A 72,089-nucleotide genomic window follows, 5' to 3' on the forward strand; every position below is an offset into this window, starting at 1 on the left:
CCTGTCTGTGTGTCTGTGTCTCCATGGAGAAAAGCTGGGGTATGCAAAAAGACGAATTCCTAATGCAAGAAATTGTATAGGGCTAATAAAGAAACATTATAAACTTCTTGATACAGACAGCAAGAATTACAGGACCATATATACATAATTGATTATCTTGATACTGATTTAAAAATATAATACTTGTCTACAATTTTTTTAGTTTAATATCTGATCTCTTCCTGCCCCTGCCGCACCTGCAGCCCTGCTGTCTGTATCTGTATCTGTGTTTCCTCCAGTGAGACACAGAGCTGCTCCTGTCTCTTCTCTCCTCCGCACTGCTGGGAGTGTCTTCAGGGAGAGGAAACAGTGATGTGTCTCTGATATATATGGAGAAGACTGAAAGAGCTCTGTCTGATTGGCCGTCCCGCCAGTGTGAGAGGTTCCTGCTGTCAGTCTGAAAAGGCAGTGCTGTGTGTGATTGGCGGGGCGGGGGGCTGTGTTGTTACTGGGGGTCTGGGGTGAGGAGCAGCTGCTCAGTTGCCCTGTGGGCTCAGGGGTGAAGACAGGGGTTTCAGCTGCACTCTGTCCTGATGACAATGGAGAGCTGTCTGTCCATCTTCTCTCTCGCTTTCCTGGTGCTGCACAGCTCAGCCAGTAAGTGTCCAGTCTTCTCCTCTCCAAACAGACAACAAGTGCAATTAATATTTTAGATGAAAAAGTATTTTTTTAAATAGTTTGGGTTGCGAGGTCCAGACAGACAGACAGACAATAACTGGAATTAAAGTTTAGATGGAAAAGTAGCAAGAAGTGGGTAGAAAAATTAATTATTTACCTTAAAATGTGTCTGTATTTTTCAAAATAATTATGTATTTTTTTCTAAGTCTGTGCGTGCAGAAACATAATTAGTTGCTTAGAAATGTTTTAAGTTGAGATCTTTGTGTTTTATTTTAAATTCAGCTCTATGGGATTTTATTTAAATATTATTAAAATAATACATCTGAAATTTTAATATTATAATTAATTTTATTCTGATAGTATAATTCAGGAAAAAAAGCTATTGCCTAGAACAATTTTTTTAAAGCACTGTATGAATAATTTCATTTCCATCAATGTACAATCCTATGGTTATAGTTTTAGATGGAAATGGAGCAAAAAAGTAATGGGAAAATGAGCGAATTTGGAAAATGGAGAATTTATTTTAAATGAAACTGTGGTATTTTATCAAAATTTGTTCCAAATTACATTTTCTAGGTTTGTTAGTTCCAAAAAACAATCTACAATAATTTTATTAATATTTATTTAGTATAATTTCATATAGGAAAAATAATTAATATTTACACCATGGGTGCTACATGTACTCCACTCATCTCCCCAGTATACTTCAATTCACTTCAATTTATTTTTATATCATGACTTTCTCAACAGGGTTACCCCAAGGCACTTAATTTACTTAATTACTTGTCAGTTAATTCCATATTCACGTTGGTAATACACTACACTGTGTCAGGCTGGGTCAGGATTGGGTTATTTTTTGCTGCCGTGTTAATCATCTATAGTAGCGGTTGATCACAATCATCCTCTATTGATAATTTGTGAAAATATTTTGTGTGCTAATCTCTTAAAACATTATGTACAAATAATAACAATAATACAATTCCTCATATAGTAGCAGCAATTTGAGTGATTTGCTGGAACATGTGAGACATTCTTCATTTACGTGAAAACAGAAGAAGTGTGAGCAATAAAGAAAAATGGTTCTATAATAATATTATACCATACAGGGTGAATCAGAAATATTTACCTGGGATGTTTATTGTTTTATTGTGCTGAACATTGTAGAAGCTATTATTACATACTGGTGTATTAACAAATATTAGTGTGTTATTAAAGACTAGAGTATTATTAAGACACAGATATTTTATTATTACAGACAGAAATAGTAATAGAATAAGTGTGTTATTAAAGACTGGAATATTTTTGAGATTCTGATATTTTAGTATTAAAGACTGATGTTTTAATAGATAAACAGTAAGTGTGTTATTAACAACTAAATATTAAAGCATGTACGTGCGATAATTAAGACTGGAGTTTTAATGCTCTCATTATGTCACTTGTTTGTTCAAACAGTCACAACAAATGAATCTCACACAGCCTTAATCTGTCTTTAAGATGTGTGAGATTAATTTGTTGTGAAAACAAATATTTCCTCTGTTTTACAGGAATAGGTGTTCCATTGTGATAGGAAGTTATATAATTATGTTTTAAAAATGTAAAGTACTGGAGTGCTAGGACAATTGTAGTTTTTAAAGTGTTTAAATATTAGTACTACTGTATCTGGTTCATGTAGACCAGGTTTTCTGTGTTAAGACATTGAAGAGGCATGCTGTAATGCAAATGAAACATTCTTTACTGATTTGGAAGTCAGAAAATGCAGAATTTAATAACAGTTGTGAAAATTGTTAGTATGGATGCTGCATTATTAGAAACTGGTGTCTTATTAGAAACGGAGGTGTAATAGCAATAATTTAAGAGCTACAGTACAATGTCATATTATAACAAGAATTAAAAAATGGAAGTTGTGATTTATGTTAATACAGGATTTGACTGCTATTTCACAGCTAATTAATTTAGTTTGTGTTTTTAGATCTTATCTTAGTATCATAATAACAGGGGTTATTTTTGCATATTGTGGCGTTTTAATAAGAATGTGTATTTGTTCTGTGCACATTAGAAATGTATAAAAATATGTATGTACATAAGGGTAATGCCAATTAAATATGCTGATGGAAAAAATAAACATTTCTGGAATGAGAATACCATAGTTAAAACTTATGTCCTTTCACAAAAAAAGTTGTCACTTTGTTTTAATCCCTCTGACCAGCAATACAGCTTGTGCAGTGAGGCATTGCAACTTTCCAATCACACAAAAGCTCGTTAGGTGCACTTTTAGCCAATGAGGTACAGGTGTAACAATGCCTGAGCAGTACACCTTTAAAAAGGCCTTAATTTAAAGCTTAAGTCACTGCAAGATAAAGGCCACATTTCTTAGTTTTCTGTGCATTCCATAATGCCTCGAATGTCACCAGAAGCAAAGGAGAGGGCCATTGGCATGCTGCAGGCAGGCATGTCATGTGCCCACGTTGTCAGACACTATGGAGTAAGCCATTCCACTGTGTCCCGACTGCAGAGAAGGTTTCAGCACACCAGCAGGACAGATGTCTGTCCAAGATCCGGTCACCCTCAAGTGAGCAGACCAGAGCAGTACCGCCACATCAGACCATCTGAGAGATTGTTTCAGATCTACCACCTGTACTGCTTCTGAAACTGTCGGCAGTTATAATGCCTGCATCAGTGACAGGAGAGTGAGGCTCAATGGTGCTGGCCTTAGAGCAAGGCGACCTGTCAGAGGCCCTCTGCTCACACCTTCTAGACATCACACCCGACTGGCTTGGGCCAGACAGGGGCTGCGATGGACTCATCAGCAGTGGCATCAGGTCCTCTTCACGAATGATTCACTCTTCAGCCTGTTCCAGCCAGGCCAGAGTGTGGAGGGGAGGTGTTGCATTTCTTTTTTCCATCAGTATATTTAGTTATTTAATATAATATGATTTAAGTTTTGAAATATTAAACAGGTAATCATGTAGAGATTCATAACTGCAGGACTTTTTAACAGTTTTTCAACATCACAATCATACAATGACTGTCATTATCAGTATTTGTGAAACCCCTCTTGTCACAGGAGCTGGGACAGACCAAAAATATAGTAATTAAAGCCACTGTCCATTGAGGTACCGATATCTCCCAAAAACTAGGAACACAGTCATTAAATCTACTGACCGGTGTGTTGATGTGTTGACCACAGCTCATAGGAACACAGGGTAACAGTCATTACAGTCGCTGTCCACTATAGTGACCATAGCACCAAGAAGGAACACAGTCATTACAGTCACTGTTGACTATAGTAAGCACACCATACAGAAACTGGGGCACACAGTCATTGTTGCCACTGACTGCTGTAATGACCATAAGTTAAAAAGTTGCTTTTACATCAGCTATATAACCCTGCAATTGACACCTGGAAACCCCCTCAGAAGGTGTGAGCCTGGCCAGTACCTGGATGGGTTGCCTCCTGGGAAAGTTAAAGTTGCTGCTGGAAGAGGTTTTAATGGGACCAGTAAGGGGGCATTCATTCTATGGTCAGTGTGAGTCCTAACACACCAGTATAGTGATGGAGACACTCTACTGTAAAAAACACAATGTTTTTAACATGGGATGTAAACTCTTTATTGTCTATGGTTATTGAAAGTCCCAGGGTGTATCTTGAGAAGAGTAGAGGTGTTTTCCCCTTTGTCTTGGCCAACTCTCACTCTGGCCTTCATGAAACATGGTCTACTTATAATTCCCATCTATGATTTGGCTTCACAACTCCGTTCTCCTTCCCACTGAGAACTGATGTGTGGTGAGTGTACTGGCTGCTGTTGCATCATCCTGGTGGTGGTGGAGGGGAGTCCCCATTACCTGTAAAGAACTTTGAGTAGAGTGTTGTAAGAGGTCCAGAGGAAGGGTCATCCAGGACAGGTATTTTAGGAACGATCTGCTCACAATGCTTGACTTGAACCTGACCAAGATGGCCGCTAAGAGAAACCAGCTGACCAGCAGATGGAAAAGGCTCAGTCTGAAAGACAACGAGACGCAGGTTGGTCTCATCAGGAAACAAAATATATATGCCCCGGAAACAGTGAACCGGCGCGGAAGCCAGTAGGTGAATGCGTTCTGGAGGAGATAGTGGAATCAGGTTGGTGTGGATAAAGATTTAAGGACAACGGATTTACGGAATAAATAAAGGATAACGGTATACGGTTTGTGATTTGGACTCGGCGCAGATTTGTGGGGTTTTACGGACTTTTGGAACATGGACTGAATAAGGATAGAGAAAACGGATTGCGGACTGGTTTGGAAGACAGACGAACGAAAGAAAAGGCGAAAACTTCACTAAAATAAAAGAAGAGTGTGTGGTCTGAGTACTTTCGTATTTAGTACATTAACCTATTCCCCCGGAGGCACCACAATTGGTGGAGGATGCGGCCAACCCTCTGATCGGGACTAAGACTTGTGGAAATAAAAAAATTACTTTTTTTTTCTCTTCTCTCTCGGTTTGGGTGTGAACTCTCGCTAAGAACAATGGAACAACTGATACAACAATTGTCCCAAGCCACCCTAGCCCAGTTCCAGGCTTTAAAGGGACAACAAGAAGCCATACAGGCACAGCAGGAGGCTAATAAAATTCAAACGGAAACGAATCAACAAATTATAGAAGAGCAGAATTTGGTGAGAAAGGAATTGCAAAGATTAGGAGAAGAAATTAGACGGTCCTCAGTAACAGGGAGAGAACCCAGTAAGATGGAAGAAATTGGGCTTCAAAAGATGACAGAGCTCGATGATGTGGAAGCATATTTAACCACTTTTGAGAGAACAGCTGCCAGGAATGCATGGCCCAGAGAGCAATGGGCAGGGAGAGTAGCACCTTATTTAATTGGGGAAGCCCAAAAGGCTTATTATGATTTAAAAGAAGAGGATGCTGAGAACTATGAAACTCTAAAAAAGGAGATTTTGGCAAGATTAGGGGTAACCACGGCGATATGAGCAGTCCGGTTCCATAACTGGAAGTATCAAATAGACAAGCCCACTAGATCTCAGATGTTTGACCTGGTACATCTGGCGAAGAAATGGCTTCAGCCAGAAGAACTAAACTCGGGGCAAGTGGTAGAAAGAGTAGTATTGGACCACTTTGTGAGGAGTCTGCCTGTTCACTTGAAAAGAAAAGTGAGTGATGGGGATCCCCAGACCTTAGACCAGGCGGTTGATTTAGTGGACCAACAGCATGCCACAGAAGCCTTGATTAAGGAAGAGAGAGGGGAATTTCGAAAAGAGGAGAGGAGGAAACCTGAGTTCAGGGAGTGGAATGAAGTTTTAGTCACTAAAGTACAGGGACCATCAAGGTCCTCCACAATTTAAGACATCTTTTCAGGAAAGATCATGAAGTTTTCACCTTTTCTTTCGTTCGTCTGTCTTCCAAACCAGTCCGCAATCCGTTTTCTCTATCCTTATTCAGTCCCTGTTCCAAAAGTCCATAAAACCCCACAAATCCGCGCCGAGTCCAAATCACAAACCGTATACTGTTATCCTTTATTTATTCCGTAAATCCATTGTCCTTAAATCTTTATCCACACCAACCTGATTCCACTATCTCCTACAAAACGCATTCACCTACTGGCTTCCGCGCCGGTTCGCTGTTTTCGGGGCATATATATTTTGTTTCCTGATGAGACCCATCCGTGTCTCGTTGTCTTTCAGACTGAGCCCTTTCCATCTGCGGGTCAGCTGGTTTCTCTTAGCGGCCATCTTGGTCAGGTCTAAGTCAAGTATAGTGAGCAGATCATTCCTAAAATACCTGTCCTGGATGACCCTTCCTCTGGTCCTCTTACAGTGTCTAGAAAAGCGATATATAAGTGTAAGGAATTTTTTTTAAAAACATAAATCGAAGCCCCCGGAAGTCATGTTGTCACTACAGACACTGTCCACGTTAGTAAACACAGGTACCAGAAAAAATAAAGGAACACAGGTCCCAGCCCTCTGAAGTAAAAAAGTAATTAAAGCCACAGACCACTGAAGTGACCACAGCTCCCAGAATCCTAATAATACAGTCATTAGTCACAATAGTGACCAAAGCTTACTAAAAAAACAGAAACAGAAGTCTCAGCCCCCTGAACTCATAGTCATTACAGGCACTGTCCACTGTAGTGTGACCAGAAACCCAGGAAGATGGAGCCCTCTGAAGTCATACAGTCATTAAAACCACTGTCCTCCGTAGTGATCACAGTTTCCAGAAATGCTTAAACACTGCTTCAGCTGTTTGAAGTCATACAGTCATTACAGCTGTCCACTGTCTACCGTGGTGACAATAGCTCCCAAAATCCAAGTAACACAAGTCCCAGCACTTTGACATCATGAAGTCATTATAACCAAGGTCCAGTGCAGTAACCCCAGCTCCCAGAACCACTGCAACACAAGTCACAGATTTCTGATGTCATACAGGCATTACTGTCACTGTCTGCTGTCATGACAACAGCTCCTAGATTATAGAAAAAAAAAGCAATATTTCCATCTTTTCAAACATACAATTCAATCTTTTTCTCTCATGTCAATGACATTAGTTGTGTGAGTCAGTGTGTATTAATCAGTTTGTCTGTCTCTCCAGACAGCACTGATGTGAGGTTGGTGAATGGTACCAGTCCCTGTGAGGGGACAGTGGAGATTCATCACAGTGGACAGTGGGGGACGATTGATGACAGTGGCTGGGATATCAATGATGCTGCAGTGGTGTGCAGACAGCTGGGCTGTGGATCTGCTGTTTCAGCACCAGGAGGAGCTCACTTTGGACCAGGGTCTGGATCAATCCTGCTGAGTCACATTTCCTGCAGTGGGTCAGAGTCTACGCTGAGGGACTGTGGCTCAGAATCAAAAGTTTACTCCCATATTTATGATGTTGGAGTAATCTGTTCAGGTAACAGGCTGCATTCAACAATGAATATTAACTTATAAAAATACATATATCTCGGTTAAATAATAAGAAATAAAACATTAAATATAACAATAATTTAATACTATTTAGAAATGTGAGGAGTTCATTTATCTTATTTTATTTTTCTTCCAGTAGCTCTTTAATCCAGGGACCTCTTTCTTTCTCAGACCTTTGTTAAAGGAAAGCAGGGTTTTGGCCACAACAAAATTGTTAGGTATCTTGTTCCGAACCCCCAGATCCTTTTGTGTAAAGAGCTGCATCCTGTTCTCACTTTTAAATGTTTCAACTTCTGTCCTCTGCACCTTGTTTCTCTGACGTCAACAGGGTTAACATTGCCATGGCCCATGTCATGAGGATTTCTAAATACATATGTCAGTTTCCCTCTCTCCTGAAGACTAGAAAGGTGTTGTTCCTTCAGCCTGTCAGTGTAGAATATCCTTTAATACCCCAATATGTATCTGGTTATCCTTTTATGGACTGATACTAGTGTAGCGGTTTATTTTGTTTTTCCTAAGCGGTGACCAAAATTGCACCACTGTGTCAGGGGATAAAGGTACAGAGACTGGCCAAAAGGGATCAGCTAGTGCCTGTTTGTTAACATGAAGTGACTGATGTCCCTCAAGTGACTTAAAAAAGGATAAAATATGACCCACATGTTGTCATTTGGGCTGCATACTCTAGTGTGTTAATTTCATTAAACAGTGCTGAATTGGTCAGATCTGCATATTAATATCTGTTGTATCTCTGCTACAACAGATGTTCTACTTGTCTCAGAATTGCTTCATAATCTGCTTTCTGTAAATTTGTGAGATTGGTCTCAACCTGTTCAGTTTCAAAATGTACTTCAAAGCACACCATACTATTATTGCAGTTCCATAATTATTCTCACTTTTGTTACTCTCTGTCTTGATTGTTAAAAAAATAGATTTAAATAAGCATTTCCTCTTGTAGATTCTCTAACCAACTGGACAAGAAAGCTGTCACTATCCATCTTCCATTTTGTTTTCTGTTCCTACATTTCTTATAGGTTTTTTCTAATCTACGTATATGGGGAAAGTTAAAGTCTCTCATAAAATCCATGTCTTCAAAATAAATTCTTAATTTCATTACACAGTGTTGGAATATTATTATCCGCAGTTATTTCTCTGTGGCATATGCCTACTGTAATTTAGCATTTGATGTATGTGTGAGACATACTGTAGCCTGGTGTCACAGGGTTGAGGTGCTGACAGCTGTATGCCACCACAATTTTGAAGAGCAGCCTAGCAGAACACAGCTGCTAGTGTGTTAGTGCTGCGCCAAGGAGCCTGGCTCTCAGAGAGAGTGATGCACCAAGGAGCTGGAGAAGGCTCTGAAACACAAACAGGCTCAGTCATTGCCTTTTTGGACCACTGGTAAGGTAATGAGGGAGGTAGAGCAGTTCAGGACAAATGGGTCCTACTGGAAGAGGGTTTGCATTGCTACTACCCCACAAGGGGATTAGTGTGACAGGCAGCTGTCCATGTCTCTCTGCTCTGAGACCTCGGGCATGACCTTGGAGGAGATTACAGAGCAGAATGAGGTAAGAAAACAATTATACCACTGAGGTGTAGCCTAGGGTATTGTGAGCAATGGGATTAGAGATCGTCAGTTAGGTTAATGATTAGAGGGAAGTGTGGTCACCACGAATCCTGTTCTCCAAAGATGGGATTTTGATGATACCCATATTCTTGAAGCAGAGTGAGTAAAAATGAGCCAACAGTCTGTGTTGACCACATGCACCCACCTGGATCAGTGCCCTATTTGGCATATCAATGTGTTAACACATCCAGTATGTTGTTCACAGAATGAAATTTGTAGTTTTCCTTACCCTGGATTTTGTAGATCTACTGAGAAAATCTGGTGATGTTCTTCTCTTTGTTGCCAATGTGTCTGAATTTCACACCTTTAAGAATGTTATTTATAACAATATGATTTACACCAATATCATTTGTACCTGCATTGAAAGGAACAGGGTTACTGGTCACTGGCCTTAGCTAAGAGTCTTCTGACTTTACAGAAAACATCAGTCACCTTTATTCCAGGGAGATATCACACTGTGGTCATCTCACATCTCTGATGCAGTCTCAATAGTGCTGATCTAAAGAATATATTCTTCAGAGAGGTTCAGAACCAGCTGACTGAATGACTCTGTCCTGGTCAGTATGGATAGTTTCAGGACCAGTTGACTGAGAGACTCTGGTCTGGTCAGTGGTCTTGTCTGGTCCTGGTCAGGATGTAAAGTTTCAGGACCAGCTGATTAAGGGTTCTCTGTCCTGGTCAGTGTGGACAGCTTCAGGTTCCAGCTGAGTGAGGGACTCTCTCCTTGTCAGTGTGGATATTTTCAGGACAGGCTGACTGAGGGACTCTGTTGTGGTCTGTGTGGACAGTTTCAGGACCAGCTGTTTAATAATAATAATAATTGCTTACACTTATATAGCGCTTTTCCAGACACTCCACTCAAAGCTCTTTACAGGTAATGGGGACTCCCCTCCACCACCACCAATGTGCAGCATCCACCTGGATGATGCGACGACAGCCATAGTGCGCCAGAACACTCACCACACATCAGCTATCAGTGGAGAGGAGAGCAGAGTAATGTAGCCAATTCATAGAGGGGGATTATTAGGAGGCCATGATTGGTAAGGGCCAATTGTAAATTTTGGGCAGGACACCAGGGTTACACCCCTACTCTTTTCGAGAAGCGCCCTGGGATTTTTAATGACCACAGAGAGTCAGGACCTCGGTTTTACGTCTCATCCGAAGGACGGCGCCTGTTTACAGTATAGTGTCCCCGTCACTATACTGGGACATTAGGACCCACATGGACCGCAGGGTGAGTGCCCCCTGCTGGCCCCACTTACAACTCTTCCAGCAGCAATCTTAGTTTTTCCCAGTAATTGACTGTTAAAGCAGACTGAATGACTCTCTCCTGGTCAGTGAGGACTGCTTAAGGTCCAGCAGACTGAGAGACTCTATCCTAGTCACTCTGAACGGTTTCAGGACAGGCTGACTGCGGGACTCTATACTGGTCATTGTGGACTGTGTAAAGCCCAGCTGACTGAGAAACTCTATCCTGGTCATTGTGGACAGCTTCAGCACCAGCTGACTGATGGACTCTATCCTTGTCAGTATGGACAGTTTCAGGTCCAGCTGACTGAGGGACTCTCTCCTGGTCAGTGTGGACAGTTTCAGGACCAGCTGACTGAGGGACTCTATCCTGGTCAGTGTGGACAGTTTCAGGTCCAGCTGACTAACGGATTCTATACTGGTCAGTGTGGAGAGTTTCAGGTCCAGCTGACTAACGGACTCTCTCCTGGTCAGTATGGACTGCTTCTGGTCCAGCTGACTGAGAAACTCTATCCTGGTCAGTGTGGACAGTTTCAGGTCCAGCTGACTGAGAAACTCTATCCTTGTCAGTGTGGACAGTTTCAGGAACAGCTGATTGACAGTTAAAGCAGACTGAGGGACTCTATCCTTCAGTGTGGGCAGTTTCAGGTCCAGCTGACAGAGGGACTCTGTTCTAGTCAGTGTGGACAGTTTCAGGTCCAACTGACTGAGGGACTGTTCTGGTCAGTGTGGACATTTTCAGGTCCAGCTGACTAAGGGACTGTTCTGGTCAGTGTTTAGAGTTTCCGGACCAGTTGTTTGACAGTTACAACAGACTGCGAAATTCCATCCTGGTCAGTGTGGACAGTTTCAGGACTAGATGTCTCAGAGGAATCTATGAGGGGGTACCCAATTCCCTGTATTAACAATAAGAAAACATTAATCTTCTTTACAACTAAAAGCATTCAGTTTTTGAACAATCGAAAAATGTTTGCAGGTAGAGATATTAATGTTGTCTGACTCTTTGGAAGGTACTCTTTTTTGGTTGGTTTAACCTTATGGTACTGTAGGAGTGCACAACTTGTATTCCAATTTGTAGGAATACAAATTGAATGTTATTTTGAGTTATGGTGTTGGACTATTCTTGTATTTGTTATGTTTGTGAGCTCGTGATGTGCAAGACAAATTCCCTTTGAAGAAACAACGTTCCAGGATAGACAGTTGCACTAGCAGTTCCAGTCTGTGACAACTCACAGTGCCAGTCTGTGGTCTTGTCCAGAGTGTCTGTGAGTGCCGAGGTCAGACAGTCCTGCTCTAGCAGTGCCAGGCTGTGATAGTCCTGGTCTGTCAGTGTCCAGGTCATACAGTCCTGCTCTAGCAGTCCCAGGCTGTGGTAGTCCTGGTCTGTCAGTGTCCAGGTCATAAAGTCCTGCTCTAGCAGTCCCAGGCTGTGATAGTCCTGGTCTTATCCAGAGTGTGTGTCAGTGCCCAGGTCAGACTGTCCTCCTTCAGCAGTGCCAGACTGTGACAGTCCTGGTCTTGTCCAGAGTATCTGTCAGTGCCCAGGTCAGACAGTCCTGCTCCACAGTCAGACAGTCAGACAGTCCTGCTCCACCAGTGCCAGGCTGTGACAGTCCTGGTCTTATCCAGAGTGTGTGTCAGTGCTAAGGTCTGACTGTCCTGCTCCAGCAGTGTCAGGCTGTGACAGTCCTGGTCTTGTCCAGAGTGTGTGTCAGTGCCCAGGTCTGACTGTCCTGTTCCAGCAGTGTCAGGCTCTGACAGTCCTGGTCTTGTCCTGAGTGTCTGTCAGTGCCCAGGTCAGACAGTCCTGTTTCAGCAGTGTCAGGCTGTGACAGTCCTGGTCTTGTCCAGTGTGTGTGTCAGTGCCCAGGTCTGACAGTCCTGCTCCAGCAGTGCCTGGCTGTGACAGTCCTGGTGTTGTCCAGAGTGTCTGTCAGTGCCCAGGTCTGACTGTCCTGTTCCAGCAGTGTCAGGCTGTGACAGTCCTGGTCTTGTCCAGAGTGTGTGTCAGTGCCCAGGTCAGACAGTCCTGCTCCAGCAGTTCCAGGCTGTGACAGTCCTGGTCTTGTCCAGAGTGTGTGTCAGTGCCCAGGTCAGACAGTCCTGTTCCAGCAGTGCCAGGCTGTGACAGTCCTGGTCTTGTCCAGAGTGTGTGTCAGTGTCCAGGTCAGACGGTCCTGCTCCAGCAGTGCCTGGCTGTGACATTCCTGGTCTTGTCCAGAGTGTGTGTCAGTGCCCAGGTCAGACAGTCCTGCTCCAGCAGTTCCAGGCTGTGATAGTCCTGGTCTTGTCCAGAGTGTGTGTCAGTGCCAAGGTCAGACAGTCCTGCTCTAGCAGTCCCAGGCTGTGATAGTCCTGGTCTTATCCAGAGTGTGTGTCAGTGCCCAGGTCAGACTGTCCTCCTTCAGCAGTGCCAGACTGTGACAGTCCTGGTCTTGTCCAGAGTATCTGTCAGTGCCCAGGTCAGACAGTCCTGCTCCACCAGTGCCAGGCTGTGACAGTCCTGGTCTTGTCCAGAGTGTGTGTCAGTGCCCAGGTCTGACTGTCCTGTTCCAGCAGTGTCAGGCTCTGACAGTCCTGGTCTTGTCCTGAGTGTCTGTCAGTGCCCAGGTCAGACAGTCCTCTTTCAGCAGTGTCAGGCTGTGACAGTCCTGGTCTTGTCCAGTGTGTGTGTCAGTGCCCAGGTCTGACAGTCCTGCTCCAGCAGTGCCTGGCTGTGACAGTCCTGGTCTTGTCCAGAGTGTGTGTCAGTGCCCAGGTCAGACAGTCCTGCTCCAGCAGTGCCTGGCTGTGACAGTCCTGGTCTTGTCCTGAGTGTCTGTCAGTGCCCAGGTCAGACAGTCCTGTTTCAGCAGTGTCAGGCTGTGACAGTCCTGGTCTTGTCCAGTGTGTGTGTCAGTGCCCAGGTCTGACAGTCCTGCTCCAGCAGTGCCTGGCTGTGACAGTCCTGGTCTTGTCCAGAGTGTGTGTCAGTGCCCAGGTCAGACAGTCCTGCTCCAGCAGTGCCTGGCTGTGACAGTCCTGGTCTTGTCCAGAGTGTGTGTCAGTGCCCAGGTCAGACAGTCCTGCTCCAGCAGTGCCTGGCTGTGACAGTCCTGGTGTTGTCCAGAGTGTCTGTCAGTGCCCAGGTCTGACTGTCCTGTTCCAGCAGTGTCAGGCTGTGACAGTCCTGGTCTTGTCCAGTGTGTGTGTCAGTGCCCAGGTCTGACAGTCCTGCTCCAGCAGTGCCTGGCTGTGACAGTCCTGGTCTTGTCCAGAGTGTCTGTCAGTGCCCAGGTCAGACAGTCCTGCTCCAGCAGTGCCAGGCTGTGCCAGTCCTGGTCTTGTCCAGTGTGTGTGTCAGTGCCCAGGTCAGACAGTCCTGTTCCAGCAGTGCCAGGCTGTGACAGTCCTGGTGTTGTCCAGAGTGTGTGTCAGTGCCCAGGTCAGACAGTCCTGCTCCAGCAGTGCCAGGCTGTGACAGTCCTGGTCTTGTCCAGAGTGTCTGTCTTTGTAGAAGTAAAGGCAATTTATTTCAAGTTCCAGGTCAGACAGATGTCCCAGCAATGCCAGTCTGTGACAACTCACAGTGCCTGTCTGTGGTCTTGTCCAGAGTGTGTGCCAGTTTCCAAGTCAGACAGTCCTGCCCCAGTAGTGCCAGGTTGTGACAGTCCTGTTCACAGTTTTTGTCAGGAGGCAGGTCAGGCAGTCCAGCTGCAACAGTAGATGGACTGGGTGTGATAGGCTTGGTTTTCTATAACCTCTTTACCACTTTGGACGTGATGTCTAAAACAACTTTATTAAAAATAATTTACAATTTTTGAATCCAATTCCCTTTATTTTTTATATGTAAGTGTTCATTTCTGCTTTATATTGAAGGACATTGTTAAGTTCCCAGGTTTTCTTCAGGTTTATCAGGAAGCTTTTGGTTAGAATGTGTTCTTCATCTTGGTTCAGGGTCTCAGATATCTGCAGGTCAATTACTTGTGTTTCACAAACAAATTCACACTTTGAAGCCCAGAGTTCTAGGATGTCAGCTCCTGTGACACAGTGGGGTGTCCAGAGGTTCTGGTCATTTTAATTATTTTTCATTGATCTCTCAGTGTTTCTGTGACAGTGACTTGATCTGCAGTGAATGCGTGCTTGATAATTTACAGATTAATTTTTGGCTGAGCAATTTCCCAAAATTCCAAAACAGTGTATAGTTTTAGTATTCTTTAGAATTCCTCACAATTTTGTTCAAATAATGAATACGCACTCTCTATTACTGCTCTCTCTTCCTATCTTTTCTTATATTCAAGCATATCGAGTGGTCAGGGACAGTGATCTCTGTTATTGTTTTGATATTCCGGCTCATTGAGGGGTCCGACTGGTCAGGGACTGTGATTTCTGTTATTGTTCTGATATTCCAGCTCATCAAAGGGTCAGACTGGTCAGGGGCAGTGATCTCTGTTATTATTCTGATATTCCACCTCATCGAGTTGTCAGAAAGGTCAGGGACAGTGATCTCTGTTATTGTTCTGAAATTCCAGCTCATCGAGGGGTCAGAGTGGTTGGAGGCAGTGATCTCTGCTCTGGGAGCCTGGAAGTGCAGCACGGAGAAACCTGGGGCTCAGTGTGTGACTCTGACTTTGACTGGCAGGATGCAGAAGTTGTCTGTAGAGACCTGGACTGTGGGGTTCCCTCACAGGTGCTGAAGGGGGCTCAATTCGGGAAGGGGGAGGGACAGGTCTGGACAGAGGAGCTCCAGTGCCAGGGAAGTGAATCCCACCTGTTCTTCTGTCCAAAGTCCTCCACAAAGACACAGAGCTGCACCCATGAGAACGATGTGGGACTGGAGTGTTTTGGTAAGAGGGGGATAATTCATTTCATTTTTTCTTTAATGGAGCTCAAAACTGAAGTTTAAAAGAGAAACTGATGATTGCTACAATAACTGTGTCAGCACTGGGGATTGGTGTTTAACCATGAAGATTCACTACACCAATCTTCTTATTAACAGTAAATTAATTAAACTTTAAATTGCCACCTTTGCTGATGAATAAAGCATTCAAATTCAATTGGACTGAACAGTAACACGTTCAGGTACTTGTAGGACAGTATTGGTTTGTGTAAGTGTGAAGAGTGTGTGTAAGTACTGCACAATTCCTAACTTTAATCCCTGTCCTGTGTGCAGTATACACAGGGTTCAGGCTGGCGAACGGCTCGGACTCCTGCTCTGGACGAGTGGAGCTGCAGTACGACAGTAAATGGGGGACTGTGTGTGACCAATACTGGGACCTGAGAGATGCCAGTGTTCTCTGCCAGCAGCTGGGCTGTGGGGAGGCTGTAGCAGCGCCAGGACAGGCCTGGTTTGGACAGGGCAGTGGACCAGTATGGGCTGATGTGTTTGAGTGCCGGGGCAATGAGAGCCGTCTCTCACACTGCGCTGTCTCTTCATGGGGGAGAGCAGGGTGCTTTCATGGACAGGACGCAGGAGTCATCTGCTCTGGTGAGAACCAACACACATTTACATCTTGAATATTAAACATTGTAATTATGATGAAGCAGTGATTGGCAGACATAAGATAGTTTTGCATGCCTTCATTGCGTGCAAAATGAGAGACAATCTTGACACACTTTAGATGTTTTATGTGCAATCACCTTGAGTCAGTCGGTTGTCTTCTAACTCATGACTTAACTTCTTACACTTATATAGCACTTTTCTGGACACTCATCTGAAAGTGCTTTACAGGTAGTGGTGACTCCCTTCCACTTCCACCAATGTGCAGCTCCACTTGGATGATGTGACAGCAGCTAGAGTGCCCCAGTTCACTCACCATACAGAAGCTCTCAGTGGAGAGGAGAACAATTCATAGATGGGGATTATTTGGAGGCCGTGATTGGCCAGGGAGGGAAATTTGGCCAGGACACCAGGGTGACACCTCTACTCTTTTCAAGAAACACCCTGGGATATTTAATGACCCCAGAGAGTCAGGACCTCAGTTTTATATCTCATCCGAACGACGGCGCCGTTTTACAGTATAGTGTCCCCATTGCTATACTGGCACATAAGAACCCATACAGGCCGAAGGGTGTGCATCCCCTGCTGGCACCTCTAACACCTCTTCCAGCAGCAAGCTTAGTTTTTCCCAGGAGGTCTCCCATCCAGGAACTGACCAGGCTCACACCTGCTAGCTGTAATGGGTTACCAGTTGTGAGTTGCAGGGCGATATATCTCCTGGTTGAAGGGAAATCCTTCAAATTATGAATTTGTATTTTTGAATTAAATGAAATTTGGAAGGGGTTATAAAAAAATGTTTAAAACCATTCACACGTGGTTGACTGGCCTTATTCGCTGACTTCACCCAGACTTTTCATGAGTAAAATACATTGATTGGAGTAACTAGCTGTATCCATTTTTCCTTCAGTTGACCCATGATGTTCAAGTGTGCAGGACTATCATTGAAAACGAGTCTGTGATGATGGGTAACACACAGTTTTCCATGAAGGTAGTTGTTACGACCCCAAGTGTCTAGGGGTAAAGGGGTGTAGCATTTAGGATAATTCTTTTGGAAGCAGGTGGGTTTTGGTGAGGGACTAGGAAGCGTGATAACAAGGGTAAGGAACTAGAGTGGTGCCAAAGGAAAGAAAATAACAAACAAAATGGAGCTGGCTAGGACAGTGAGGGAAAGCTAATCTGACTACAAAAGAAAACCGAAACACATGGTCTTTGGCGTCTTCAACACCCTAGCTTACCTGCACTGACTACCCAAAACCATACAAGACAAACGGCACTCACCCATACTAAACTAGTGTACTAATACAAAATGAACTAAGTGTGTAAAGTGTACCCAACAACCTAAACTAACCTTATGTACAAAAGTTCACACAAAAACACAAGTGAACCAGGAATACAAATAAGGGAAAACAAGAGTAATCAACAGGAGCAGGGTACAAAAGAACACAAAAGTTGAACATGTAACACTGGGGCAAAGTAATGGCAAAACAAGGATGGACACACAAACAAACGAAAGTACAAAGAAACTAACGCAAAACCAACAAAACAACAAAGCCGAAGCTATACGAAAATACACACACAAAGCAAAACAAACCAACAAACGAAGCCGGAGCAATAACCAGAAGCGAAGCGAAACAAAGCGATAATCAAAACCAAACGGGACCGAAGTCAAACAAAAGGCCTTTTCTTCCTGAAAGCCTCCATGTTATATAGTGAATAAAATGAGTTCTGATTGGCTGAGAGCTAATTCATCATCATGACATCATACAGAAATTGTGGTGTAATGGTGGGCCAATGGGGAAGGGAGAACAATCAAGGGTCAGCAGTGTGGACATAACAGAAAAAAACACACACAGAACACACACTGGGACGTAAAAGTAGTCAATCAATGTAATAAACACACACCTAAATAATAACATGATGTACCAACAACATTTGGTTGTACATGAGATAATGGATATTTAAAAACAATAGTTTCTGATAGAGAAAACAGGGACAGTTCATGTTAAATTTACCCAAAGGTTGTGATTGTGCATTTGACAGACAAATAAAACAAGTGAAATCAGTCAGATGTTACTGTAACCTGGAGAGGATGAAGCCTCTCATTCTAAATGCAGGTCAGGAGGCAATGCCTCTGTGAGCTTGGATTACAGAGTTGATGTGTGATGATGAAACCTGATGATTATTGATTTTTACAGATTCCTCCCTGTCAGCTCTAGACGGTGGAGTCCAGCTGTCAGGAGGAGAGAGTCACTGTGATGGCCAAGTGGAGGTTCACTACAACAGCACCTGGGGGAGACTCCTCCAGCACTCCTGGGGCTACAGAGAGGCCTCTGTGGTCTGCAGACAGCTGGGTGCAAATATACCACTCCTCTGTGTATGAGACAGGCGACAGTGCACTGTGTCTGACAGGTATTAAGTGCTTTGTAGTACAAGTCTATAACTCCTCTCTGTATGGGACAGTGACAGTGCTGTGTGTCTGACAGGTATTCAGTGCTCTGTAGTACAAGTCTATAACTCCTCTCTGTACGGGACAGTGACAGTGCTGTGTGTCTGACAGGTATTCAGTGCTCCGGGGATGAGTCTCACCTGGTGAACTGCAGTTCTCCACAGACAGTTAGCTGCAACACTGGACAGGATGCTGCCCTGCTCTGCTCAGGTAGGAGCCATTCAAAGTATTTTTTTTTAGATGCACATTGATATGTAGGATATAAAACACAAACCCAAAAATATTTGTCACAAAATATAACAACTGGACCTGTCAGCAGCAGTTAATATATTGTATGAAGTGATATTTGTTTTTGTTTTAACTCCATTAATATGGACTGGCAATAAACCAGTGATAAATGTATGAAATTTGAGTATGATTGTAGAAGTGATTCCATATATTGTTCAATCCAGTCATCCCATTCTGTAGAGATGCAGTGTTTAGTCATCAGGTTAATCCACTGCAGATCACAGATGTGAGGCCTGTGCTTCTAATTAATGAAGATCTCCTTTGTTGCAGTTGTAAGCAACAGAGATAAAAAATTAGAATATTTGCATGCTAAGTCAATAGATTAATTAAGACAGCTGGGAACGATGAAAGCCTACAGCCTAAGGAAAGAAACATTTTATCTATTTCTTTTTTGAAAAGAATGATTGGTGGGCATTACCGGAAAGTATGGATGTAGATGCACTTACTGCATCATAAGCATTGAAAGTATTGGTTTATTAGGTCCATAAAAATAATCTTTTTAGTTGTATTAATGATATATAATATATAATGATATGTAATATGATATATAAATATATATATATAATATATATGTTTTATAATGAATGAGCTGGATTTCCATTGATATAACAAGAAAATAAATATTAAAGCATTCAGAATCTTAACAAATCCATTGGAAATGGAGTCTCAGGTTGTCACAGAATCCAGGGAAAATTTCCGCCTGGAAGGATGTGCCCTTAAACATTTTGGGGTGCAATGTCTTGTGAAGTATAGACAGTAGAGGCCTGGACCAGGGCTTGAATTGAAGCCAAATCCTTGGATATTAAACCTGAATCATCAAATTTCTCATATGTCTTAGTGTGTGCACTCACTCAAAAGAAATATGGAATGTTTTTTCATCTTCACCAAAAAATAAAAAAATATCAAAAGCACTGAACTAGGCAGTGCTAAAGAGGCTATATATAGGATTTAAGCAGTAAAAAAGTCTTACTAACTGATTGCTAGCAAATAAGAATCTGATGAAATTGACATGCGACAATGAAGATTAAACAAAAACTTGTTTTTTGCTCAGCATTGCCCCAAACAGCAATGATATCTCTCTAAGCCTCCGAATGGTCAGAATTCACTGACTAATAGCTATTTCTATTCGGATTTTCTACAGACAGTTAATTTGAAGACAGGCTAAAAATCCATAGTTTACCCCTTGTTTAACTTGTAAAAAAACTTTTTTCCCTTATAACTCTATAATCTGAAATCCTCTATGATGCGTAAACAGGCTAACCAGAGAATTACCACACCACCTATAATGATATATGTCTCTATATCACTGGGTATTGTCTCTCCTAGCCCAGCACTCCCTCAGGCTGGTTGGGGCAGGTAGTGACTGTGCTGGGTGGCTGGAAGTTTATCACAGTGGCTCCTGGGGGACAGTCTGCGATGACTCCTGGGACCTGGCAGACTCTCAGGTGGTGTGCAGGCAGCTCCAGTGTGGGACGGCCCTCAGTGCCCCAGTGCCGGCCTCCTTCAGCCAGGGAACTGGACCCATCTGGCTGGACGAGGTGGCCTGTCTGGGGAACGAGTCATCTCTGTGGGAGTGTCCCTCAGCAGGGTGGGGACAGCATGACTGTGGACACAAGGAGGATGTGAGAATCCTGTGTTCAGGTAAGCGAGCTAAAAAAAATAATCCATATTCTCGAATTCCACATTGTGGATATGGTTTGCATTTAGAGTATTTAAATATATCTTATTGAGAAAAATTCAATTCAGTACAATTCAGTTTTATTTGTATTTTTACAACGGACATTGTCACAATGCAGCTTTACAGATTTCCGGGCCTGAACCCCCAGTGAGCAAGCCTAAGGCGACAGTGGCAAGGAAAAACTCCCCTAGACTAAAGTAGGAAGAAACCTTGAGAGGAACCAAGGCTCGAAAGGGGGAGCCTATCTGTCACGCCCAGTACACTTAGAGGGCACTCCACTTCTGTCCTGTTCCTAGTTCCCTGTGATTATTCATGTCTTTCTGGTGTGTCTTGTTGTGTAGCCTATTTACTTCCTGCTTCTGCTCTGCTCCTCGCTCAGCACTGAGGTTCGGATGTCCTGAGACCCAGCTAGCTCCAGGTCACTCCTGTTCATGGCCTGAGGGCATAGGTTTCTATACGGCATTTCCTGAACAGCTGAGCCCGTCCTGCTGCTTCGCATAGGGTCTATTTTCGCTCTCCTGCCATTCCACGGTTCGTCCCTTCCAATATCCGTGACACTATCCTCCTCTGGTCGGCACCGGGTTAATTAAAATGAACAGATATGAAAGTCATCTATATTATATTACATGGTGGAAAAGCAGACTGGTATTTTTAGTTCAGTAATGTATGGTAAAGTCCAGCAATGTCCGGAATGTTCAGTAGTTTCCTTTGGTTGAAATTTCTCTGGGAAGTTGAGTTTGACAGGTAGAAGGAGCTGGATTCTGGGCCTGGGCTTCCAAACAGTCCTGCTTTTGGCTTGCTTTTCCTAAATATATATCGGAAGGCTAGACTAAACAAATATGTTTTTAACTCAGATTTGAACATTGGGAGTGCTTCTTCATCCCACACATCTGCGGGGAGGCTATTCCATAATTGGGGAGCTCTTTGAGAAAATGCTCTGTTGCCAGCTGTGACTTTTTTAATTCCAGGAACAACTAGGTAACCTGCTCCTTGTGATTGAAGTGTACGAGAGGGATTATAAGGGACTAAAAGATCACTCAAATATTTTGGGCCAAGATCACGCAAAGCTTTGTAAAAAGAGACTAAGATATAGTTATGATACAGCTGGGAATGCACATATTCACATCCCAGCAAAAATAAAAATAAAGAAAGAAAGAAACTCTGGCACTGAATGTGAATTCCCCTCCACTAGTGAATGGGGATATATTTATCTCAGTCCTCCAGTAAGATCTAGGACCCAATCTTCAAACTTCTCACATCAATTGTCTTTCATGATTTTCTGCCTCAAATGTTTCATTTTGATTTGTTCCAAGAATGGCTTCCGGGCAGATCCTGATGACCCACACGGTGTTAAATGTCACCCTGAGCCTCATTTTCTCCATTCATAGTGCAGCACCACTCACCCTGAGCCACACATTCTACTTTCATGCCTCAGTCTTTTAGTTCCGCTGCTGCTAAATAGCCAAGCTGATCAGAATGACGTTTTGGATCAGAACCTGATCATGTAATGGGATTTTAAAGCTCTGTGTGATGCACTGTCCAGATTCTGAATGAACAGAACCACACACTCCTGTCACCTTCATGTCAGCTGTGTCATTGTACAGCTGTCCTTGTTTCATTACGTGAGTCAGTTATAACTGGATTAGTACAGGAAATGAGACTGGTTGTTGTTCACATTGTTTGCTTGTTGTTTCTTTCCAGTTCAGAACTAAACGTTGGGCTGTCTTGTCAGGGTTTGTTTCCTTTGACTTTCCCTGCTGTCTTGGCAGATCACACTCTCCTGAGGCTATCTGCAGGCTGTTCAGGACAGGCAGAGGTTTACTACAATGGCACCTGGGGCAGCATCTGTGCCAACAGCATGACAGACATCACAGTTGCGGTGATCTGTAAACAGCTTGGCTGTGGAGACAAGGGCACCGTCAGAGAGACAAACTCCAGGCTGAGCCCTGATCCCAAATGGCTGGACTTTGTCTCCTGTCGCAAACATGACTCCACCCTGTGGCAGTGTCCCTCCTCCCCCTGGGGTCAGAATGACTGCACAGATCGGGAAGTGGCTGAGATCACCTGCTCAGGTACAGAGGGAAGAGTAATGCTCTGTGAATTAGTGTTTTGCAATTTTTAGAACAGACAAAAGCTTTAAACTGAATTCTTATTAATTTATCTCCAAACATGTATAAAATGAAATAATTATTATTCATCTTTGAAGGTCCTAGAAAAGAAGCTGACAGAAGCACTCCAGCCCCTCAGGAAGAGCAGCCACAGCAGCACTGCCCAGGTGAGTTCAGTGTGGAAAACAGTCAGAGACACTGCAGCCCTGAGCTGAGGAACAGTAACCATACAGCTCTCTTCTAGAGCCACTCAATACCTCACTAATCTCTACTACAGTCACTGAGCTGAAGACACTCAGTAAGCTCTCTGCTCTCGTCTACAGTCACAGATCTAATGACACTCAGTAACCTCACTGCTCTCTTCTACAGTCACAGATCTAATGACACTCGATAACCTTTCTGTTGACTTTCAGTCCCACTGGCTCTGCGCCTGGTTGGAGGCACTAACTGCTCTGGCCGGGTGGAGCTGCGGTACGAGGGCTCCTGGGGGACAGTCTGTGACGACTCCTGGGACCTGCAGGATGCCCAGGTGGTCTGCAGACAGCTGGGCTGTGGGGACGCAGTGAGTGCAGCAATAGAGGCCTCATTCGGACCAGGAAATGGCGCCATCTGGCTGGACGAGGTGAACTGCACAGGCAGTGAACTTCACCTGTGGGACTGCTGTCACTCTGGACTAAATCAGAGTGACTGTTGACACAAGGAGGATGCAGGGGTTACCTGTACAGGTGAGGATAGTCTTAGAACTGCAGATAAACAAGGTTGCAGATCAATGGAGAAGTTAGACTGATGTCACCCATACTCTATCACTGCTTAATATCTAACTGAACCAACAAAGATCATCAGTCACAAGATTTGGATGTTTTGTAGCCATGTGTGTGTGAACAGCACTAGGCTTTAATTCTGAACAAGACACCATTCATCCAGCAATCCTAGATTTGACCTCAAGGAACAAATGTAAAGATTTTTTTTTTATTAAGACCACTCTGGATTCAACTTGCTTTAAAACCAAAGACAAAATAATGACAGTTCTCCTATCTCTTTTACAGGTTTGTCAGAGACAACAGCCAGTCCAGCAACAGCTACAGGTGAACAGAAATCTTCCTTGTCATTGATAACTCCTGTCTTTCTGTCTCTTCAGATTCCCAGTGTTGTTGTAGTGTCTCCTCTCCTCTCTTAGGGTGAAGATCAGTGTCTCTTCAGATTCCCAGTGTTGTTGTAGTGTCTCCTCTCCTCTCTCATGGTGAAGATCAGTGTCTCTTCAGATTCCCAGTGTAGCTGTAGTGTCTCCTCTCCTCTCTCAGAGTGAAGATCAGTGTTTTGAGATTTCCAGTGTAGATCTTGTGCTAGTGTCCTCTCTTTCCTCACTGATTTAGTGACAGTCCTGATGGGTTAGATTGGGAATCCTTAACTGTTCTTCATTGATCTTGGGTTCACCCTGAAGTCATGAGAGCCACATATCGGAACAGGAGGAGAACAGGACATGTGTCGAAGTGTATATGAGCCCAAGAGCACCTCTCCTGATCCCTGTTCATCCATTGTCTCCCCCTCTCTCAGGCAGAACCAGGACAACACCCCAGACACAGCCACTGGGAGGCCTGTCTGCCTCGCCCCTGGTCCTCCTGCTGCTGGGGGCTCTGCTCTTCGTGGTGCTGGCCCTGTTAGTGGGGCAGCTGATCCAGAACAGGAATCTGAGGAAAGGTAGGGAGGGAACTCTCCATCCACATAGTGACCTCTAGTGGTCAGTTCTGTCACTCACATGGAACTTATATTTACATAATTACCTTAAGGAATAATTCAATTCAATTCAATTCAACTTTATTGTCATTAAACTTACACAGGTGCATAGTATAATGAAAAGTGTTTCTCATTAGTCACTCAGGTGCAGCATATAAATAGGACAGAAGATGAGACAATAGACAGTTACACAATAAGACAGTTACACAATAGCAATAATAGTAACATGTAATAACATAACATAAATAACATGTAATCAAGTAATCGAAAACTGTGCAAAATTCCGCAGAGAAAATTTAACAGGACAAAAACAGTGCAAGGTAATTCTTGGAACAGTGCAAAAAAATAGTGTGGTTAAAAGTAGTATGGTTAATTAATATTGAGTATTATTATGCCTGTTACAATTTTACTGGGCTATTGAGGGGACAGTACAATTTTGGCTTACGTGTGTGTGGTGGTGTAGGAGTACAGTGGTTGTGGGCACAGGAGGATGTTAGGAGAGATCATAATAAGGTGGAAGGGAGTGGGGGCGTCACCAACTTGACAGCTCTGGGGAAGAAGCTATTTTGGAGTCTAGTTGTGTGCGACTGGAGTGACCGGAACCTTCTGCCAGATGGTAGGGGAACAAACAAGTTATGACCGGGGTGAGTGGGGTCAGACATAATTTTGGTGGCTTTTTTCAGACTCCTGGTGTTGTATATTTCCTGGATGGATGGTAAGGCACTGCCGATGATGTGTTGGGCAGTTTTGACCACCCGCTGTAGTGCCTTACGGTCGGATGCGGTGCAGTTGCCGTACCAGACTCTGATGCAGCTGGTCAGTATGCTCTCCACTGTACATCTGTAGAAGTTGGTGAGGATCAGTGGGTGTAGGTGTATTTTCTTCAGCCTTCTCAGGAAGTACAGCCACTGTTGTGCCTTCTTGATGAGACTGGAGGTGTTCAGTGTCCATGTAAGGTCCTTAGAGATGTGAACGCCTAGGAATTTGAAGTTATTCACCATCTCCACCGCAGACCCTTCTATGTAGATGGGGGAGTGAACTTTTCCTTGTCTTCTGAAGTCAACAATCAGCTCTTTGGTTTTGCTGATGTTGAGACATAGGTTGTTGGTTCGGCACCAGTCTGCGAGTTGTCTTATCTCCTCTCTGTAGGCAGCCTCATCGTTGTCAGTGATCAGGCCCACGACTGTGGTATTGTCAGCATACTTGGTGATGGTGTTTGTGCTGAACTTAGCAGTACAGTCGTGGGTGAACAGGGAGTAAAGCAGTGGGCTGAGCACACAGCCTTGAGGGGCACCGGCTGTGCCCTGGTAGAGACCTGGTAGAGAAAACCATTTAAAGTTTAAAAAAGATTATCAACAATTACAGATGGAGATATCAGGAAATTTGCAAATCAAGAAGCATAACATTTATGTGCTGTAATGTCCAAAGAAGGTTTAGTAGTCAATGTTTGATCTTGTACTCCTCTCCCTGCATGTTAACCCTGAGTGTCTATTTTCTCACACAGCCCTATCTAAGGGAGCACTCGCACCCTATCATGATGCCGTTTACGAGGAAATAGAGTACAAACTGGCCAGAGAGGGAACCTACAGCGCCCCCAGGAGAGGTGAGTGGAGAGAGTCTTCAGGAGTGATTAGTCTCCATCTTCTGAGGAAGATCTGAGGACTTAACACTTGTAGAAAATCTCACCATACTGGTTTTAAATCTGTAGAGTTTTCTTTCTCAACTGCTGTCAAAGTAAGTGAAGAAAAGCATCATAAACTCTGTGTTTCTGTTGACAACCTGGCTTCTCTCCCAGTAAGAGACAGTGCTGACTGACTGTAGGATTTTTTTTTCTCAACTGGTGTCAAAGTAACTGACACCACAGTTCACAGTTCCTGATCTGCCTTATACATACAAACTCTGAGATACTGTTCACACCCCGGCTTCTTCCACAGCCAGTGGAAGACAATGAGTCTGCTGTCTGACTGCAGGTAATATTGATCTGTCCTCCTGTTCACAGGGAGATTCCTCTCTGACGAGCTACCCTCTGGATACGATGATGTGGAGGACAGTGAGGGAGACCCAGTGCCAGGTGAGGGGAGGTGGAGTCAGGGGGCTCAGTGTGGGAGTGAGGAGGTCTTCAGTCCAGTACTCACTCTCACCTCAAACCAGGCTGATATTTAGAGAACTTAGGTAGAAAATTCTGAATTATACAAATATAACCAAATGTGTTTGATACCTTATAAAGCCAGCTCTTCAGTGTTGCCTCACACTAGTCTTATCTCAGCAAATCACAGATGCTGAGCAAAACTAGACCTGGTCAATACTGGGGTGGTAAACAGGGTGCTGCTCTCATTGGTTTTGATAGAAAAGGAGACTGCGGAACAGCATGCTGTAAAAACGGCCTTTCAGATCAGATTAATCAGCGACCCTAGAGTTTTGGCTTAACTATACACCACAAAACATTTAAAATCACACTTTCCAATTACTTTGCAGCTCTATGGTCAAAGTAAGTCTGAGTCCTGAAGTGTAAATTCTCTGTCTCTCTGTGTGGTTCAGGAGACTCGATAGCCTCTGTGAAAGAAGAGATCCCAGAGTACTATGATGATGCTGTAACTGTACCTCAGAGTCCAGATGCCTTGTCAGTTGGGTTATTTCAGTCCAATCACATGGGAAAACTCTGCACCAATACACACAACATAAACATACAACACGCAATTACAAATTTGCTAACAAGGTGTTTTAGACACCTACATCCTAAACACCCAGAAAATCCTCAAACTGCTACCAAGTATTCAGCTTTTACAGAACACCTACATAAAAGAAAGAGATAAACCAAACCTTCTAAACCAAAGACATTACAACCTACAGTTAAATCTCTTTCTTTGTGAACCCAATTGCTACAAAATGAATGGGAACCTATCTCCCTGTTCTAAAGATGCTCCCACTAGCCAGGAGAGTCACTTTTTAACTAAGGGATTATATAAAAAAGAAATAAAAGTTTCTAAAAACAACAGAAAGGCAAGCTCTCTTTATGAGGTTCAAAGACTAAACTCCAGTCTGGACTCCCACAGAGTCTGAATCTCTCTACTCTTTCTTGGATCTGAGCCTCTGAATACGGAGTCTGTACTATTCTGCACCAGTTACATGAATCTGACTCTCTCTCTGTGATCTCAGCCCTGATCACTCAGTCTGGGTCACTGCTGACAGTGTCCGGCTCCTCTTCAGTATCTCATAGGGTTCACATCACCACCCTCTCTGTCCAAATACAGCCAAACTTTCTCTGCCCTGTTGTCCTTCAACATCTTATTTGAAAATCTAGGAATTGTTTTACATTTATTACAGTTGTGAATAGGACTGGAAATCAGGTTCCCCCTGATCTCCTGTACGTAGAGCCTGGAGTTTTAGTTCCTGTGTGATGTTGAGTTAATCAGTGTGTTCTGAGGAGCTCCAGCAGTCCTGTGCTCTAGATAACTCAGTGTGCTGATGTGTGACAGTGAAGCTGTGCTCTGTGTGCTTTAGGAAAGCTGATGTCCTCTGTGAAAGAAGAGGCCCCTGAGTACTATGATGATGCCATCACTGTGCCCCAGAATCCAGACACTGTGTCAGGTGAGTTATTATAAATAAGACTAAGGAGTACCCCCTGTACCAGCCCACAGTAGCCTTTGTCATTAGAAATTAGTCTCAACCTAATTTCATATCTTCAAATAAACACTACCTAGAAGAGAAGAGGTCTCTGACAGGCCAGTCTGTGTCAGAATGACAGAGCCATTACTGACCTTCTCTTCTGTTCACAGGGAGACTCCTCTCTGATGGGACACCCTCTGGGTACAGTGATGTGTTCAGCAGTGAGGAAGACCCCACTTCAGGTAAAAGTACAGCCAGGGGGCTCAGTGTGGGTTAGGTATTTCAGGGATGGGAAAGATAACCTCCAGTAATCCATCTCTGTTGCACTGTCATCCAAGACAGGGGGAATCAGGCATTTTCCAGTAGCAGTAGCTTCACTCTATTATGTCCTACAAGGATCAATAACAGCCAATAAAGACTGAGTGACCTGAATTGTACAAAGTTAGATCACAAAGATCACAGTGTCACTGAAACCCACCTATTGACACACCTAGCCAATCAGATTTAACTTGATTTAAGTTGATCAGCAGCTGATTAATGATGAGGGAATGAGGTCTGGGCAGAACAAAGCTTTAGATTCCCCAAGACCAGGAATTCTGTTCTCTGACTGCAGAGAGAATTACTAGGCTCAGAAATTACTAGGTCTTCCTCACTGTGGTTTTAGAGCATTGATACTTCATAAGTATAAGTGAATTCTACACTGAATCATCAATTCTTCCAAAAAGATACAATTTAATTAAAAAAACCTATTAAACGCTTTTGAGTACAATATTGTTACATCTATTCTGTATACTATAACTGTTAGTCCACTAATAGCCATTGATATCAAAGCAGAGTACTTCTCAGATACAGTATGTTCTATTATGCTTATATCAATAAATTGTATATTGTCTGGTTAGAATACATGTGTGAGACTATAGATTATTATGTTTGATTAGTTTCTAAAAGTCTACAAGTACTCTCAAAATATACTGCTATAATTTCTTATTGTTACAGAAAATTAAAATCCCCATTCACTACACTATTGTGACTATGTAAGTGTTTTAAAAAATCTAGGTGCACCTGGTAATGTCATCAATTCCAATTCCAATTACAGTACATGGCTAGTGGCTGCAAAGTAAGGAGATGTTTGCTGAGATGCTGAGGTGTGAGATTCAGAGATCAAAGCAACCATAAAGTTCTGGGTAAATGATTGTCAATCAACTGTCCAGGAATGATAGAAGGCGAGAGCTACTTCTTGCTTCTACTACTTGTCCAGATCAACTGGAAAGACCAGACTGGAGTTTAGTCTTTGAACCTCATAAAGAGAGCTTGCCTTTCTGTTGTTTTTAGAAACTTTTATTTCTTTTTTATATAATCCCTTAGTTAAAAAGTGCCTCTCCTGGCTAGTGGGAGCATCTTTAGAACAGGGAGATAGGTTCCCATTCATTTTGTAGCAATTGGGCTCACAAAGAAAGAGATTTAACTGTAGGTTGTAATGTCTTTGGTTTAGAAGGTTTGGTTTATCTCTTTCTTTTATGTAGGTGTTCTGTAAAAGCTGAATACTTGGTAGCAGTTTGAGGATTTTCTGGGTGTTTAGGATGTAGGTGTCTAAAACACCTTGTTAGCAAATTTGTAATTGCGTGTTGTATGTTTATGTTGTGTGTAGTGTTGTTAACAAATATTTAACTAATTGTCTAAACTATTACTTTTTTTCAATAAAGCTGTTCCAAAGAACAAATCTCTTATGTGCCTTTAACTATACCAAATGCTTGGGTATATTCTTGGCAAAATCTTTAAAAGTTGGGGGTTATGATTAATTTATTTTTTAATTTATCTACTCAGTCATTTTTTATATTCACAATTTTCATAATCCTAATATGTAACAATATTATTTCAATAACTGGCTCATTTGACAAATCATGAGTCTGTCTCTCTGTCAGGTGTCCTCCAGCCTGGCCCTGGAGTGGACAGGGTCCTGCCCACACTGCCCTCTGAAGAAGGAGCCCCTGCCCCTGATAGGACTGACTACGATGATGTTGGGGATGACTCTCAGGGAGAGGATGGGCGCTGTGAGACTGACAGGGCTGTCTGGGAGAACCTCCTCCAGCAGGTCTAGACACAGAAGAGCTTCACCAACAGAGTCACACAGTCTTACAACAGTTCTGAGCACTGAGACTGTCTGTGACCTGAGTCCACTTCACTCCACTGCTTCCACACTGACACTGTCTGTCACCTGAGAGCTCTGACCAGTGAGTCACTGTCCTCATTGACTTTGTCTACAGGACCTGCAGTTTGTGTTTTAAAACAGGGAGACCTTAAAGTTCCCTATTCCATTCAGTCTTTTTTCTTGTACAATATGATATGTTTCTGAAATAAAACTATTAATTGATATAGAATTCTGAATGTAACATTTCTGATGTGCAGAAATGTATAGACATTTTCTTAACATTTCCTTTTTAAAAATAAACTTTTTAAAACCATTTTGTCATTCATTTGTAATTTCTTAATTTTGTACAATTAAAGACTTTTAATTAAATATATAAGGAACCTTTGGCCACTCACAATGATAAAATCAACCCCAGAAGGAGAGAATGCCTAAATGTTTGTGATCAATTCATAAGTATGATTTAATCCACACAAGGAACAAAAGGCACTGTCGACAGAGCCAGATACAACACAACCAAAGAGACAACCTGGCTGTTATTTACATTCCCCTCAAATCAAAAGGTTAAGGTAGATAGAAACTTTATTGATCCCATGAGAAGAAATTGCATCTATCTATCTAAGACTCCTTGTCCTGCCTTCAGGAGCTGCTCAATTTAAAACGCAGCATCCCACAGCACTAGAGACACCCCAATATTCACTTTATACTGCACCTCAAACCATAGGTATTTTATAGCACCCAGATTGACCAGTACAGAGCACTAGACACAGTAAAACATCTTCATATTTGAAAGAAATGTGAGTGTTTTGCACATTTCAAGCTACAACAAGTAAACATTTGAGTACCTAAGTCAATATCACCTGGAATGATCAATAATGACCAACATCGGCAACTTCCAAGAAAATCATTTTCACTCATTGAATTTGATCTTCATACTCATCTTGCATTCTCAGCTATAATACTTCAAAATTACACTGCAGATTTGGTGGAAAACTTCACAAATCTGTACAATTGTATTTTAATATCTTGGTATATGTACCTTCATTTTAATATACATGTAAGCATAAATGCTGTTCAGTATATTGTACTTTTGTTGTACTTTTTAAAACATTTTACCTGAGGACGCAAGGGGACTGTTATATCTTGTGATAGATGCAAGACATCTGCAAAAGAAGGTGAAATTTTAATAAAATTGGTAATTAAAAGAAAACCACAACTTGTATGATATTATCCCTCGATATCGAAGATCAATTGAAGGATTTGAAGAAACTATCAAAGAAACAACAGCAATAGCAGATGATTTGGGTTTTGAACCAATGATTACACCTCAATAATCAATTTGTCCTCAAAAAATGAAGAGACAGGCATGTTTTGAGCCTCATAATGATCCTCTTCTGGATCCACAAGAAACGTGTTTTGGATGTACTTATAACTTCCATCGAAGAGAGGTCTCATCAGTTGCATACAATTGAAACTTGACTTTTTGGATGGTACTGAAAATATTTTTAAAAAATAAAATAAACAATTTTCCAAGGAAGATCTCATGAAGTATTGCCAGGATCTATTCTTAGCGTTTGGTAGTGATAACACTGCTGATATTGATGGAGTAGAAACGTACGATGCGTTGACAGGATTTCTGAAGCGAGAAGTCCTAGAATGCCGCCTATAAATGAGCTAGGATTCATACCAAGAAATACTTTTTGTTTTCCACCCAGAAGGCTGCTATTGCATTACCAGTTTTGGTAGCTTCTGGGCGCGATTTTCCAAAACCGAAACTAATAACAAAGTTATTTAAGATGCACCATGTCCAAAAATTGTAAATCGAGACTAGTATTACTACAGAAGAAAATATTTAACTGAAATATTAATAAGACTATGTAAGTATAAAAAGTAGAACAATTCAATTTATATAACTTATTTTTTATTCTTATTAGAAATGGGCTCACACACCGGAAGACACTAACGTTTATCTTCGTTAGAGTGTGTGAATAACAGTTTAACCCAAAATGTTTGTAATTGTGATTTTGTTAAAATGCAATAAATCGTCTATCAGCAGTAAGAAATTATTAAGAAAGTAAGAAATTGTTTTATTTCACAAACTGTAAGAGAGTTTACAGTTCGTATCCTTCGCTTTGTCTTAACTTAAGCGTTCAGGATCCAAGCCCGTGTGCGGACGGTTGTGTTTCTTGAATCTCTTGTAATCATCAAAAGTCGTTGTTTAGTCCTTCAGTACTTTCTCGAGTTGTACCATGGATATTTTATACGATTAATACTATTCATGCTCTTTTGCCTTTTCCTTCACATACGGAAAAAGTTCAAAGTGTCCTTATGGCTGTGCTCCACGAGAGCACCACGAGAGGACACGCAGTGAGGAGCTCGCGCAGCTTTCAGTTTAGTGCGGAGTCCAGAGGGAGGACTCGCTCGCTGAATGATTTCTCAAGAAATCCCAGGTGAGATTTAACAGGTGATTTCTTCAACAGCCACGACAAGTGTGGAGACGTTCTCTGGATTTCCTGAATATGACGTTAAATTAGTTCAAATCATTTGTTGTAGTTAACAGAACTAAATGCTTTGGAGGTACATTTAAAACAGCAGAGGAACACTGTAGCACTTCGTGTGTGACTGAACTTAATTGTGTAAACCTGGCTCTCTATGAACACCAACAAAGAGTTCTCACTCAACAGAAGATTGCGATGTGAGCACAATAATAAAAAGCACGTGGAGATGCCAAGGATTGAACCCGGGACCGCATACATGCGAAGCATGCGCTCTACCACCGAGCTACATCCCCAATGATGTGTGCTTATGGAGAATGCCTGCAATTTCCCACTTTCGTGTTTCCTCTACTACGGAGTAAATCCATGGCAATGAAAAAATAAGGAAGGAAAAATAATCACATTGAAGCTTCCAGAGACTGGGCAAAAACGAATCAGTTATTTTTATATCCAGTCACACGGGCGACGGTGGTTAATTCGTCGACGGGGGAGTGCTTTTTTACCTCCTTACTCTACTGTCTTTCAATTCTATTTTCTTTGAAAGCTTTTTGCATCTTTTAAGTGCTCTCGGTTAAACTACGCATAGAACAACAGCAGTACTGATGATTTTCATGGACCGATGCACACTTCTTCTGTACAACTCCAGTGATAAAGCCCTGTCTGTAAATATTGTAGAAGAACGAAAAAGGGCGAAACAACGCTCCAACCACAGGAATGGTAACCGGAAGGATCGTGTTCTTATTTAATATGTCATTTTGAGATGCCTTGTCAACGCAGACAGGCGTTAGAGCTGAACAAATAATTTATAGTGGTGGTTGTAAACATGGAACATGTTATTTCTATACCAGGAAGAAAGGAGCAGACTCTTAAACTCTTTAACTCTTAAGTTAAAAGAGACAAAAACGACACCTAATCACAGCTAACATTAATTAAATTGACATCACAACAAAAGAGCGGAGCCTTGAGTGAATCAAATTCGTTTTCATTGAATGTCTGTGTCTTCATCACTTTGACCGGGGTAAACTAAGCTTGAAGTTCAAAAACGATTTTGGCACGCCTGTAGCGCTTTGTATATACAATTGCTCTGTGTATAAAGTACATTGTGAATGTTCTCACAGCCTTCAGCTTGTCTTTTTATTCCACGCACGAATATTCTTGTGTCCATATCACATATCATATAACACAGAACGCCTTCAAACCAAATGCATTTTAAAGACCACGACTCACAACCCCTCCATAAACATATCAGTGAGCTAATTATCCTTTTCTGACAGTCGGGGTTTTGATTGATGCGCAATTAGGCACCATCTGGAACACTGGGGGACCGCTGTATACATACATACGTTCACAACGCAAAAATACTGCTCAATAGAGTTTCATGCGAAAAACCCATATATGACCATAGGAAGCAGAACAGCAGTTTCCAATTACCCAGACTGTCAGCATGGGAATAAAGCTTTGTTTTATTTCTGAAACCCTTTCTTGCATGAAAATTCCTATTCTTTACTCAACAGCTTTTTAAAAACAGCACCCATGATGTTCAAATCATGATGTCCATGATTGTTTACACAGAAGACTGGCAGAGCTTTGGGTTGTGAATCTCTTTTTCTCATGGTTTTATTGAATGTGGCACTGTGCACTAGGATAGGGGGATGCTGTTCACAAGCCAATAGCATTTAAACCACAGCACCCACAATGCTGCAAGTAAGTGTTTTACACACTAAGCAGGTCCTCTGACCTTACCCAGCCTTGCTTTGGGTTGTGAAACCTCTTTCAGTTTTTGTTATGATTTTTTCAATATGGCACCTATTAGACACGCAATACACTGGGATAGGGAGGTCCTCTTCATGACTCAATAACATTTGAAGCACAACATTCACAATGCTACAACCAAGTGTTTTACACAGCAGACAGCCCCCCTCACCTCATACAACTTTGCTTTGGGTTGTGAAAGTGTTCTTTATTTTTTTATGATTTTTTGAATATAACACTACAGGTAATATACTGGAATAGCGGGGTCTTCTTAATACATGGGGTACATGGGGATAGCACCTTAAAAGGTGGCTTCTCAAAGCTCTTTACAGAATGACAACAACAATAAATAAAAATACACAAGATAAAACACAATTACAATATATGGAGGAGACCGTGGATGGTGGTACTAAGAAAAGCAGAGGGGTGAAGAATGGAACCAGTTCAGTAAAGGCTTTTCTAAAGAAGAGGGTTTTGAGTCTGGATTTGAAGTAGTTTAGAGAAGGTGACTCTGTGATATCCTTGGGGAGAGAGTTCCAGGGCTTGGGGCATAACAGGAGAAGGCCCTGTCACCCACAGAATGTAGATGGGCTTGGGGAACAGTTAGGAGAGCAGAATTAGAAGAGAGAAGGTTGCGAGGTGGGGAGTAGGGCGATAATAGTTCAGACAGGTACTGAGGTGCCAAGCCATGTAGAGCCTTATAGGTGAAATATTGTCAAATTTGTAAACCTGAAATTATTTTTTGTTCATATAGTCATTAAGATCCAAAAGACTTGGACAGAGATTCAACGAGCCCAGGCATAGAGACTGAGTGTCGAGCGAGCAGGAGCGGTGAGGAAGGAGACTGCGAGAACATACTGTAGATATAGATACTTTACACAAAGTACAGACAGTGCATCAAGACAATATACTGTACAAACAGTAGACAACGTACAAGTAAACAATGCAGACATGTAAACAGTGACTGCAGACGTGCGGAATAAATAAGAAATTAAGGTAGATGTTTCTATTAAATTAACGGCATTCGAAATGTTGTAAAAAGAAAAGCAATTTGTTTTGTAAAAAAAATGAGAGATGATTTTTATTTTATACAGGAAAGGTGTGCATGTCAAGTTGATCTTTTTGGAGTGCACCATTTGAAAATATAAATTGGAAGTTAGTTTGGATAACTCCTGTTGGATATTGTATTACAAATAAAGCTAAAAAGATATAATTTAAAATTGTTCATAGGTTTTATCCAGTTAAATAAGTACTGTCTAAATTTAAGCATGAGCAGGATGATTTGTGCGTTTTTTGTCGGGTTGAAAGGGAATCTTTGGTACATTTACTTGTAAGGTGTGTGTTTGTGAAGTTGTTTTGGACGGACTTGCAGAGTTTTGTTTGTAGGCATTTAAAGGTGTTTTTTTAGGTTTAAGGACTTTGATATTGTACTGTGTAAGAGAACTTTTTTAAAAAAGAATTTATTTATAGCAAATTTATTAGTCATTCTGAGTAAATTTCACATTCATAAATCAAAATGGTCCAATAATACTCCCCTTTTTAGTACTTTTCAGATGGAGTTGAAATATTATTTAAATTCTATAAAAATGAAAAAAAAATGCTTAAGCAAGGAAAACATTTGATATATGTAAAAAATATAATTTACTTCGTTACCTCTGCCAGTTAATTTTTGTTTCTGTTCGTGTTTTTTTTCTCTTGTATCTGTTTCTGCTCCTCTAGTTGTATTTGTAAGTTATTTACACATTTAATAAAAATAAAAAATGTCGACCGTATACGTTACACTATAATATAACGCAAACATCTATTCTGGACTATTTTTTTTTCAGATTTTTATTATTCGAATAATATTTTTGTGGTTTATAGCAACGGTCACTAAGGAAGTTCATCTGATAACCCGGAAGTCCTCTTTTTGACCACGTTTCGCTTTCTGTGTCCAAGCCCACGTGTTTGCAGCCGCGGCAGCTGCAGGACTTGTCTGTGTCTTCCAGATCGACTCTGAAAAAAATGGAGAATCTGTTGCTTAATCTGAAAACTGAGGCGCACTCTTTCATGGAGACTGTGCTTAAATCGATCGTGCATGAAGTTTCGGAAGTTTTCCGAAACCGGACAGATGATTCCGAGAAGTCGATTGAAGAAAAACTCTGCCGGATCTCTCAGGTTCTGGCGAGACGGGTCGTGATTAAAATCACGTCTGTCGACAACGGTTTCGGGGTCGAAATCGCGCAAATGAAGCAGGAAAACGAGCTTCACTGTTTCGTGGAGGTTTTGCTCAAATCGTTCGTGTATGAAGTTTCAGAAGTTTTCCGAAACAGGATGTCTGACTCTGAGAACGAGTTTCAAGACAAACTCCGCAGCGTCTCCCAGATCCTGGTGAGTCGGGCCGTGATTAATATCACACAGTGTGTGGAGGACAGTTTCGGGGCAGAAATAACGCGAATGAAGGAAAACGAGACCTTTAAAGTGCGACTGCATCTGTGGGAGAAGGAGTCGGGAGCAGAAGGAGATCAGGGACAGACGGATCATGTTGGACTCATGCCTCCTTGTGAAATCACTGCAGAAACAAATGAAGAAACGGAGCTGTCGGGTAAGTGCAGTGACTTTTAATTAGTAACGTTTGTGTTTAAAAACGGTGTTTTTAACTTCCTCACTGTTGAATCTGTAGTGGAGAGATGCAGAGCGAAGTAGGAAAGGTTTGTGATGTTGCCGAGGGATTCTTTTCTGCGAACTAAACTAGTTGTGGTCTAGTTATGTTCTCATTAAGGTTATTGCTGTTCTTTGAATGTGGCCAGAAACTCGGTTTTGTCTAAGTATTATTGAATTTGTCTTCAACTGATACACTTTCTTTATGTGAAAACCAATTTAGGAGACTTTGGAGTCTTGGAAATATGTTTGTGGGCAGATTATTTATCGACGTGTCGGTAACTATCTCTTCTGTGCAGTGTTAATGTACCTTATTGTACATTAAAGCAGTGTCCAGTCAGCCAGTGTGTCTGTATGAACCCCTCTCTCTCTCAGTGCAGTGTTAATGTACTGGAGTGTCTGGTCAGTGTGTCTTTATTAACCCCCCTCTCTCAGTGCAGTGTTCATGTACTGGAGTGTCCAGTCAGTGTGTCTGTATGAACCCCTCTCTCTCTCAGTGCAGTGTTCATGTACTGGAGTGTCCAGTCAGTGTGTCTGTATGAACCCCTCTCTCTCTCAGTGCAGTGTTCATGTACTGGAGTGTCCAGTCAGTGTGTCTGTATGAACCCCTCTCTCTCTCAGTGCAGTGTTCATGTACTGGAGTGTCCAGTCAGTGTGTCTGTATGAACCCCTCTCTCTCTCAGTGCAGTGTTCATGTACTGGAGTGTCCAGTCAGTGTGTCTGTATGAACCCCTCTCTCTCTCAGTGCAGTGTTCATGTACTGGAGTGTCCAGTCAGTGTGTCTGTATGAACCCCTCTCTCTCAGTGCAGTGTTCATGTACTGGAGTGTCCAGTCAGTGTGTCTGTATGAACCCCTCTCTCTCTCAGTGCAGTGTTAATGTACTGGAGTGTCCAGTCAGTGTGTTAAATACTGGCAGTTTAGACAGAACAAATGTTTTCGTGAAATTACATCCCCGACTGTCCTCTGCTGCCCTTTTCAATCTTCTGCTGAGCACAAAAGAGTCTTAAGAAAATGATTACAACTTTGTTCGATCAGCTTCCCCTCCTAGACCCTGTTAATTGCTGCGATGAGTTATTGCTTTGTGCTCTGTTTTGCCATCTTCTGAATATAGTCTGAGGAATACCCAGTGATGAACTAATGTAGCTGGTGTAGTAAAGCAGGCTTAATTATTATAGAACCACTAATGTCAAGACAGCGCTTGCTTTTCCCCCACAATTGGAAACTAAAATATTATTTTTTTATGGTTTTAATATGTGCATATTTTATGTAAAACAAAATTACATAAATTGGACTACCTTCGGTTCAGGAGCAAGTAAAGGTTTATTCCCTGCCGGAAAGAGAAGAAACAACATTTCAGCTGTTGAAGAAGGTTTTGACGCCGGAAGAAGGCTCCACAGCCGAAATGTTTCTTTTTTTCTCTTTTCAGCACAGGAATAAACCTCTACTTGTTCCTTTGCAGCCTACACATGCTGACGCAGCTCCCCACCTGAACTACTTTAAGTATTTATCTGTAGATTATGTGTTACTTTCAGATTCATCCTGTTTGTGTTCTAGGTTTTGATGTACAGATTTGATTTCGTCACCCCATTTTGATAAATATAATATTGGTTTACCTGCAGTATATTTTGTAGATGGAATATTTAATAGTAGACGTATTCAGTAGTACAAAGCTTTGAGGTCCTGCCTAGTTTGTGTTGAAAGAAAGCGAATGAATGAGTTATTTTCCCCAGACTGTGATTTGTGTACCGGGATAGTCGAGTTGAAATGTATTTAGTTACGCAAAAACGGCGGTATCGCCACGTTTTCCTTTGTTTACTTCGCCTATTTGGAGTTCAGTCTGCTAAAGACAAATGAACACAACGTGTCACTCCCTTTTGGTTCGGGGACAGACGCGATGAGATTCAATTTCATCAGCCTGCGAATGGAGAAAGGAAAACAAAAACATATTTAAGAAATTCTGTCCACATGCACTGAAGTCCACACTTCTTACGCTGCGTCATGGAGGTGTGGACCTGGAGGAAGGGCTTACAGTTTGGAAATTGGGACGTGGTCTTATAATGTTAGTGAATAGGGAGGACAGGTTACGCCATGAATCAATAAATGTGTGTTGAATGTCTTATAAACCCTCTTAACATTGACACAGGAGCAGGATTTGTGGCTGCTGCGGTTCGGAGCCTCGCATTGTCTTGCAAATGTGCTCATCTGTGTGACAATGAACCCTTTCTCAGTCTGTCTGGGGGGTGGGGCTCAATCTACTGTCTCCCTTCCTCGATTTAACATCTGATTCGTCCTCACTACCACTACGGGCTTAAGAGCTCATGAATTTAAAGTGAATATTTAACAGGCTGTGATATGTATATATAACCAATATAAATGTCAATATAATATACATATTACTGAGAAGTTATCATCAGTGAATGATTTTAAGATTTTAATGATAAATATCTATTGTACGTAGTGACTTTAAAATCTTTGTATATAAAATTTCAGATTAAAACAAAGTTTTTGCATGTTCTTGTGTGTATATATATGGTTCAGCCACAGAACCAGGAGAACATGTCTCCTTCTTCATATAATATTATTGTGGTTTTGTTTTTGTTACTGAGAGATCTTGGTACATAGTATATATATAAAACCATTTTCCATTGTAATTCAAGGTTGTGGATCGCTGAAAGTCTAACACACAAGAGAGAATGGTGAAATACATAGAAAAATTGGTACCAGATGATTATTTGTAGCGGCTTCCTGAATATTTGTCCCACAAGAGACACTTTTTTGTTGAAACTATCAGGTTTTGATGTACTTTCATGTGAACTCTTGCTCTTAAGATGGTGAGAGATTGCATCTGGTATTGCATGTAATTAAATGGTGATACTTTTATTTGCTCTGTTTCCTATATCAGGAAAATATAGTATATGCTCACTAGAGGGGCAAAGTTTTTAGTAGTGTCGTGGGAATTTTCTCTAAACACTTAAACACGCAGGAAGAGATTCTGCATTCAAATAGTATGCTCCGTGAAGTTGCCCATCCTACAGACAGCACAAACAATGAAACCCACATGATTCGTTAGTGCTATGTTTGTGCCGTTGAACGTAGCTTCTGTGCTGCTTTCGTTCCCAAGATATAGCGCCTTGTTTTTTCGGAGTCGTGATGTCACTCAGCCCCCTTCAACGTCTTTGGGGAACCGGAACGGTCTCAATCGTTAGTGCTGTGTTTGTGCCATTGAAAGTAACTTCCCTGCTACTTTCTTTCACGAGATATAGCGCCTTCTTTTTGGGGGGTTGTGACGTCACTCAGCCCCCTTCAACGTCTTAGGAGAACCGGACCGGTCTCATTCATTAGTGCTGGGATAGTGCCGGTTTGTGCCGTTGAAAGTAGCGTTTGTGCTGCTTTCGTTCCCGAGATATAGCGCCTTGTTTTTTCATTGATCACATGACCATGCACAGTGACTTTGATCTCGAGTAAATCCGTCAACTGAGTTAAAGCACTCTGTTACCAGCGCGAGAGTAACAATTCTACAACTTTGTTCCTCTGTTTGCCCAGGTACGGGGGGGTGGCGGTGGATTTTGCATTTAATATCATTATCTTCTATGTGTTTGTGTGAACAGGAAAATTAAATTTGTCTCCAATATCATATCCGAATTAGAAGAGTTTCAAGTGTAGCCTTAAAAAGCGACATTAGCAAACAATTGTATGTTCTTACAAAGAGGCTTTAACGAACACATCTTAATACCTCGTAGCAGTGACCTTTTTTAAAAATCATAAGAAGTAATCAGTTTCTCTACAGGTTGCCCAGTTGTAATTGTAATGGGGACTTCCCTCCACCGCGTAAATGAAAATAACTAAGTTTTTTACATTGTTATGGATTACAGTTTAAGTGCACATCAAAAAGTCTCTGTATATGTAGATAGAAATTGATAAATTAATATTTTTAGAGCTGCCTACTCACGTTAACTGCAATACCAAGGCCCATCACCACTTCTTTCGTTTATGATATGTTTTTAAAGCATTGCATTCACCACTTAATCATTTCTGCTTTCACATCAGCAATTTCTAACATGTCAGAGTTTTTTTGGGGTTCAGTTCTCCTTGTAACACTTACAGAAATAAAACATTACAATTTAAATTCAGAAGTGTGACAAATCCTTTCAAGTTTCACTTGCATGTCATATCATGATAACGGCAAATGCAGCTTACTAATTTTTGTAGTATTCCCCGCGATATAAAACAACTTTCTCAAATATCTTTACTTTAAAATAAATTCATGGGAACGCCAACGTAGCATCATAATTACAGTATAGCATTTCTAGTTTGTAAAGTAACTTACGATTTGGAAGAAGAGGTCTTCGCCAGAGATACAGATAATAAATCAAACATCAACTGCAAAGGCTGGGGTCAGCTGATCAAGAGATCACAATTGAAAGATCTGGTGGTCTCGAACTTGCGGTTTTTGTATGGTGCCAACAGCACAGAGTGACGTCAAGGCCAGAAAAAGAAGGCAGTGTATTAAAATGTAAAACATCCACCCCCACCCGACCAGACAGAGTCGGAAAACAAATTGCATCTATTGTTTTCATCACATCCAGTAATTTAAGTACTGAGTGTGTTGGTACCTGTAAACATCCTTGTAGTCATATCTGTGTATTCATAGGTCAAGGTGTGCCCTCATGCTGTATTGTACACTAAGGACTGACCAGAAACACAGATAAAAGAACTGTGAGCTAATCATTTCATGTTTGCGCATAAGACCCCTGTAAATAAAAACACGTGGATAATGCCAATTTTTCAGAGAATCTAGATATATGTTCAATTCTGTTCTGTGAAAATAAAAATATTTTCCAATATTGCCGCGGTGTTCATGTGTGAGAGAGTAAGACTCTTGTTTCTCGGATGTGTTATTAACTTGTGTATACTTTGTACATAGTGCCCCTTAAAAAAAAAGTCCTGAAGTCCTGGTTCTTTTTCACTTTGGCTTTGCATAAAAAAGAGCAACAATGGTTCAGAATGGTACGTGGCTCGACAGACAGGTTGAATCTTCACACGTCCCTTGATGCCTGTTTATTTAAGAAGGAGACAATATGAAACTGATTACTTCTTATGATTTTTAAAAAAGGTCACCGCTACGAGGTTTTAAGACTTGTTTGTTAAAGCCTCTTTGTAAGAAAATACAATTTCGCTAATGTCGCTTTTTAAGGCTACACTTAAAACTCTTCTAATTCGGGTATGATATTGGAGACAAATTTAATTTTCTTGTTCACACAAAAGCATAGAAGATAATGATATTAAATGCAAAATCCACCACGGCCCCCCCATACCTGGGCAAACAGAGGAACAAAATTGCAGAATTGTTACTCTCGCGCTGGTAACAGAGTGCTTGAACTCGGTTGACGGATTTACTCGAGGTCAAAGTCACCATGCATGGTCACGTGATCAATGGAAAAACAAGGCGCTTGGGAATTAAAGCAGCACAAACGCTATTTTTAACAGCACAAACCGACGCAAACATAGCACTAACGAATGAGGTAAGTTTCATCGTTTGTGCTGTCTGTAGGGGGGCAGCTTTACGGAGCTAATTAACCCCCCTCTCAGTGCAGTGTTAATGTACTGGAGTGTCCAGTCAGTGTGTCTATATGAACCCCTCTCTCACTCAGTGCAGTGTTCGTGTACTGGAGTGTCCAGTCAGTGTGTCTGTGTGAACCCCTCTCTCTCTCAGTGCAGTGTTCATGTACTGGAGTGTCCAGTCAGTGTGTCTGTATGAACCCCTCTCTCTCTCAGTGCAGTGTTCATGTACTGGAGTGTCCAGTCAGTGTGTCTGTATGAACCCCTCTCTCTCTCAGTGCAGTGTTCATGTACTGGAGTGTCCAGTCAATGTGTCTGTATTAACCCCTCTCTCTCAGTGCAGTGTTAATGTACTGCAGTGTCCAGTCGGTGTGTCTGTATTAACCCCTCTCTTTCTCAGTGCAGTGTTCATGTACTGGAGTGTCCAGTCAGTGTGTCTGTATGAACCCCTCTCTCTCTCAGTTGGGTTCATGTACTGGAGTGTCCAGTCAGTGTGTCTGTATTAACCCCTCTCTCTCAGTGCAGTGTTAATGTACTGCAGTGTCCAGTCGGTGTGTCTGTATTAACCCCTCTCTTTCTCAGTGCAGTGTTAATGTAAATGTCATGTATTACTATTATTTCTGTAGTCTTACTTTTTACACGGTAATTAGGTTTCTGACAAAGCTTGTATATCTAAAATCACGTATTATCAGAAACCCACTTAAACCCTCTTATTCCTCTGTGCTTAAACAACCCAAATTGATTGCGAGTATTCTGGACGTGTGTTTGTGTAGCTTAAAGCTTACAGCTTTAGCTTGAAGCTTTTAAGATCACATGGCCTCAGCTATCATTACTATACTAATGATACTCATATATACATACCAAACCTTATGCTGATGTGGCTGTCTCTATTCTAATTGCATCTCTGACATAAGAACTTGGATGACTCAAAATGTCCTTCTTGTTAACTGTGACAAGACTGAAACCATCCTTATTGGCACCACCCATCAACTTTATAAAACCAGTGTGAAACCCTATCTGTAGATGGTCTTGTATTTGAGCTTCAGTCTAAACTGAAAACCTTGGGGATGATATTTGACGTTCGACCCACATGCACAGAATGTTGTCAAAACATCTTTCATTCACTTCGGAAATATTCCTCGACCGCCCTATGTTATCACTAACTGTGGCTGAATAGTGTTGTCTAATCTTGAATCGACTACTGTAACACTCTACTCTCTGGGGTTTCTAAATCCCCATTGAACAAACTCCAGTATGTCCACAATTCGGCAGCCGGAATCCTGACCAGGTCTAGTGCAAGTGTTCACATTACTCTTATCCTGGAGTCCTTGCACTGGCTTCCTGTCAAGTTTCCTGTCGACTTAAAAATCCTCCTGCTCATCTATAAGGCTCTCCATGGCTCGGTACCTGTCTGAGTTATCACCCTACTCCCCACCTCACAACCTTCGCTCTTCTAATTCTGCTCTCCTTACTGTCCCCCAAGCCCGTCTACATTGTATAGGTGACATGGCCTTCACCTGTTATCCCCCCAAGCTGTGGAACTCTCTCCCTAAGGATATCGGCGAGTCACCTTCTCTAAACTCCTTCAAATCCAGACTCAAAACCTTTTTCTTCAGAAGAGCCTTTATTTAACTGTTCTTTACCCCTCTGCTCCTACTGTACTTAGTACCACCATCTACTGTCTCCTCTAATTGTGTATTCTCATCGTGCTTATATTGTGTATTTTTTGTTGTTGTCATTCTATAAAACGCTTTGAGAAGCCACCTTTAAAGTTGCTATATAAAATAGTTTTTTTATTATTATTATAAAGGTCTTGTTTTCTTGTCCTGTGTTTACAGGCTCAGAGGCCAGTACTCTCTCTGAAGCTGGGGAAAGGGCTCCTCTTGAACAGCAGCACAGTGAGGAGGAGTGGGGCTCCAGTCTGATGCAGGAGACAGAGCTCACTGCCACAGAAGGGAAAGAGACACTCAGTGAGCAGCACACAGAGAGCAGACAGAGTGTCAAGGATCTGGACTCTGTACCCACGATGAAGACAGACCCTGAGAGTGAGACACCTGGGCTCTTAGTATGTGATGATTTTACAGAGAAGATGAATAATTTGGACACAATCAATATTACACAAGGTTGTAATGAACTGGGCTGCATCTCTATACAAGAGCACAGTGAAGAACTGGATGTCTTTAATCTTACAGAGCAGGACATGGAGCCCCAGTTGATTGACTGTGCAGAGCAGCAGACTGATGTACCTGGTGAAGAGAACAGTGTTGAGATACAGCACCGAGAGGAGAGTCAGTACAGGGAGGAGCAACAGCAGCTCCTACAGGGCTTGATCATTAGGCCTTGTTCTGTTCAAGTGGAGAGACTGTCATTGCACAGTCTCAAACAATCATGTAATCCCTTAGCATCTGATGACTTTACACACAGGTTTAATAATCTGGTTACTGAGAAAATTGTTGAAAGTTTAAATGAACTGGAGAGTGTGTCTTTTCTTAGGCAAAGAGAGGAACAACTGAATGAACTGGGCGGTTTTAGTCTCAGAGAGCTGGAGAAGGAGCCCCAGATGATTCACACTGCTGAGCAGAACACTGAGGGACATAATGAAGAAAACAAATCTCACTTTCAGCACACAGAGCAAGACCATTCCATGGAGCATTTGCAGAATAAGAGACCCCAGCACGATCAGGGGATGAGGAAGAATCACTCAAGGCCTTGCTCAGATGGAGTGGACAAACTGATATTATGGCACAGGGAGGAGCAGCGTTTCTGTCAGTCTAGCATTTCACAACCCTACCAGCACCTTCACACAGGAGAGAGACCATTCAGCTGCAGTCAGTGTGGGAAGAGTTTTAGTAAGTCAAGTATCTTAATTATCCACCAGCGCATTCACACAGGAGAGAGACCGTTCAGCTGTAGTCAGTGTGGGAAGAGTTTTAGTCAGTCAAGTAGCTTAATTATCCACCAGCGCATTCACACAGGAGAGAGACCGTTCAGCTGTAGTCAGTGTGGGAAGAGTTTTAGTCAGAAAAGCATCTTACAATCACACCAGCGCATTCACACAGGAGAGAGACCTTTCAGCTGCAGTCAGTGTAGGAAGAGTTTTAGTCAGTCAAGTAGCTTAATAGTCCACATGCGCATTCACACAGGAGAGAGACCGTTCAGCTGCAGTCAGTGTGGGGAGAGTTTTAGTCGGTCATGTGACTTAAAAACCCACCAGCGCATTCACACAGGAGAGAGACCTTTCAGCTGCAGTCAGTGTGGGAAGAGTTTTAGTAACTCAAGTAACTTAAAAGCTCACCAGCGCATTCACACAGGAGAGAGACCGTTCAGCTGTAGTCAGTGTGGGAAGAGTTTTAGTGTGAAAAGCCACTTACAAACACACCAGCGCATTCACACAGGAGAGAGACCTTTCAGCTGCAGTCAGTGTAGGAAGAGTTTTAGTCAGTCAAGTAGCTTAATAGCCCACCAGCACATTCACACAGGAGTGAGACCGTTCAGCTGCAGTCAGTGTGGGAAGAGTTTTAGTCTGTCAGGTGACTTAAAAACCCACCAGCGCATTCACACAGGAGAGAGACCTTTCAGCTGCAGTCAGTGTGGGAAGAGTTTTAGTCAGTCAAGTACCTTAATAGCCCACCAGCGCATTCACACAGGAGAGAGACCATTCAGCTGCAGTCAGTGTGGGAAGAGTTTTAGTCAGTCAGGTGGCTTAAAAACCCACCAGCACATTCACACAGGAGAGAGACCGTTCAGCTGCAGTCAGTGTGGGAAGAGTTTTAGTCTGTCAAGTGACTTAAAAACCCACCAGCGCATTCACTCAGGAGAGAGACCGTTGTAGCGGCAAGGTTTATTAAAATACAGGAATTAAGTTTGCTGCTCCCTTGCCAGTCTCTCTCTCCCTCATCTCAAGTGGTGCTGGACACAGAGAGGCGATTCCATTTGGTTCACATTTAAGGTGTTTTTCTAGCTGACAGTGTGTTCTGATAAGGAACAACTCCCAAAGCTGAGACACGTGAATGGTCATCGCTGGTGCCTCACTGTCTGGGAGATTCCAAGGGAGAGTCTCATCCCAAGTGGTTTACAACCCCAAGGTCAGAGTTCATGGTTACTCATCCTCACACAGGGCACCAATAACTGTAGGGGTTTGTGCATTTCCCGGGACAATTGTTAATCGTAGCAGTAAGTCACGAAATGATTCTCGAATGCCCAACGAACTTTCAACCAATGAGCGACCGTAGTTCCTCCAGGTACAACTCCAGCTCCTCCTGGACATCCTCAGACTTGGCTCAGACAGTCACGTAACGGCCAGTGTGTCCCAGTGCCAGGACTTTTCCTTGTTCTAAGAGTTGAGAACGGAGGTTGCCAGCGTGTAACCAAAGGATCCACCTGAGGTTAGCCCAGCAGCAAGCCTCGTGAACCCACCGCGAACGCTCACCTGATCAACGAGTGAACTACGGTTGGAACTGTGGACAGCTGAATATCAGCATTCAGGACTCGCGCTACATCGGGAACGAACCGGTCTTCTTCCTGTCTAAAGAGTGTGACTTTTCTGTGTGCAAACTCTGCTAGTTTCAGCCAACACCGGTCTTCAGAGAGCATCAGCAGCGCACCGCAGCAGAAATCTCTCCCTCCTTCTCCTTCTCTCACGTCGAACCAGCACTGCCTTGCACCAGGCCAGAGAGCGCCGATTGGACACGGCAACAGCCTGCCACTGCTTCTTTGCATCCTCGGGAGATCTGAATCCCCATAGAGAGGATGAGTATTCAACTTTCTGCATTACAGCTTGAGAATTCAATTGTTACCTCAACCTGAGTTGATAGCAATTTAATTCCTATGAGTCATGTACTTGCTTTTGAGTATCTAATGTACAAGTTGTAACAAAGTTCATTTACAAAACGGTCTAAATGAATGATATACGGAATGTATGTCCCTCTTGGTTTGTAACTCTTCGTGATTGAATATATACCTTTTGTATACTGCTAACACCCTCTGTAAGATCTGTTATGTTTATGCACATTTTTTGTATTAATGAATGTATTGTTGTGTATTAGTATCTGCGTGTGTGCGTTGTTTGAGTCATCCTGCAAGGTTGATTCTAATAGCCATCAAAAGAATACGTTTTGTGACTTGCTGCTATAATTAATAATTGTCCCTGTTAAGCACAAAACCCCTACATTTACTGGTGCCTCGTGAGAGGATGCCTATAGAGTGAAGAACAGGAATATGTAAGATGATTAATATACATTAATATACCCATCCACTCGATTCAGGGTTGTGGTGGAACTGGAACAATCCTGGCAAGCAGTGGGTGCAAAGCAGAGTATCGCCCATAATGTGACACCAGTCCACCTATAGCACCCAGGGTTGGTAAAGAACATGACAGTAAGAATACTTTCAAACAACAAAAAGAGTAAATTACATATATATGGAATTTTTACAGTTTGGTGTATTCATTTTTATTTTCTCACTATTACAGGTCGAGGAATGGATGCAAAGAAAGTGTTGTCTCAACACGTGGGCACAAAAATGGTAATAATCGCTGTTAAAGAGCACAAAACCTTAAACAGCAGCTATCTTCCTTTGCATTGAGTGAAGAAGAGGAACATGTAAGTTGATGGCTACATTAATATACCCATCCACTCGATTCAGGGTTGTGGTGGAACTGGAACAATCCTGGCAAGCAGTAGGTGCAAAGCACTATCACAGATAATGTGACACCAGTCCATCACAGGACTCACTCACACCATGGCCAATTTTCACAGAAGCCAATTAAAATCCATGTCCTCCACCTCCATAGCTTCCATGTTGAACAGTATTTTGAGAAAATCTGGAATGTACCTTTCTTGCATTTTATTTGTGTTTTATCAGATGTTTAATCTTAAACTAAGCTGTAATGCCCAGGTCAGCAGCTGATAAGGGAGACAGAGAAGTTTTTCATTTCATCTGCGGGAAAGCCAATTCACAGTCCTTCCAAAGACTTGAGAAGACTGCATGAGAAGTAAGCAGAATAATATATTACTTTAATTTCTGTGGTGTCATGCCCCACACTCTACCTTGAAAACGCTGTTCTATCCCTGTCACACCCCACACTCTCCCTCGCAAACGCTGTTGCATTCCCAGAACAACTGTTTTATAATCTCATCCCTGATTGAACCCATCACATTCTCACATGCACCAGATTCCTCAAATTCTCACTCCCTAACCAATTATCCAATCACACCCCTTTCCTTTCAGTATTTAAACTCCCCTCACACACATTCCCACACTCACTATTGAGAAGCCTCTTGTAGTATTCTCCAGTGCGTGTTTCCAAGCCTTTTGACTGATCTCCTGTTACGAATCTTCTGCCTCTGCCTTTTGACCTCGCCTTCTGGATTTTGACTTTTGGATTGTTTTTGGATATCTCTCGTTACCGGACCCTTTGCCTCCCTTATCGACCCAGCCTTTGGATTTTGTCTTTGAATCGTCCCTTTGCTACTCTGCGTTCTGTGGGATCCCGGTCACGCATAAGGATCCTCCAATTCTACCTATAGGTTCCCTGACACAGACGAGGGGGAGTCCTGGTGTCCGTGTGGCGGCGCAGCTGGTGAAAACGCTCCCTGTGCTGTGTGTGTTGTGGGCTGCCGGTGTTTCCGAGAGAAACGGGCTGTTTGTGTGGGAAGATGCTCTTTCCTCAGGAGGGGAAAAGTCTGTCTGGGGCTCAGCTGGAAGAACCGAGCGGGAAGGAAAGTTCTGGAAGTGCTGCTCTCCGTCTGCTTCAGTCCCAGTTACTGCGACACTGGGACAGAACAGGAGTGACGAGCGAGTCTTCTTTTGTACACGGGGTATTAGAGGGGTTTTTAGGAAACAGGACAGAGAGATAGAAAAGGACACCAGTGGGAGTCCAGAAACTGATTGATGAATCTCTCAGTTCTTGTCTTGATCTGGGTTGTACCCAGTCCCAGTTTAAACTGGTTTAAAATGTGGGACTTCTGCCCTGACACGACCCTACATGTGTCTCCACAGGAGACGGGAGTCCTGTAACGTGTTTTTAGACGGAAACCCGCCAGAACAGACACATTAGAAGCGACCTGGAGGAGAGGTCAGAGCGGGGACAGTTTCTGGACGAGTATAAAAACCGGAACTTCACTTTTTACAGCAACAGTTTCTGATTAAAGTGTCTCGTTACTTCACTCTCAAGAAAACTATTTAAAATTTCCAGAAATGGATTAGTCGGGTGATGTCCCATTTTATTAGAAAGAGATTTGATCTCCTGACTGTTACTCTCACTAATATAATAGTCTGTGTTGCTATCAGTACAGTTACTCCGACACCGGGACTCATTACAGCTCATTACATTGATTACAATTAATTTACTCTTTATACTGAGTGCCTTTAGTCGTGAACAGAGTTCCAGTTTCTATGCGCTGTATCCAGTACAGGGTCATGTCTTTCACACTAATGAAATGTAAAGAATTAAAACACATTGAAACAAGCAGTAAAACCTGGACTTACAAGAGAAACGGGGGAATTTATTCAAATGAGACTGTATTAAATACGAGTGACCCAGTGGGCAAAAGACGTATAATATATGTCTATTAAACGCATACCTTAGACGTATAAATGTGGTCTGCAATTCATCTAGAATGAAATTCTAATATACATCTATCATTATACGTCAATTATACATCTATGATTATATGTTCATTATACATAAATGGTTGGAGTTCTAGTATACGGATAACTTTAGAGGTCTATTATACGGATAACTTTAGAGGACTATTATACGTATATGGTTAGAGGTCTGTTATACATCAAAGATAGGTTTTATAGGTGTAGAAACTAGTAAACCAAGCCAATGATTTGGTTTTGAAATTTATTCTGAAAATACACATTCACACCTGAAAAATATGTACAGATGCAGCCATTCAAAATGGGTGGGGTATTTCTCGGCATACCCTGCTGGGCGTGTCGCAGTATCACGTGGTTAATCGCGTCATTTGACGTCATGCCGGAAAGTATCCGGCGTCACCTTGTAAAACCTCCAGGGGGAGCTTAACCTCTCATGTACAGCATTTGAGCTTTTAATTTTGAACTGTGTATTACAGCATGTTAATCATCAGTCATTAAAATGTTGGTATATTTTATGAAAGCAAGATTGCTCAGTTGGACAAAAGTACACAACCTACCTTTATCAGAAATATTTATGCATCAAAGCCTTTACCGAAGATATTACTAATAGTATTAATAATGAATGACTTTGGACAAGCTGTATACTCAAAGGATAATTACTTTAGCACATTTGTACAAGCACTTGGAATCTGTCCAAGCGATACTTTGTCAGGCATTTAGTTTTACTTCAACGGGCATAAAAACTCCCTTGCTTTTAACAGGGCGTTTCATAATTTCTAACTACGAAAATGATTTAAAATGCGACACTTATCATTCAACTAGAGCTCAAAATATCACAAGGATCCTCAAGAGCACAGCAAAGCCTGTATTAAAAGATACTTGTATGAGATACATGAGAATCCAGGCTTTTTTATCAACGCTTTCTTTTCCGTATACCAGATATTATGGAACCACTTCAGAAGGGTGTCAGCCAGTCAGATTCCAGGAATCGGTACTTTAAAGAAAAAATACACACCGGTATTCCATTTCTCCCTAACGATTTTAAGCATCGAAGTATTTAACTAGCATGTGAAATAGCGTGTGAAAAAGTGGTAGTTTTAAGCTTTTCTGCTAATATAATATGGAATCGCGTATCTAAAGAATTTAATTATGATATGATTATATTCGTGTACTGCGACAGGGCTGTGTAGGGCTGTTTCGCCTCTCTCTTCATGTGACTGCCCTTGTAGCCCACTGGTCTACGTGCCCGATTACCAACTCACGGGTTGTGTGTTTAAATCCAGCTGGTGCTGGACTTTTCTTTTTACAAACATTTCTTCGAAAAAATACAATAGCAATATTATGGACAATCAGTTGACTTTTATATTTCAAAATATCACAACATGATCAATTCTAAGTCATTTTTGATAACAATGAATAGTCACCTTCTTCCCTTCTGACAACGGTCCCTGCTTCTGGTTCCTGCTTCTATTGTGTGTGTGTGTAATAGAGTAAATTTTTATAGAGAAATGGAGGCTGGACAGTATGCGTTACAATATAAACATTTATACTGATTTAAATCGTGTTTTGATTTAAATCGCAAACGTGTGTTTAATTATATGTGTTTTTTTAATCATAATCAGGCTAATGCAACATAAATTGATACAGTATCTTTGTCTTCTAAGTATCTTAATAAACTTTCAGCATAGCTTTCTACCCATTTAGATTTATTTTTCTTGGGATTTTGGGATCAAACGTGGAAGGATTAGATTGTAATCGTTTTTATTTTTCAAATACGTTTTAGAAAAGTGTAATCTATACCTGCCCAGACTGTACGCCTTCCTAAACCCCGCCTTTCACTCCTGTCCTGCTCTTCCCCGCGCACCCCAGCCGGGCGCTCTTCGGCCTCTGCCCGGGACGAATGTATATTTTGATATTTACACCCGGCGCAACACCGAGGGATTTATAACTGCATTTATAACTTAGTTTTTAAAATTAGTCAAGCAATATGAAGCATCTCCTTTTACTTTTAAGTCCCTTAAGTACATTGAGCACAGCTTTCTCACCACTTAAGATTACTTTTTGATACCATCCTTACACAAAGCAGAAACTTTCCGATGACATACAGTACAAGTGGAAAGATTACAGATTTTAATCGTCTTTAATTTTGTTAGGTTATACGTTTTAGGAACGTTTCATCTAAACAAACACCACAAAACTATTCTCGATTGTATTTCTGAATGTTATGTTACACCTACAGTAGTTCACTGCTTTAAATACATCGAATTAAGAAAGTTAGGTGTAGCACTTTAGATCTTTTTTCTGAACCAGGAAAAATCTGATCATGTTTCTCTATAACAATAATAAAAAACTTTATTTTACATATCACCTTTAAAAGTGGCATCTCAAAGCAATACAGTAGATGGAAAAACAGTTAAAGGTTAAACATTAGAGGCTTGCCACACCCGGACTGTTAAACCAACGCATTAGCACGTCAAAGCCCATTGAGGACCCGGGCACAATAGTTGTTTTGTCCCTTGATTTACTGATCTGCATTAATTATGGAAATCGAGTTCTTGCTCTTTGCAGACGACCTGGTCCCGCTGTCGCCCACAGAACAGAGGCTGCGCCAGAACCTGGCACTGCTGGAGCAGCACTGTCAGACCTGGGCGCCGACAGTCAATCTGGACAAGACCAGAGTTATGGTTTTCCAGAAAAAAAGCCAGACCTCAGGGAAACAAGTACAAATTCACACTTAACAACACATTAACACCTAACAACGGGAGCAGGGATGAATTAGGCCAGTACCCACTATTGTTAAACATACAGAAAAGAATATTAAAGTATTGAATATTAGTATTGGCTTTAGTATTAGCCATACAGAACATTAAAGTGCCCCTTTTCCATTCAGCGGGTGCCTGAGCCGCTGTGTCCTATCTTCTGACAGTCGCCGTTGTGAATGTCTGTAGAGTGTATCTTATTTTTAGTACTATATTTTTGTATTATATTCCCTATTAATCAAACTCTAAGAGTATTTATCAGCTTGTCCCCTCCTCCCACCCCTCTCTGTGTACAGTAGAGCCTCCTGTCCAGCCAGCACATGTCCACAGACATTCACAACAGCGACATATCATAAAACGTTTGCACATATAGTTAAATTATTAGTTGTTTTTCAGGAAGTTAAAAAAACACTTGAATTACTTATCCAGTCTCTCGAAATAAAGTTATTTTTCAAGCAATGCAACAAACGTCGGGCAATGTGTTTTTTTTAATCCAACATTGACAGCCACATCTTAAATCTTGTCAGTCAGCTCTTTTTTCTCTATTTGAATTGTGGCTTACACATCGCACGACTTTAAAAGCTAGAAAGACAGGTTTCGATTCACATTAGCTGGCGAGCCTTGTTAACAAAAAAACAGACAATACACAGGGAGGGGGAGGTCAAGCCAGAGAGAGAGTTTTTTACCCTCTGTCTAAAAACCCAAATAACCCGGGGCAGAGACTCTGGGGGGATCATTGCGTGGTACAGAGCGGAGCTCAGTCAATTCTTATGGAATGTGTTTTCTTTCTTCTTTTTTTCAGCATGGAATAAACCTGTTACTTGATTCATATGGATGCCCGGTTACGTTACACATTTTAGGAACGTTTCATCTAAACATACACCACAAAACTATTCTCAATTGTATTTCTGAATGTTATGTTACACCTACAGTAGTTCACTGCTTTAAATACATCAAATTAAGACACCCAAATTAATAATGTTACATGCCACTGTTTGTTCATGAACAAAGTTATACTGAGATTTCCTTAGATACGCGATTAAAAAAAAAAAACTTGAATCGCCGGCGGAACACATTCCATAAGAATCAGCTCTTTTACAGTATATATCGCCTTTAAAGGTGGCTTCTCAAAACGCTTTACAGGATAAATACAACAAGAACAGCAACAACAACAATATTGTATTTCATTGCACTTTGAAAACCAAGTAATAACTATATGTGCAAACGTTCCATATGTTGCTGTTGTGAATGCCTGTGGAGTGTATCTTATTTGCCTTACGTCCTGGTTATCTCGCTCGCCCTCCCCCCCTCTCTCCCTCAATTCAATTCAATTCAAGGTGTTTTATTAGCATGACAGATGGGTACAATCAGTGTTGGGTATTTACTTTGCTTTGAGATTCCACTTTTAAAGGTGATATATAAAATCTTGACTAAAATAAATTGATATCTTTGTCTTCTAAGTATCTTCATAAACTTTCAGCATAGCTTTCTCCCCGTTTAGATTTATTTTTCTTAACTAGTATACTTTAGATCTTTTTTTCTGAACCGGGGAAAATCTGATCATGTTTCTCTATAACAACAATAAAAAAACATTATTTTACATATCACCTTTATGTTTTATCACCTTAAGGATGCACAAATAAATTTAAAATAGTCTTCTTTAGGTGTGAGGGTAGGAGTGGATCACAGCAGGCATAATCGGCAAATTAGGAAAACAAAGAACTGGACAGGCGAGACGTTTATCCAGAGACCCAGGTTTTACGCTCTCTCTCTGTTGAATGAATGAAAGCATTTTATTAAAAACGCGTTTGCGTTTGCCACTTTTAAAGGTGATATGTAAAATAAAGTTTTTTTATTATTGTTATAGAGAAACATGATCAGATTTTCCGTGGTTCAGAAAAAAGACGATTAAAATCTGTAATCTTTGGACTTGTATGTCATCGGAAAATACAATCAGTTTCTGCTTTGTGTAAGGATGGTGTCAAAAAGTAATCTAAGTGGTGAGAAAGCTGTGCTCCTCAAAGCGCTTTACAGGATAAAAACAATAACAACAATAGTGGCTGGGCAAACGATTTTTTTTAATAGAAATACAAAATGAGATACTGTATAATGATGTGCATGAACAAAGTTATACTGCAATTTTCCTTAGATACGTGATTAAAAAAAAATAATTTTTTTGAATCCCCGGCAGAACACATTCCATAAGAATCAGTGCTTTTATACAGTATATCACCTTTAAACACATATATTTAAACACACGTTTACGATTTAAATCAAAACGCGATTCAAATCAATATAAATGTTTATTTTGTAATGCATAGGTGACTATTCATTGTTATTAAAAAGACTTAAATTCGATCATGTTGTGATATTTCGAAATATAAATTTGTTTGGTGCGAGTGAGGTTTTATTTAATCTCTGACCAAGGGAAACGTTTCATTTTTTCAAAGAAATGTTTGTTAAAAAATAGTCATAGTTCCACGGGATTCGATCACAGACCATGTGAAATAGAAGTCAGGAACCTAACCCACAGCGCAGTCACATGCTGAGGGCTGAAAAAGCACTACAGAAACATTATCGACAGACAATGTACAGATTTGATAAAGCTATAAAATAATGTAATTAGGCACAGAAGAAGTTTACAGCACAGTACAATAATAAATGCTGACCATGACTTTATAAGCATAAATTACCTTATACTCAATTTAAACACAAGCTGTCTTTAGCCCTCTAAGCTGGTTCATACAGAAATGTAGAGAACTAGGCTCAGAACACACAGCTTCATTAGGGAATACATATGCAGGACAAGTGGAGAAGACGTTTTACAGTGGATGGATTTTTAGAAACATCCCATCAGTGACATCACTGAAGTCAACTCCTAGGTAACTGTCGTGTGGATAGTTTCACAAGAATCAGACAAAGGTTTAAGCATCGCTTGTTCTAGATAAAACTGCAAAAAAAAACAACAACCCAAAATGTACTTCTTTGCGGCTCTGTTTGCCCAAATCATATATTCACAACGTGAAAATAGAAAATAATATTACGTAACCAAAATCCGCAATATGGAAACAGAACCTGTGTAATTGTTGACAGATCATGTACTCGTAACATTTTTACAAGACAAACTACAACATATTCCATTCTCATTCATAAGTACCTGTGTTATTATGCATCACTGAAAATGACTTCTAATGGAAGTGTTTGATGTTTTTATTTCAGTAATTTGATAAGGAACATGTTGGGGTGTTTCGAGTCATCACTTAAAAATATTATATATATATAGGACTAGCAAAAGTTCTGTTCACTGACTGTGTAAAAAACTATAAGATGGAAAATAATCAGTTAATTTTACTGAACGAATTACGTGAGTAGTTGGCTGATATGGCACCCAAATTGTTTTGTATCTATGAGTGAAGAAATGTTCTGTACATGGCCAGATCTGCCAGGTCTGCCCTGTGCTCTGGTTACAAAGAGATCAAGTTATGTCATCTTTCGCACTGCGATTCCAGGCTTTCCTCGATCAACATAAGCTACTAATCATTGTTAAAGTGAAAAACATTTGGTTACAGAAAATGAGTTCTAACTCCTCTAAAATAAATGTAAAATAGGTTACATCTGAGCATTATTATTTTTTTTATTAGTGCACCAGGAAATACCCCTCAATCATTACATTTAACATGTTAGATATATTTTTTGTAAATTTGAAATTGTTTTGCATTATCTCACAAAATGGATTCTAGGAATTATTTAACGATTACCAATGTATTGTATACACTGTATTGTATGTATTGTAGCAATTATTTGTAAAGGCAGCCCTTGCTCTGCTAAAAACTTCACCACTGTAACCACCCTTTTCAAGATTTTAGTCCAATACTCATATTCGTTGTCAAACTGTCTTTAGTTCTGAATCTATTAGACCATTATCAGCCCAGTGCATAACGAATACAACCATAGCCTTCCTAGGGCTCTCCGACACTTCGTGTTCAGCCAAGCGTGCAGCTGCTCTTTTCCAGTCTCTATAGCCTATGGTCAGTCCGGACTGACCTTATCACTGTCCCCAGATAATTTACTCGTCATTTCTGAGTTTTCTTTTGAAGAGGGTTTTAGAGAAATACCTCTTATGTTGTCTTTCTGATGCTGCAAAGCCGCAAAAAATAGGTTTTGACACAATTTTGGACCCAATTTAGCCACGTATGGCCTAAATCTATTTTACCCCAGCATGCTGGGTCCGAGCTTTAGGAAGCGGAAGCGGGTGTTTCGGCCTCTGTTAGCTCCACGGCAGCAGGTGCAACAGCCATGGCGGCGGCCCAGACACGGCTCGTGGGTCTTGTGGAGATGGTGGCGTTTCGGACGGCTCTGCCTCTGACTCGTGTTCCTGTGACTCCATTGCGGGAGCTGCTCGTCCTCATGAGCGGCGTGGATGTAGACTGCGCCTCGGCCAGAGCTCGCTGCAGCTAACTTCTCAACCGCGGTTGTTGTAGCACTGGCTGCAATGTTAGCCGCAAACCCAGGATGGGGGGCGGGCTCAGCAAACTTGAAATAACCAGTCAATCTGGGGATCTTTTTATGTCGATCCTGCTCACACTGCTCTTTTTACCGCTGTGCTTTTCGTTCTTGTGCCCCGCTATCATATTTTCTACCGCACATTTTGAGGCTGGCTACCGTAAACTTGCACCCGAGATCACCCAATGCATCCGCTAAAATAAATTTGAACTGCGAAACCATTGCATCTAACCAATCATTGGTTCACAAACTATTCAACATTTTTATGGACCAATGGGGCCCACAGGTCTGTTTAAAAAAATACCCCCGGCCAATGATACAGGGAAAATATTCCAAGCGAGTTCTGGCTGCTCTTATACTGAGAACTTCCGATCTCCAAAAGAGCTGTGATGTGTGAATTTCACAATGCGCGTTTCTTTCACCAAGACTCACGCGAACACGCCGAGGCTTCTTTGCGCACACAGAGACGAAAGCTGAAAGTCAAACCGTAATCGAAAGACATTGAAAAACAAAACGTTGTGCTAACCGCATTGACCAGATCGCCAAAGCAGAGTATCAGCGCAAAGACCTTCTTGATTCTCTGTAGTAAAGGAGGACAAGAACTGAATTTGAACATTTTAGAATTTTGTAACTAAAATATAACTTTCAAAATCAACTGAAATTAGAAACTATATTGTAGTGGAATCTTTATCAAAGAAGAGCCAGGAGAGGTGTTCTCATTCACTCAGTAAGGCATTTATTCATATTGCGCAATAGGGAAAGACAGCAACCACTAGTCTGTGCAGCAAGTGGGAGCTGATTTCAAAGTAAAATAGAGAAAGGTCCCTTATTTTATACACTTAGCTGATGTTACACCTCAACTTTCTTACTTCATTATCGTTGGTTTGTAATACAAAGGCAGCCTTGAAGGACAGAGAAAACAGCTACTGTACGTGCAGTTTTGTACCCGCCTATTTTGCTGGGGCAGAGATAAACATATTCTTAGAACATCCTGTGCCCTTGACTTGCTGAGATACAATCTCACTTTGTTCATAGAATCCAACTGCTTTTACAACACAGCTCTGCCCGTGCACGACATTTTTAGGATAAAACTTTTCTTCACTAACTTTCCATTACAATATATTCAAAACAATAATTATCTATGCAAAGTGATTCCCAATTTCAACCCACTGAATTTTTGGTCAGGTTCCAGTCTTTGATCCCCGAGAAATCTGGGAGTTTCTTCAAGGTAAATTTTTAACTGTCAGTATTCCAGATTTTACAATTAATCTATTTTTGGAAGGTATGGAAAAGAAGACAAAACGACAACAGTAACCACATAAAGAATCCATGTCAACACTCCTTCAATCCTCCCTGTGTATCTTCTGGGAACACTGTTTAAAACATTATCTGGGAATTAGTTTGGACAACTTCTGACTTATACTGCCTTACAAACAAGGTAAAATAAATCACATTTAAAACTCTTCCCAGGTTTTATGAATAAGATGATTTATGTAAGGCAAGGAAAAGAACTCTGACATTTATTTTGAGCTGTTTATATATATACAAAGTTGTTTAGATAGATTTAGTAAAGCTTTATCTTTAAGCATATAAATGTGAATGCCAGATGTAAGGATATTGATATGTTATTAGTTGTTATAGTTATTAGTTCTTATAACAACATAGTTCTTATATGTTAGTTTGTGAGCTGTAATATGGAAAAGAAAATGTTTTTTCCAATTAATGTGTTATTAATAACAGGTAAATATCACATTCGCAATACAAAATGGTCTAAAACTTCTCCATGCTTTAAGGCGTGTAAGACAGAAATGCAAAATATTACTTGAACTCCTTTATAAATGGTAAAAATAACACATCTGATATATGTAAAAGTCTTAAGTTATTGTATTCAGATTTTTCATTACCTCTGGCAGAATAGTGTTTTGTGTGTTTTTATTTTCACTTGCCTTTTTGGATCACTTTTCTCCTTTGTATTATTTGACATTCTGTTAAAACCTGAGGAAAAACTCTCCGTCACGCAAGGTGTCTTCCTGAGCGTCCCGTCATCCTCTTCAAGCCGGACCGGGGTTTCACCTTACCTCTCTGTCCACTGGGGGTCGCTGTGGAGCCGAGAGCAGGCTCCCTGCCCAGCAATGCGTGTTTCTGATGTAACTGGCTCAACAGCTCAACAGCTGCATCCTCACCTTGTTTAGCAACAGCTCTGCATCCTGTTTCTCAAAACAGCCTCTTTTTATTCAGCGGGACCAATTTCTCATTAAACCCACAAGGCCTGCAGGCACATAAGTACATATTAGTATCTTCAAGTTCAGTAATAATAATAAGAATTGCTTTTCTGGACACTCCACTTAAAGCGCTCACAGGTAATGGGGAATCCCACCACCACCAGTGTACAGCCCCACCTGAATGATGCGACAGGCAGCCATACTGCGTCAGAACGCTCCCCCCACACCAGCTATCAGTGGGGAGGAGAGCAGAGTGATGAAGCCAGGTCATAGATGGTGATTAATAGGAGGCCATGATTGGTAAGCGCCAATGGGAAATTTGGCCAGGATGCCAGGGTTACACCCCTGCTCCTTTCAAGAAACACCCTGGAATCTTTTATGACCACAGAGAGTCAGGACCTCGGTTTTACATCTCATCTGAAGGACAGTGCCTGTTTACAGTATATTGTCCCCATCACTTTACTGGGGCATTAGGACCCACATGGGCCGCAGGGTGAGCATCCTCTGCTGGCCCCACTAACACCTCTTCCAGCAGCAGCCTTAGTTTTTCCCAAGAGGTCTGCCATCTAGGCACTAACCAGACTCACACCTGCTGAGCTTCAGTGGGTTGCCAGTTGTGAGTTGCAGAACTTCTACTGCTGCACTATCGAGAGCGTCCTCACCAACGGGATCACCGTGTGGTATGGCAACACCTCTTCGCGAGAAAGAAAGGCACTGCAGAGAATGGTCAATATGGCCCAGAAGATCATCGGCTGCGGTCTCACCGAGATTAAACAGCTCTATGAGGACCGCTGCCGTGGTAGAATTCTGGCCATCACAGAGGACAGTCACCACCCTGGGCATGAGCTCTTCACCCCACTGCCCTCAGGCAAGAGATATAAGAGCATACGGACACTCACCACTAGATTCTTCAATAGCTTCTATCCACAAGCAGTGAGACTGGCGAACACATTTAGCCATCCCCCTCGGACCACACCTACACCATCACCATCTACCTCATTGTAATTTATTTATTGTACGTCTCCAGTCATTGTTTACATGTCTGTATTGTTTACATTCAAACTGTCTGCATGTTTACTTGCACATTGTCTATTGTTTGTTTGTACATTGTCTTGATGCACTGTTTGCACTTTGTCTTGTTTTTTACACTTGTTTTACAATCGAGAGACTTTCTGTGAGTAAGAATTCCATTGTACCAGTACCGGTTACATATGGCAATAAAGTTCAAGTTCAAGTTCAAGAGTGAAATGGCTGCTAGTTTTGGCTGCGTTACAGAGCTACTGGTCTTTGTGAAGACAAAGGACCCATCTTGACACTTTCTTCTGATCAGCTGTATTGATCAGCTCATTGGGTCGAACCCTGGGCTTCCCCAGAACTCTGGTCTTTTCAATAACGACAACGCACCAAGCCAGTGATGCAGAGAATCAGAGCTTTTATTGACTTTCTTAAATATAATACTGAGACTTAGAGTCTAATTAGCTTAAACTAAGACTCTAATTAGGTTACAAGTTGAAAACAGACCCTATAATACTGCAGTAGTTCAGGTGGGTCAGCATCAGCATGTGTAGGCTGCAAAGGAACAAGTAATAGGTCTATTCCATGCTGAAAAGAGAAGAAAGAAAACACATCGTTTGGGCCGTGGAGCCTTCTTCACGTGTCAGAAGGCTCCACGGCCCAAACGATGTGTTTTCTTTCTTCTCTTTTCAGCATGGAATAAACCTATTACTTGTTCCTATAATACTTTAATAAAGGGTTCATGGTTTAAAAACCTGTAGAGTTGAGCGGTGGCCCAATGAGAATCAAGTCCTATAGCACCTCAGTTCCAATAGTACCTGGGCTGTAACAGGAGGTCTTCTTTCAAGCACTTTGAAATACAGTACATGCATACAATCCAGTACATCAATAGGATATAGCCATCTATAGAATACACCCATGTATAGCAGAATACAGATTAGCTTAAGATATAAAATAGTTTTAAGTTTAAAAGAGTATAAAAGAGATTAGCTAACCACGGTGTCACAGACACAATCCTGCAGGATTTTTCCTGCAGTCTCATCTACTGGTCATAGACCTTACCAGGTGGGTAAAAATGCCTAATTATGCACATCAGTAATAAGGAATTTAGGTGATCAGATTCATAGCTCTTTACCCCCTAAAGCCTTTGCTTTTAAGGGGCTCATAACAAGACCCGGGCTCGAACCAGCGACACCTGGATCATGGGGCTCAGGGCCGGTGGTGTTGAATTGGCATCCCCTGCAGTGCCTCCCGGTGACCAAACAGTGTCAGTACACCTTGTACAACACGCAGACCTTCATTCTCCAGTGGGTTTCCTGCCGCTGTCCTGCCTGTGCTCTATGTCCTGTTCCATAGGGAAATACAGTCCGGTCAGATGCATTTTACTTATGAAAAATATCTAATATTTAAAAAATATCCTTCAAAAAATAATGTAGGCCTTGTGACATCTCTGCCCATACAATGTAGAGTTTTTCGCCCGGTCAGTACAGCTTCTTCAGGGACCAGAACTGTTGGAAAAAGTGTCACTCTGTTCTTTTCCTGCAAGACACAACAGGAGAGGTCAGAAGGTCACACAGAAGCCCAGAGAGAACTAGCTGGGCAGCTTGTTCCACACTTCCACCACCCTTTGTGTAGAGAAGAGCCTTCTATCCTGATTAGAGGACCTCCTCCAGTTGTGTCTTGACAGAAGCCAGGCTATGGTCTTGCACCACATGGCTGGGCAGCTTGTTCCCCATTCCCACAACTTATTGTGTTTATCTTACAGCAACAAGCTGACAGCTGTGTTGCCGGGCAATTGCACATCAGTTACATTATATGTCATAACATTCCTACAGTCAGAGAGGCCTCCCACTGTCAGGACTCATCACAGTCATCCTGGGCTGCAGTGTATCTGACCTCAGTGCTCATACAGCCGGGACTCTGGGCTCCTAGGATGTCAAATCACAGATCAGTGTTAGTGAGACAGCAGTGAATTGCTCTAATCTGAGCTGTGTTGTAGCTAATGGACTGTCAGATGAAACCCCACCTGCGTATAATAATAAGCAACTCAGATACATTGCAACAACTTAATTGCAGATCCAACAGAAATTCCAAAAAAATTTTTTTTTTCATTTTCTCCTGTCTCACCCTGTCTCCTATCTCTTATGTCTGCTGTCCAAATTGATCTTCTCACCTCTCTCTCCTTGTCGTTTCTTCCTCCAGAGGACAAAGGCAGAAACGGGCAGCAGCAGAGCCACAGTCAGAACCCCGATCACCACCCCAGCGATGAGCCCAGTGTTCACGTCGGGCTCTGGATCTGTCAACACTGTAGAGGGACGAATGAGCTCTTGATGAGAATACCGTATGTGTCTGTTTCGTTGTGTGTGATTTAGTATCCAGTGTTTTCTGTGCTCATTCTAGAATGAGGCTAAATTGGTATGTACACCCGGGTTGTCACAATGTCAAACAAGACAGAGCTGAGCCCAACAGCTGAATGTCTGTTCTGTCTTTAGGGACAGAGATCCAACTGCGGAGAATCTCTCTCACACATCGTCTTCTATTTCTGTGAGAAGTGTCGTGCATTTTTTACCGCACATCGACACCGAAACAGATTGATTCCTGGCTGATTCTCAGCTCCAGTAGTTCACTCTCCTGTGTTACTTGTTCACATAGCTCTATGCTGAAGGTTTGATCACAGTCCGCACACCAGTGCGTCTCTCAGGACATCCTGCTGGTCAGGCCTGGCAGTGCAGGTCTTGAGAGTTTGTGCCAGAGACCCAGTCATCCAGCAGACTGACAGTGCAGGAGAGCACTGATCACCAGACCGGGATAGATCTCTCTCTCACTCACCCCAGTTCACCTCCAGCTTGTTGTCCAGACCGCTGTGCTGGACCCTGCAGGGATAGTTGCGTCTCTCGCTCTGCTCCTCCTCACTGACTCTCAGGCTCTTCCTCAGCTGGTAGGTCCCGTCTCCGTTGGGCAACACCTCCCCCCCCTCAGCTCCTGCTCTGGGATGGGATGCCCGTCTCTCAGCACGGTCACTTCCACGGCCCGGGGGTAGAAGCCAGTGGCCAGGCAGACTACTTCTGTCCCCCCAGAGACCCCAGATTTCTTCTGAAAGACCCTGACCTTGGGCTTCACTGCAACATGTGGGAATAAAGAGTAACAGTATTTTACATAGAAAGTCGATCTTTTATGTCATCAGGCAGTGACTACCACAATGTCTTGCTTGCAGTTTCTTTAACTGTCCTTTCTGCTGTACAGAAAAAAAAAAAACTTGCATTATTTTAATGCATGAACTGTAACTAGTTTTGTCATCATATGACTCCTACCTTGGCTTCCCTGTATCAGTTACCAATTATATTTCACATTGCCTTTAAGCCCTGATGCTGAGTTGTAAAGAAAAGAGAGAAAAATACAGGACACTGATTACAGCAAACGCACTGGCAGCTGTTACTGGTCTTTTACACATCCCTAATGCCCTGATACCACTGACCTCTATGTGTGGCCACAGCCATGCAAATAAAGGGGTGCCCACTATCTGGGTCATTCTGCTGTCTGTTGCTCACTGACCCAAACCACAGTAGCAATAATTATGATATTAACTATTCCCCATCCAAGCACAGAAATGTGTAAACATTGCCAACCATTCAATTAGAATTCCAAGCATTCTGGGAATAAAGCACAGTGCCCACCAGAATAACACATTCCAGCAAAGAAACCGGAAAAAAAATGTAGCAACATCATCACTCCATTAGGGAATTAATGGACAGTACACCAACAATGGGAGAGTGCTACAGTGTGGAAACAGCTCGGGATGTTTCTGGCCACTTGTAGAGGAAATACACATAGACTAAAGAGCTGACCTCTCATCATCAGCCTGTTCCTCTCCTGAAGCAGGTAGCTCTTCAGGATCCGGCCACACAGTGGCTGGTAGAAATTCTCTGTCAGTGGCCTGCAGCCGCACCGTATCAATGACTACTTGTGGGATGAGCAGAGTCCAGCTGTGGCTCTTCATGTTGTAGACCATCACATCCTGGTCATCGTAAGCGTCCCAGCTCTCGTTTCGGGCCGTACCTTCATCGCCCAACTCACAGCCAGCCACTCCCCGGTAGGTCCGTTGACCTGCTACGCACAGATCAGGCACCTCTGCAAATATCCCTTTCCAAACTGTGGCTTGTGAGCCTGTGGCGTCTGAGGGAAAGTCAGTGTGATAATATAACCAGGCTACCAGGATGGGGAGGAAACTGGACCAGACCGAAAAATCCTATGCAGTCCCTGGGAGAACATCCAAACTCCACATAGAATGCATTCCCGCCTAGTGTGAGACAGTACTGTTAACATCCATATATAGTAATTTGTTACAGGAGCCTTGAGGATACCTCTGTGGAGCCAAGCGCTCTTTCAGCAGGGAGGAGGAATGGAGACTTTTGGAATGTGTGTGTCATCAACTCACCTCCCGTGTGGTTCAGGTGAGACATCAGGAGCTGCAGCTTTTTTTTCATGCTGAGATAAAAATCATGGCCTGCTTGAACCTTGTTCGTGGCTTCCTCGACCTCGGAGCCTGGGTGCCAGTGTCATCGAGAGATGATCTTCCCGATCTCGCTGTCGTAGTATTCCACCTGGATATCGTCCACCATTCCCACAGCCACAAACTCCGGCATCTGGGTCTGTCCCATTGTGAGAGTGAAGAAATACCACAGGGAGTGCGAGTCTGGAAACAGGACAAGGACAGGAGAATGAACTGGACAGTGCCCACCATCCCCCTGACCACTAACTCTGGGTCTGGCCCATCTGGAGAGTCCAGATTAACCAGAGGGAATAAGAGTGAGAGATCATTTCAACCTGATCTGCAACATGTCTGAAAATCCAGCTGGACACTATGCTGTTCTTTGTAATTGAACCGATTCCCAGCACAGTGCAAGAGTGTATCTAATAGTGGCGTATATAGAATCTATAGAGAAACAGAATATAGTCACTGTAGATTTCAGCTCAACTCGGTTAATGGCCATTTTAATATGAACTGTTTAACTGAGCTGCTAGCCCAACTGATTAGTTTCACTTCCAACTCTCAGACCCCAACACTGCTGTGCCTGTCAGAATTGTAACTATCGGAATGAAGAGGAAAAGGGATTTTTTTATTTTTAAAACAGAAAATCAAGGGCACAAGCTACACAGCACCTATGTACAGCAGCAATTTTTAGACTGGTGTTACATTGAAAAAAAGACTAGCGCTGTTAACCGGTTTTTACACACGCCATCAAGTGGTCATTAAGCAAATCGGCGCTTCCATGATTTTACGACCTATTTTGATAACTGGACCACTGGATGTTAACCAGTCATTGGTGACTTAATGTTTTTTTTTTCCAGGACACAAGAACATTTTAACTGACTGAGAAGCCATGCCCCCTGCTCATCGCTCTACAAAACAACCTGGTGTTTAGAGTGTTATAAAACACCAGCAGTCATATCACCCTGCAACTCACAACTAGCAACCCACTAAAGCTCAGCAGGTATGAGTTTGGGCAGTAACTGGGTGAGAGACTTCCTGGGAAAGCTGAAGTTGCTGCTGGAAGAGGTGTTAGTGGGGCCAGCAGGGGGACCTCACCCTGCGATCTTGCGTGGGACCTAATGCCCCAGTATAGTGACGGGGATACTTCACTGTAAAAAGGTGCTGTGTTTGGATGAGATTTGGATGAGATGATCAAAAACCACAGAGAGTAGGGCTGTAACCCAAACTGGCCAAACTATCCCCATGGCTTCCTCCCTCTGCTATCATCCCCACTGACAGCTGGTGTTACTATTATGGAAACAGACAAAAAGACCTGCAATGTGTTAATTTCCTGGCGTTTTACCAAAATTCACACTACCATTCTCCCTTTGCACACAGAGACGAGCGCTGCAAGTCCAACAGAACTCAGAAGAGGTTCTGAAACTCCGTCCAATCCATTTTCTAACCACGGTATCCTGTACAGGGTCGCGGGCGAGCAGGAGCCTATCCCAGCAAGCAGCGGGTGCGAGACGGGGCGCCTGCAAGTCTATTTATTCCACAAAAAAATAGACACATAATAGTAAATAAATAATTTATTCACAAATTATGTGTCTATTATTTAGACACAGACACAAACACACACACACTCAGACCGGGAATTTTTCAAATTTCCCCCAAAGTGTCGCTGGTGTTGAAACTCGCTGCTTTTCTTTGAAGAGCAAAACATTTGGCACTCACCCGCACGGACAAGATCCCTGCAGAAGAGAAACATCAGCGCAAATATATATATATAACTTTAGAGGTATATTATACGTATATGGTTAGAGGTCTATTTATACGGGTTTTCGCAGTAATTAATTTATTATATTTACTATATTTATTATACACGTGTAAATTAATTACTGGGAAAATAATTTACTTCGTACACTGTGCAGAGTGCCGTATACTCCTAGTTGCGGCACACACGATACTGTACAGTAAAAAGCCTCAGGCACTGTGTTAGATGTGTTTTCGACGTTATATATGCGTTTATTCATGTCGTCGATTTTAAGGTTGCAATTCGACGTTGATTATACGTCGAGGCGACGTATATATACGTATAGCCGTAATTTCGCCGTAAATATACGTATATTCGACGAATCAATGCCCACTGGGAGCTGTTACCAAGCGGGTTAACACTTGTGTCACAATAACACAGACGGCACATGTACGTCACTCGTATGTTCCAGCCAGCGAAGCTGGTCTTTTCTTTGCGAAGCGAAACACAGAGGAAAACTTTTTTTTCACTTAAATTAAACCAAACATCGGAAATCATTTGGGATTACGTGGGACAAAGAACGCAATTTTGGGAGGGGCAGTTAGGTAATGCACACAGCTAAGACTGAAGACTCACATGTGAATCTAATATTAAAGAAGTTACATTTAAGAAGTAACGCTGAGCTGTAAACAGCTTGATAGCAAGAATCCAGAGTCACTTCGTTTAACGGTATCGTCCCCGTGTGACGTCACAATGCCGGTCACGACGACATTTAATTCAAGTAGGGCAGCTGCGTCAGCATGCGTAGGCTGCAAAGGAACACAGTAGAGGTTTATTCCAGGCTGAAAACAGAAGGAGAGAGGTGTCATCGTTTCTTTTCTTCTCTTTCCAGCCTGATAACATGTACACCATGAGCCGGTTAGACTGAATTTTGTGAAAGGACGTTAGTTCAAACATTAGCGATTGTTCTGGAAAATCATTTTTGAACAACTACATGGGGAACTTAACGAAATATAAAATAAGACAACTTGCTTCATAAAAGCAGTAAACACCTTGTTCATTCTAAGCGGAACCAAATGGTGTTATTAAAGCCATAATTGATCCTACTCCAGCTGCTCATTGTAATCAAAAAGAAAAGGAAAAACTGAATATGATGTAATGGCAGTTAGAGAGATTTATGTAAGAAAAGCCAATATTTTATGTATGTGATCAAGAAGAAAATAAGAAAACAAGAAGGAGAAAAATACTTTTTCATACTTTTTTTCATTTCTGCTTATCACCTGTAAGCCAATGCAGTTAGCATGTGAGAGAGGATGACGTTAAAGAGAAGAGAGAGATGGGCAGATTACAGCATGTGTTGACAGATTTGAAGGGGAGATTAGGTGTATTTACAGGAAGCAAATAGCAGGAAGACTGTGCCCTCACTAAACTACACCACACTGTGACCACAGGAGACAGGAGGCTTTTCTCAGCTGCTGAGGAGCTCAGTGCTCATGGCCACTCAGGCTCAGAGGCTCTGGCAGCAGTCAGGTCTGAGAGCTTCTCCTCATACTGACACTGGAGCTCTGAGAGTCAGCCTCCATTCTGATAGGAACAGCCCTGTACTGGTCCTCAGACACACTCAGAGGTCTGTGATATTAATAAATATGTTATTTAACAGACAAGATCTCACTCTATTGTTAAAATGGGATACCCTAGCTCCCTCAGTCACGTGGATATCAGACTGAGAAAATCATACTAGCTGATTATAGTCTAATGAAATAATAATTTCAGGAGAAGAAGTGATCTGCTATCCTTAGTGGGTAATTGAAAAGTAAACTATAGTGCCCCCATTTGTCACCAGCACAGTTATGGAAATTATATGTGGCAAAAATAAAAGTGAGGTTGATATTCCAATTTGATTTTTTTTTCCGGTTTCTTCGCTGGATTGTGTTATTCTGGTGGGCACTGTGCTTTATTCCCAGAATGCTTGGAATTCTAATTGAATGGTTGGCAATGTTTATACATTTCTGTGCTTGGATGGGGAATAGTTAATATCATAACTATTATGATCAAAATACATTTTTTTTAGAACTATCCAATTCTCACTTATGTATATGGTTATATTGTATTTCATAGTTTTTATTTGCTTAGGACTGTAGCTTAAGTTTTCATTGAACCTCAAAGTTTGGTGGAGATTTGACTGTACTGTAGCCCTGCTGTCTGTCATATCTGTATCTGTATCTTTGTTTCCTCCAGTGAGACACAGAGCTGCTCCTGTCTCTCCTCTCCTCCGCGCTGCTGGGAGTGTCTTCAGGGAGAGGAAACAGTGATGTGTCTCTGATATATATGGAGAAGACTGAAAGGGCCCTGTGTGATTGGCCATCCCGCCTGTGTGAGAGGTTCCTGCTGTCAGTCTGAAAAGGCAGTGCTGTGTGTGCTTGGCGGGGTGGGGGGCTGTGTTGTTACTGGGTGTCCAGGGTGCGGAGCAGTAGCTCAGTTGCCCTGTGGGCTCATGGGTGAAGACAGGGGTCTCAGCTGCGCTCTGTCCTGATGACAATGGAGAGCTGCCTGTCCATCTTCTCTCTCGCTTTCCTGGTGCTGCACAGCTCAGCCAGTAAGTGGGACTCAGCCATTTTATTATTACTGTCAGATGTACAGTATGTAAAGAGCTAAGTGTGTTAAAGACTGAGGTATTATTGAGATTCCATTTTATTATTACAGACTGTGGCTTAATTAGAGATAGAACTCTTATGAAAGAGAAAAGTATTTCTACTGAAGGTGAGATCTTTAGCCTGAATAATTATGTCAGACAGGTGTAGTATCATTGATATCATGTTTGTTAAATAGAGAATTATCAGAGACTGGGACATTACTGGAGGTAAATGTGTTGTAAAAGACTGGAGTATTTTGAGCCAAGGACATTTTAAGGTTGGATAATACAGTAGTTATGTCATTTTGTAGAGTGGAGTAATTTAATTGTAGGAACTTTTCTGTGCATACCGTGTTAATAAGAAGACTATTAATTACCTTTTTTATTAAGTAGTGTGTTTGTGCCAGGGGTTATTTGACATATTTAGATAATTGTTGCAGCATTTCTAGAGACTGGGATAGTTTTATCACAGAAACTTGTCAAATTAATTACTGAGGAAGCCTGTCTGTATTATGGGGTGTTACTGGACACAGATACCACCAGGGCAGAGTGATAATACTGTCCAGTACAGAACGCAAGTCCTGCTGCACAGCACTGACTCTCCTAGAGAAGTAGATTGTTAGTGAAAGTCTTGTCAGTGAAACACAGTCAGCACCATTGTAGTTTTAGTTATATACAGTAATTTCTGAAACAGGAGCCCCTAGTTTGGTCTTACAGCTTCTTGTTTTTCAGAACCATTTATTTTGCTGCCATTATTCCTCTTTGTGTGTTCAGACAGTCTGGGGTTCCTGTCTTGTGTCTGTGTGAGATTTAATTGCAGGTATTTCCTTTGGGATTATAGGATTTGTTCAGCCTGGAGTATTTTTTTAGAGGAAGTTATATTACATAGGAAGACAATTTTTGTGATCGAGGGATATGAAAGAGATACAGTACAGCTATGTTTTTTTACAGTGTAGAGAGCTGCTTATTTTGAACATTAACACTTTAAGACAGTAGCTGATTAAGAAAGACGGGGGACTGGAAAGTTAATGGAGTCTGATGAACATTCAGAAGGAGGACAAGTCCCAGTTCCTCACACTAACACCCCCACCACTGCAGCAGCCTCCTGGTGTATCTGGGGGCTCTGACCTCCTCATCTCTAGTGTGTTAGAGACAGCAGATGTCAGGACAGCCTCTTCCTGCAGCTCCATCACTGGGGTCGTCTGTCTCTTCTGAAATGTGTTAATGGTTGCCGGTTTATAGCCCTGAGGAGCTTACACAGAGGTTACACAGAGGAGCCCCATTTCCTCTCAACACCAGACTCACAGGAAAATTGTCTTGTGTGGTTTTGTCTCATGTGGTTTAAAGAAAAGAAACGCAACGTCTGATGAACACCATGTACACCAGGTTTGCTGTGTTTAGACATTCACGAGGAATGACAGCAGCCGAAGCTTGGGAGAAATTAGAATCATTTATTGGGATGTGGAGATTTGGCGTAACCCGCTTGGCTGAGGGCCAACCTCCCGGCCGTTGGACGGGGAGGATAGGACCCCCATGCGACCAATGGGGTAGCTGCAAAGGTGGAGAGGGGGTGGAGGAGGGATGCAGAAAACGAACGAGGAAGAGGAGAGGGTGACGTTTGGTATTTATGGAGACCGGTTGCTTACGTCAGGATTAGTGAGAATTGCAGCAGCTGTGTCGAATGAGCGCGGCTGCCTTCATTCCTCCCGAACTTTCATTAAAAACTCCATTTCACGAGGAATGACAGCAGCCGAAGCTTGGGAGAAATTAGAATCATTTATTGGGATGTGGAGATTTGGCGTAACCCGCTTGGCTGAGGGCCAACCTCCCGGCCGTTGGACGGGGAGGATAGGACCCCCAAAAGAACCAAGCGGGACCCCCAGTCACCAGTGCAGAAAAACAAAAACAAAAGATTATTGGGCAAATTCAGCTGAGGAGAGAAAGTGCCTGCTTGAGGTTTACCGGGGTTAGTTTTAATGTATGCGTGGTAAGCCTCAGAGGATCAACGGCCGAGTTGCTTGATGAGATACTCGGGTAAGCCCTGGCGAGCGGCGGAGGATGCGGCCCCTGATCTAAAGGAGTGCCCGGAGAATTGTTTAGGAGGGTATCATGATGCGGCCCTTCTCGTTTGCGAACAGAGGGGCAGTAGGCGAAGCTCCGGCAGAGGTGCGAAGATGTGCGTAATGGGATAGAGGCTCGTGAGGGCTTATGTAGGAACGGAGTTTGGAATAATAGGTGAGAGTGGCGGATCTGAGTTGGTTGGTTTTGCTTTTCTTGAGATAGAAGGTCAGCGTCGCGGAAGGAGATGTTGGATAAGCAGGGTTGAGGAGAAGGATCGAAGGATGTGGAATTAGCGGTAATTTCGGAGCGCCTTAGGAAGATAAAGAAGGCTAACAAGAATAAAGATTCAAGAGGGCAGTCGACCCAGGGCGAGTGGTAACCTGACCTGACAACGTTGAGGCAGGATTCAAGGATGTCTGAGGTAAGTGGTGCGTGTAGGTTCGGAAGTGGTTTTCAAGCCACTGAAAGCCTTTAAGGAGAGTAATTTGAGGGTGGATAAGGGATGGACAGATCGTGCCGAAAAGGAGTGGATGCCGCACAGGTATACTTTGGTGGTGGATGCTCGTACCTTGAGTGAGTTTCTACGATAGCAAACGAAGGATGATACGGTGAGAATGTCGAAAGAACGGAATTTTATGTTCGCGGAGAGGTGGAAGGATTGGAAGCCCTTCCGGGCAGTGCAGTAAGAATTGAGAGTTCAAG

General features: G+C 42.2%; 2 protein-coding genes, 1 non-coding gene and 1 pseudogene across 3 annotated transcripts in view; 2 read left to right on the top strand and 2 right to left on the bottom strand.

Moving 5' to 3' along the window:
- Positions 1–4,585: 4,585 nt before the first annotated feature.
- LOC148824445 (scavenger receptor cysteine-rich type 1 protein M130-like) lies at positions 4,586–29,869 on the top strand (annotated as a pseudogene).
- Positions 29,870–32,636: 2,767 nt separating this feature from the next.
- On the bottom strand, positions 32,637–32,708 carry trnaa-cgc (transfer RNA alanine (anticodon CGC)). Its single transcript has one exon. It is a non-coding gene; the product is annotated as a tRNA-Ala (tRNA).
- A 3,460-nt stretch (positions 32,709–36,168) lies between these two features.
- On the top strand, positions 36,169–47,340 carry LOC148824447 (uncharacterized). Its single transcript, XM_088926442.1, has 3 exons — positions 36,169–36,748; positions 44,203–45,810; positions 45,895–47,340. The coding sequence occupies exons 1-3, from the start codon at positions 36,169–36,171 to the stop codon at positions 46,194–46,196; spliced, it is 2,490 nt and encodes an 829-aa protein (XP_088782568.1). The 3' UTR covers positions 46,197–47,340.
- Positions 47,341–61,962: 14,622 nt separating this feature from the next.
- LOC148824448 (H-2 class I histocompatibility antigen, alpha chain-like) overlaps positions 61,963–72,089 on the bottom strand; it is a 13,376-nt gene continuing 3,249 nt past the window's right edge. Inside the window, 6 exon segments of the mRNA XM_088926150.1 lie at positions 61,963–62,006; positions 62,641–62,772; positions 63,297–63,443; positions 63,446–63,586; positions 64,313–64,401; positions 65,028–65,160. Of these exon segments, the coding sequence (XP_088782276.1) occupies positions 61,963–62,006; positions 62,641–62,772; positions 63,297–63,443; positions 63,446–63,586; positions 64,313–64,401; positions 65,028–65,160 (686 nt within the window).

Source organism: Atractosteus spatula, chromosome 10, assembly GCF_055471065.1.
Source record: "Atractosteus spatula isolate fAtrSpa1 chromosome 10, fAtrSpa1.hap1, whole genome shotgun sequence".
Lineage (NCBI taxonomy): Eukaryota > Metazoa > Chordata > Actinopteri > Semionotiformes > Lepisosteidae > Atractosteus > Atractosteus spatula.

Bases quoted from the DNA above. Each gene is read 5' to 3' on its own strand.
- LOC148824447 (XM_088926442.1), top strand. From the start codon at position 36,169: ATGGAGAATCTGTTGCTTAATCTGAAAACTGAGGCGCACTCTTTCATG. The intron at 36,749-44,202 runs GTAAGTGCAGTG...CTGTGTTTACAG, and splicing joins TGAAGAAACGGAGCTGTCGG to GCTCAGAGGCCAGTACTCTC. The intron at 45,811-45,894 runs GTAGCTTAATAG...TTAGTCTGTCAG, and splicing joins GAAGAGTTTTAGTCAGTCAA to GTGACTTAAAAACCCACCAG.